Consider the following 72,089-nt stretch of genomic DNA (forward strand, 5'->3'; position numbering starts at 1 on the left):
AAGTGTAAGCTGATTGGGTGACAGTCCGATCGGGTGGCAATCCGATCGGACGGCAATCCGTCCCGTGACCTGATCGTCCTTGACACTTTATTTGTTTGGTTAGTTTGTAGTTTTGATCGAGACGGTTTGACGACGTGCCAAACAATAGAAATCCCATCAACACCCAGGTGATCCGATCGGACAGGAATCACCCTAGTCCGGTCGGTCAACTGTTCGAGACGTGTCACACCCCGATATTTCCACATATTACCGGTGGGCCTGGTGGGGGTATCGTGACGTAGTTGATATCATCTTAGTCAAATATACACAGAATAGCACAGCGGAAGTCTTGGAATATAAAATATTATTACAAACTCAAATGTCTGAAAATATCAAAGTATTTATTATAGACGAGCCTGTAATATCAAATCCACAGGTGGATCTCCACCGAATGAATAAAATGAAGTTTAGCAGACTTTAAGACATCTTTAAGGATTTTCAAGATCCTCTTTTTCGACACCGAGCAACTCCCAGCCTATTACGAGTAGTACCTGCCACTTAGTCTTTTGAAAATACGTCAGTTTTCCCTGGTAAATACAATTAACTGACTCATTTGAAAAGGGTTTATGAAAATTGATTTAAGTGCACAAGGCACAAATCATTTATACTTGGGACAATTATTTAAAGATAATCTTGTATACAGATTTATACGTTTGTCATACAATTGGGGCCGGTTGGAAGCCGGTCATGATTAACCGACTCACCACTTATAGAACCCACAAAGGAGTTATCCCCAACATGTGGGTTTATATATATTATTTAGCATTTGCATCTGTCAGGTGTATGCCTACACCCCGTGCATAGGTCGTGGCCATGTTCAAATGAAATGAGCCGAGGATATCCAGGACACGGTCAGATTAATCCCCAATGTTTATGTTATCAAACAAGACAGACTAAACGGGTTATGTAAATTTATTACAGTAGAAACTCGATAAATTAATACTCGATTATTTAATAAACTCTCTAAGATAATATTTTTTGCCGGTCCCGACTCGGGGATAGGGTGCTAAATTAATAATTCGCTAAAATTATAAGATAATACATTTTTGATAATTTCTTTAGACCCCATATAAAATATAAATTAATAATTCCTTATATATAGCATATTCACATGTTCTTGATATTGAAGAATCCATTCATAGAGAGATTTTTCTAGGTCAGGAAATTTTGCCGGTTTGTGTCGCTTAACATCGCCTCTTTCGGGAGCAAGTGAGAGATACTCTAAAGACTGCTTAACTGTATTCGATATTGTCGCTTGACTCACCTGCAAACCATAGTTACTATGAACCCATTCTTGCAATTGCTTTTGAGTGAGACTTGGATTATCCTTGTTGTGCTTGCATAATGCTCTTCAAATCTCGTCTGTCATTGTTGTTTTTTTCACACCTTTAAGATGGGAAGCCATGTTGTGTGTATGATTTGTTTTTGTTAACCTATTTTGATCTTGTATTTATATAGAAAATATTTTTAATGTCCATAAAGTGATACATTGAACACAAGAAGCATAATAAGGTGGGAGATTGAAGGTTTCTTTCAAATTGGGTCGTTCGCTTGATATACATGCATTGTATACAATAATTAAGTGGAAGCTTGAAAGGTGTTTGTAAACTAAGTATTCTACTATAAATTAATAAAATATTAATTAATATATAAATTAATAATTATTAATTTATCGATTAATTAATAACTCTTTTAATTAATAAATTTTGGTGGTCCCAAGTGTATTATTTTATAGAGTTTCTACTGTAATCCCAATCCGATTAAATGATTTCATACCCGACCAAGCGGTATTATTAAATACCGTATCCCAGGCCCGTATAAGGGAAAATAAGTTAAAAGTATTTACCTGAGCTAATACTTGATTCACAGCATAATAACTCAGTCGTATCCAATCTATCTAAATGCAGGTAGCTTTTACCGGGTGGCTCTAGTCTGGAGTGATGGTAATATATAACCAATTCAGAATGCTAACGGTCTTATTTAAGTCGCAGACTTGGACCGGCTAGCTTAAAGTATCTAAAACGGTACGACACGCTAGATTAAGCGATGACCGGAATAGAATGCGAATTAGACACGATAAGTTTGGATACTTGTATAATATGGGTAAACTAAATACATTTCGGATTTTGAGATAAAAACAATAAGGTTAAACCCGTTTCGGCAAACTTACGTAAACTAGTTACATAAACCGATCTGAACGCGTAAATGCGTAACGGGCAACCAAATGAACCATATACAAGTTCCATATGTTATTATGCTTAGAATATGTTAATACATCAGTAGGATGTTAACATATATGCCCAAAAAGTAATTAAAACCAAATTATGTCCCGTAGGGGCATTTTGGTCATTTTACCCTTTATAAAAGAGGTTTTAAAGCAAACCGGGGTTCTGGTCTTTGGTAATCAGTAAAAATATTTATTTTATCACATTACATCAGTAAGATATCATACATATGTGAGGTTTACCATTTATGGCCAAACTATGCCCCGAAAGGGTATTTTGGTCATTTCACATATGCTTTTACGGACATTTTTGGAAGTCTGAGTTCACGACTTATACCTACTGTAATAATATTAAAATTTGTTTAAAAATTCAGTAGGTAACAGGTCTTAGGTGTTAATTATGGTTTAAAACCATACTATGCACCTAAATAGCGTAAAAATCGCTAATTGACGATAATTAAGGAGTTTTATGGAAATCTGAGATTTTCATCAGTTTTGAATGCTCAAAATAATTTACTTAATATATAAAATCAGTAGGAAAAGGTTTGGCACTCAAATCATTTGTAAATCTCATTTTATGCATGAAAATGGTATTATCGTCATTTACCGAATAATACAAGAACTCTATGATATGATCAGTTTATAATCTGATCAATAATTCCAACAATCCCTAAAAATAATATCCTAACAGTAGGTAATGAGTTTTGGGTCAAAATCCAAGTTTAAACATGCCTTATGCAAGATATCGCAATTTAATTAATTAAAAACTTCTAATTACGATATCGAGCATAACTCCTATTTGGGACCAAGAACTGATGTCAAATTTTCGGAACAAGCTTATATATCAGTAACAAAGGTTTTTGTCCTCTCACATTTCTAAAAATCTCATTCATATGTCAAAAGGGCAAAATGGGCGTTTATAAGCATAATAATGGAAACTAGCGTATAATTCAAACTACTAAGGACCAGGTAATATAACCTTAGGGGGTTATACTACTGCAAAATATGGTCCTAATGGAAGCTTAAAACAAAAAAGATTTAAGCTAGATTAGGTCAGAATTGAAAGTCAAAGCAAAAGTCAATCTTTTGCGACTTTCGGTTGCGAACCGACCCTAAATTCATAATTGTCGGGTTGGACATGCTTAGACATGTTCTAATAGTAATTACCAAGTTATTAGAGTGTTAAAATATAATTTATAACCTCTGCATCTATGGTTTTAATTAATATTCACAAATCTGCCAAGTTTGACTTTTTACCTAAACGGTTTGACCCGCCAATTAACTGAGCAAACGAAGGAATTAGGAGGTGCCCTTTTAAGGGTTAATCACCTACCTAAATATGGTCACATGCCCACATTCATTTCGATCAGTGGCTGGACCATTAGAGTTTAAACTGAAAGTCAAAGTTAATTTATGATAACTTGACTTTTCGGTTATTAAATCACAAAACTGAATTATAGAGAGGTCTAAGACACTTACAAAGGGTCCTAGCTATCTTTTCTACAAGAATACAAGTTCCATTCAGCTTTAGAGGCTCCAGATTTAGAAGATGAGAAGCATGAATGAAAATGAGCAAAGAAATGGTTGGGTTCATATCCTATTTAAAGTTTTTGAGGATTGTTGAGATCAATCCATGTGTTTAGAGGGCTTCTAAGATGAGAACATGTGTTATGGCAGCTGTCCTAATTGGTTTGGAGCCCAAGAGATCGATCATAATTGGCTGAGAATGGATTTGAGTGGGCTACAAGCAAGAAATAAAAAAAATAAATGTTTGCTACAGATGCAGGCCACGCGGCCCACGTAGGGGACGGCCCAGACTTCACGCGGCCCGCCTGAAGGTCAGGCCCAGAAAACAAGTTTGGCAGATTAGGCAGTTTCAGTCCCTGCACACTATAACTTGTATTTTTGACGTATTTAACTTCCGTTAAGCCATTTTCAAGGCTCTAAAAGGACGTAAAAGTGTAGGGGACTTAAAACATGTTTGGAAGTATCACGGATGTCGGTTCGTTTGGTCGTATGGTCATGCTATTCGTCGAATTACGACGAAACTCGAATGGACGCGAAAAACGATCCAAACTAAGCGACGAATGAAATTTTATCAAGCCAAACACTGAAATAAAATATTTTAGTGCTTACATAAATTTTCGGATTCCCGGATGTATTCAGAACGTAAGATATGCGTGAAAATGCAAACTTATGCACTTTTTGATGCTTTTAGTCCCTGTTGATCAAATAAGTTTATTTTTGCGCACCAAACACCTCTAAGCCTATTTCTAAGCTATGTAAAGGATATTTAGGGCATGTTTAACTTATGATCATATTCCGGAAGGTTCGATACCATACGAATTGGTATATTTTTATAATTTGACGCAATTATTCCTTTAATAGCACAAAGTAGCGCGAAATGTCATTTAATTGTATCCAAGCCGTCCATGGCCCATAATGGGTATTCCCAAGCATGTGTTTATTTATTACTACGCTCCCGTTTGCTTAAATGGTCACCGAAAGGCGTAGATTCAAAAGTTGACGCTTTTGGTCCCTCTAATGCGCAAACTTGCGCATATCATCGTTTAATAGCATCGAAGCCTTATCTAGTCCGTGTTAGGCATTCTTGAGAGTATTATAATACATCACGATGCTTCAAGTTCGTTAAAAGGTCATTCAGAGGTATAATAAACATGTTGACGCTATTAACCCCTCTAACTTACAAACTTGCGCGTAACTTCACTTATTGGCATAAAAGCCTTGCATAGCCAATATTAGGCATTCCCAAGAACATGATGAAACCTAATGAAGCTCTCGGTTTGTTAAAAGGTCATTCAGAGGTAAGAGTTAACATGTTGACACTTTTACCCCTTTATCGCGCAAACTTTCAAATAATTATGCAAACGGCTCCTCTCATCCAATAAGTGGCTCGTTTAAGAATACGGACACCGTATAAGGTCACTCAGAGGCCTAGTTTAGGCATGTTGACACTTTTAGTCCTTCTATAATCAAGGTTTTCGATTTTGACGAAAATAGTCCCTCACAGTCAACGTTTGACTTTATTAGGGTTTATTACACGTGTCAACACCTCATTGGACACGATTTTACGAGGTGTTGCATCCTCACCCCCTTAAAGAAATCTCGACCCTGAGATTTGCTTAAAAAGATAGAAGTACTTTCTGTCACATAATGGACTTAACTTCCGCAATTATATTAGGGACTTTTACGGGTATCCCAATTGACCTATTCCATAGGTACATGCTTCTTTTCGGAGTTTCTTAACCTGTTGATCCTTGAACGATATAGGTCTTACAATAAACCTCAGGATTTTATCAATCTATATGTCTTTATAAGACATTGCTAGCAATTTATTAGCTAGGCATTTCTTTAAGTTAGAAATGTGGAACACATCGTGAATTCCACCGAGCTCCTTAGGCAAGTTTAGCTTATGAGCTATATTTCCGTCACATTCGATGATTTCGAATGATTTATATATCCAAGGCTTAACTTGCCCTTTATACTGAAACGTATCATACTCTTTCATATTGATATTTTCAATAGAGTCTTGTTCCCCATTTGGAACTTTAAGAGATTTGCGCCTCCTGTTCGTATTGCTCTTCTGCCGATTACTGACAGCTTTCAAACAATTACGGATTCATATTGTCTTATCCGTCGTTCTTAAGACAAATCTCCGATCCTGATAATTAGGCTTTCCCAATTTTCCTACCAAACAAATGGGCGTTGGCTATTTCTCCCAAACAAGGTCTCCAAAGGAGTAGCCTTGATGCTTATATAATGCTATCAGTTATAGGAGAACTTAATTAGGGTGCGATAGTTATTCCAACTATTACCCGAATCAATCTTAAGGAATCATCTACCCTCATAGTTAGTCGAACGAATTGACGATCCTGGGCGGCTAATAACGATTCTTAATCGTTTCTTAATTAGGTTGCAATAACCAATGCACAAGCGTATGCGTCGTGCTTTCTTTTATCAACCATAATCCGAGCTCTTTAAGATAATGAGCTAGACTATGCAAGCCTTTCTCCAAAAATTCATCTGGTTAGTTCTCAGTTCTTCCATTTCTATTGATGCTGATGACTGATAAAGAGCTTCTGTAATAGATACAGCTCTTGATAGGATGTAAATCCTAATTCCATCTTGCCTCTCTAGAGGTCAAACAGGGTAGTTCAACTGATAAGAAATCAAGCTATCCAAATATGATAAAGGTAGCTTCAATCTTCGACCTTGGTCCACTTACCGTCGCTTGTGCCTTGCAAATGACACATCTGCTTTACGAGTTCACAGACGCCTTAAGTAGAGACGCCTACTTAGGCATTTCTATTATGGATATCTCCTTTGAATACCACTAGCTGACTTTAGCACAATATGACCATTGGTATATCTTAGTGGTTCCATGAATTAAACCTCCATACTGATCAGGCATGGAAGCAATCTATGGGATACACTAGGTTACGCCAATCCTCATATGGCGCTTTTATCAAACATAGTTGGCACTCGCAGTTGATAAAATCAAGAGGAAAATAATTTAAATAACAATATATTGTCGTACTCGATTCGAAGAAGGAGTACTCTTAGATTTTACTGCCTCTTGGCATTCATCAGGTGAGTTCAGGCATTTCCTTTCTTAGCCTTTCCAGACTTAGTTGCACTTTCTTTGGCAGCTTTATGGCATCCAGTTCTGATGTGACCTTTCTCACCACAGCCGTAACAGACTGCATTCTTTATGTCCCTACATTCATGGGACTGATGATCAGTTTCTTTGCAGATGCACACTGCTTTGGTCTTTATCCTATTCGACACTGTCCCCAGTGTTTTTTATAGCAATTCTTACATACAGGCTTCTTAATGAACTTATGATGGTTCTTATTAAGCCCGTAATTTGCTCTTTTTCTTCGATTTTTGGGAGTTATCCTCCTCCCTTGGTTCATCCTTCACATTCGAAGTGTGAACAAAGTTCTTTTCATGAGCAATTGAATGTGGTTATAAATAAAATTTAGAGCGAGAAGCATTCGGCTCTTTGAACTGTTTCATGACCTTTTCCATGGCCTTTCAAACTGCTGCGTCAATTACAGCTTGGAGATTAACTCCATTAATATTGAGGTCTACGTTTGTAGCATTATTAGCTTTTGTCGCCTTAATAGTATTGCAACTGCTATCCACCTCATTCGAGTTTGCCATACTCGAAACTTGGTACTAACCACCACGTTAAGCAATTGTTAGTCATCATCCTGATGACCTGACATAGATCAGCCACGACATCCATAAACCATATAGGCTATTATTTTCCAAACATTCCTAATGAATGTTATTTGAATGTATATCCATTACATTTAGTGTAGGTCACAAAAGGACAATCAGTGGCATTTAAGGTTTGGAGCGAGTCCAATACCTGCCTGACAGGATATCATAATGTCACAACTGTCTTTGTCACAAGGACGATTATGAATAGCTCGAAGGCTAGCCTTACATGACTTTTATTATAATTATATACATATATGGCATAAATGCCCGTCGCGAAGGACGTAAAAATATATGGCATAAAGCCTAGTCATGAAGGACTAAATGATTATATGGCACAAAGGCCTTGTCGCAAAGGACATTTAGATATGGCTCAAAGTGGCCTCGTCACAATGACATTATAAGATATGGCACCAAGGCCTGTCACGGAGGACATTTATCAATGCTGGCACAAAAAGGTCTGTGACTAGGAATGTTAACATTAAACATGTTAACTTGTCACGAATGACAAACTATAGCACATTAGCATGTCATGAATGACTTTAAAACGTAACTCATTGTTTTGTCATCAAGGACATTAGTTTATAAGCCGCAATCTTATTGGATTAGAGGCTTCCAGGTTTGAACATAGTTCTTCACCTTTAGACAGGGAGTCATAAACTACAACTGTCATTGTCTCTAAAGACGACTTATTTGGCACAAAGGTAACCCAATTGACATCACTAATGGATGTTCATATATCATCATTGCATTTGATGATATTAGTCATGATCATACTGATCATATAGACTGTTGGGGTTGGGTATAACCCACCACTTTGTACAGGGGATCATAAAGACCACCACTAACTTTGTCTTATCGACAATAGAGTAAAGTGTAGCCCGTAGGCATTTCATCACAAGGGATGTTAATATTATGATCATCATATTGATGATACTAGTCAGGATCGCAATGATCATATAGACTATGGGATTTGAGCATGGCTTACCCCCTTGGGCAAGGAATCACAAAAGATTACAATTGCCTTGTCTCAATTGGACAATATAATATAGCCCTTAGGCAAAACATCAATAAGGATGTCAGATTTAATCATCGTACTGATGATTTTAGTCATGATCGCATTGATCATGTAGACTATTAGGCTTGAGCACAACTCATTACCTTGGACAGGGGATCATAAAGATCACAATGTCAATGTCATAGAGACGTCCTCATATAGCACAAGGCTTGTCTCGAAGGGCAGTTAGATGGCACAAAAGGCCTTGTCACAAGGACAATTAAAACATAATCAATGATCTCTTGGATCAGTGATCCTTAAGGGTCGAACATAGTTCATCGCCTTTTGACAAGAAGTCTATAAAATAAAACTATCATTGTCATGAATACACCTTCACCCATAGGCATACATCTTAATTGGATGTTTTGATGTATACTTCATACTATTGTTTGGTAGCCGTGATTTGTATTGATCATATAGGCTATGAAGGTGGCTTGGAAAAATCCAAGTACTTTTGGAAGCTAGTGTGGTCTCTCAAGTCACACAGTCAGGAATGTTAACATGTTCTCAGATGTTAACAAATATTAATTATCTTAAGAGGGTTTTACCATCATAGCCATGTTCATAGACATATAGGCTAGGTTATACCATTAAGAGGATCTTTTGAAATTTTCAGCTGATCAATAAAGTTCGAGAAAAATTTCAGAACTATTGTTGGATAAAGGACGAAACGAATACCTATATAAATTCTCAAAACCTTCCATAAATCATTAGGAATTTACGATAGTGCCTTAATTAGGACTTGTAGTAATATATTTGTCCACAGAGGACTAAGAGGAAAAATTATAAGTTCGTATAAGGACTATAAAATATTACAATTCTATATAAGGGTTATAATGAAATATCAATGTCCTCAAAGGGACTATTTCAAAATAGCATATCCCCAAAGGGATTCTAATGCAATAACATGTCCATAAAAGGACTATATTGGTACAGCGTGCACACAAAAGGACCTTGCTGTACAGATGTCCTCTCAGGGACTTTAAATAACTCTAGTCCATGCAGGGACTAAAAGGAAATATAAGTCCGTAAAGGGACTATAAGATATGTCCGCATTGGGACTTTTATGATATAACATGTCCATAAAAGGACGTTAATAACTATTTGTCCTCGTAAGGACCTTATGTCGAGACACACGTCCTCATTGGGACTTATTAATGAAAATATGTCCTTGAAAGGACTATAATAAAATATCATATCCACAAGGGATTTTTTTGGAATAATATGTCCAGAAAGGGATTTTGAAGAATCAATATGTCAATGAAGGGACTGTGATGAAATATAATGTCCATGAGAGGACTATATTGAAATATCAAGTCCACGAGAGGACTATTTAAAAAACAGTGTATCCACAAAAGGGATTTTTAACAAAATCACACGTCCATGAAAGGACTATATAGCAAATGCCCATATAGGGTCTTAAGTCGAAAGATATGTCCACACAGGGATTAAATAGAAGAGATAGGTCCTTATAAGGACTTAAAAGACAAAGAATATTATGAAAGAAGGATTCTCAAACATCTTCCTTGCTCCATTTAGATTGTTTCTCTTCTTTGTTTACCATATATGGTAGGGACACTGAAGACCTCAGTGAATAAGGTAAGTATTTCAATCAGGATCCATTATTGAAGTAGAATTCAAGGATTCAATGGTTAAGGAATGATATGGATCACTGATTAGGTTATGACTGATATAATCCAAGTCTGGGATTCCAAAACTTGGAGGTAAGAAGTAAGGATCATCAGCGTTCACTAGCATTATTTTCAAAACGGGAGTCTCGGGGACCACATGGTATGAACTCCACCGGCACAGACTTTAAAATTTGAGCTTTAGGGACCTCCGGTATGGACTCTGAAGTCTGATTGCAATTCAAATGTGGTTTGGTTTTGGGTATGAATCCATAAAGGTCTTCCTCCAAACCGGTCGCATGCTTACCCTAGCCGTTTTACGAAGCTTGACATTCCTTGGCTTCGGATGAGGAGAATTTCCATCAACAGCTTCCTTGCTTGGCGACTTATTCAAAATACATAAAATCGAAAACAATGTTTACTTAATAGGGATGAGAGCATTCCTATGTTAAGTCTAGACTCAAAAGGTCTAAGGAATATGCTACTGTGTCATTGAGATTAAACACAAAAGATTAGTGTTTAATTCGCTCAATGTTGGCTCTGATACCAACCTGTAACACCCCGATATTACCAAATAATACCGGTGGGCCCAGTGGGGGTATCGTGACGTATTTGATATCATCTTAGTCAAATATACACAGAATAGCACAGCGGAAGTCTTGGAATATAAAATATTATTACAAACTCAAATGTCTGAAAATATCAAAGTATTTATTATAGACGAGCCTGTAATATCAAATCCACAGTTGGATCTCCACAGAATGAATAAAATGAAGCTTAGCAGACTTTAAGGCATCTTTAAGGATTTGCAAGATCCTCTTTTCGACACCGAGCAACTCCCAGCCTATTACGAGTAGTGCCTGCCACTTAGTCTTTTGAAAATACGTCAGTTTTCACTGGTAAATACAATTAACTGACTCTTTTGAAAAGGGTTTATGAAAATTGATTTAAGTGCACAAGGCACAAATCATTTATACTTGGGACAATTATTTAAAGATAATCTTGTATACAGATTTATATGTTTGTCATACAATTGGGGCCGGTTGGAAGCCAGTCATGATTAACCGACTCACCACTTATAGAACCCACAAAGGAGTTATCCCCAACATGTGGGTTTATATATATTATTTAGCATTTGCATCTGTCAGGTGTATGCCTACACCCCGTGCATAGGTCGTGGCCATTTTCAAATGAAATGAGCCGAGGATATCTAGGACGCGGTCAGATTAAGCCTCAATGTTTATGTTATCAAACAAGACAGATTAAAACGGGTTATGTAAATTTATTAATCCCAATCCGATTAAATGATTTCATACCCGACCAAGCGGTATTGTTAAATACCGTATCCCAAGCCCGTATAAGGGAAAATAAGTTAAAAGTATTTACCTGAGCTAATACTTGATTCACAGCATAATAACTCAGTCGTATCCAATCTATCTAAATGCAGGTAGCTTTTACCGGGTTTCTCTAGTATGGAGTGATGGTAATATATACCAATTCAGAATGCTAACGGTCTTATTTAAGTCGCAGACTTAGACCGGCTAGCTTAAAGTATCTAAAACGGTAGGACACGCTAGATTAAGCGATGACCGGAATAGAATGTGAATTAGACCCGACAAGTTTGGATACTTGTATAATATGGGTAAACTAAATACATTCTGGATTTTGAGATAAAAACAATAAGGTTAAACCCGTTTCGGCAAACTTACGTAAACTAGTTACATAAACCGATCCGAATGCGTAAATGCGTAACGGGCAACCAAATGAACCATACACAAGTTCCATATGTTATTATGCTTAGAATATGTTAATACATCAGTAGGATGTTTACATATATGCTCAAAAAGTAATTAAAACCAAATTAAGTCCCGTAGGGGCATTTTGGTCATTTTACCCTTTATAAAAGAGGTTTTAAAGCAAACGGAGGTCCTGGTCTTTGGTAATTAGTAAAAATATTTATTTTATCACATTACATCAGTAAGATATCATACATATGTGAGGTTTACCATTTTTGGCAAAACTATGCCCCGAAAGGGTATTTTGGTCATTTCACATATGCTTTTACGGACATTTTTGGAAGTCTGAGTTCACGACTTATACCTACTGTAATAATATTAAAATTTGTTTAAAAATTCAGTAGGTAACAAGTCTTAGGTGTTAATTATGGTTTAAAACCATACTATGCACCTAAATAGCGTAAAAATCCCTAATTGATGATAATTAAGGAGTTTTATGGAAATCTGAGATTTTGATCAGTTTTGAATGCTCAAAATAATTTATTTAATATATGAAATCAGTAGGAAAAGGTTTGGCATTCAAATCATTTATAAATCTCATTTTATGCATGAAAAGGGTATTATCATCATTTACCGAATAATAAAAGAACTCTATGATATGATCAGTTTATAATCTGATCAATAATTCTAACAATCGCTAAAAATAATATCTTAATAGTAGGTAATGAGTTTTGGGTCAAAATCCAAGTTTAAACATGCCTTATGCAAGATATCGCAATTTATAATTAATTAAAAACTTCTAATTACGATATCGAGCATAACTCCTATTTGGGACCAAGAACTGATGTCAAATTTTTAGGACAAGCTTATGTATCAGTAACAAAGGTTTTTGTCTTCTCACATTTCTAAAAATCTCACTCGTATGTTAAAAGGGCAAAATAGGCCTTTATAAGCATAATAACGAAAACTAGCGTATAATTCAAACTACTAAGGACCAGGTAATATAAACTTAGGGGGTTATTCTACAACAAAATATGGTCCTAATGGAAGCTCAAAACATAAAAGATTTAAGCTAGATTGGTTCAGAACTGAAAGTCAAAGCAAAAGTCAATCTTTTGCGACTTTCGGTTGCGAACCGACCCTAAATTCATAATTGTCGGGTTGGACATGCTTAGACATGTTCTAATAGTAATTACCAAGTTATTAGAGTGTTAAAATATAATTTATAACCTCTGCATCTATGGTTTTAATTAATATTCAAAAATCTGCCAAATTTGACTTTTTACCTAAACGGTTTGACCCGACAATTAACTGAGCAAACGAAGGAATTAGGAGGTGCCCTTTTAAGGGTTAATCACCTACCTAAATATGGTCACATACCCAAATTCATTTCGATCAGTGGCTGGACCATTAGAGTTTAAACCGAAAGTCAAAGTTAATTTATGATAACTTGACTTTTCGGTTATTAAATCACAAAACTGAATTATAGAGAGGTCTAAGACACTTACAAAGGGTCCTAGCTATCTTTTCTACAAGAATACAAGTTCCATTCAGCTTTGGAGGCTCCAGATTTAGAAGATGAGAAGCATGAATGAAAATGAGCAAAGAAATGGTTGGGTTCTTATCCTATTTAAAGTTTTTGAGGATTGTTGAGATCAATCCATGTGTTTAGAGGGCTTCTAGGATGAGAACCTGTGTTATGGCAGCTGTCCTAATTGGTTTGGAGCCCAAGAGATCGATCATAATTGGCTGAGAATGGATTTGAGTGGGCTACAAGCAAGAAATAAAAAAAATAAATGTTTGCTGCAGATGCAGGCCACGCGGCCCGCCTAAAGGTCAGGCCCAGAAAACAAGTTTGGCAGATTAGGCAGTTTCAGTCCCTGCACACTATAACTTGTATTTTTGACGTATTTAACTTCCGTTAAGCCATTTTCTAGGCTCTACAAGGACGTAAAAGTGTTGGGGACTTAAAACATGTTTGGAAGTATCACGGATGTCGGTTCGTTTGGTCGTATGGTCACGTTATTCGTCGAATTACGACGAAACTCGAATGGACGCGAAAAACGATCCAAACTAAGCGACGAATGAAATTTTATCAAGCCAAACACTAAAATAAAATATTTTGGTTCTTACATAACCTTTCGGATGCCCGGATGTATTCAAAACGTAAGATATGCGTGAAAATGCAAACTTATGCACTTTTTGACGCTTTTAGTCCCTGTTGATCAAATAAGTTTATTTTTGCGCACCAAACACCTCTAAGCCTATTTCTAAGCTATGTAAAGGATATTTAGGGTATGTTTAACTTATGATCATATTCCGAAAGGTTCGATACCATACGAATTGGTATATTTTTGTAATTTAACGCAATTAGTCCTTTAATCGCACAAAGTAGCGCGAAATGTCATTTAATTATATCCAAGCCATTCATGGCCCATAATGAGTATTCCCAAGCATGTGTTTGTTTATTACTATGCTCCTGTTTGCTTAAATGGTCAGCGAAAGGCGTAGATTCAAAACTTGACGCTTTTGGTCCCTCTAATGCGCAAACTTGCGCATATCATCGTTTAATAGTATCGAAGTCTTATCTAGTCCGTGTTAGGCATTCTTGAGAGTATTATAATACATCACGATGCTTCGGGTTCGTTAAAATGTCATTCAGAGGTATAATTAAACATGTTGACACTTTTAACCCCTCTTACTTACAAACTTGCGCGTAACTTCACTTATTGGCATAAAAGCCTTGCATAGCCAATATTAGGAATTCCTGAGAACATGATGAAACCTAATGAAGCTCTCGGTTTGTTAAAAGGTCATTTAGAGGTAAGAATTAACATGTTGACACTTTTACCCCTTTATCGCGCAAACTTTCAAATAATTATGCAAACGACTCCTCTCGTCCAACAAGTGGCTCGTATGAGAATACGGACACCGTATAAGGTCACTCAGAGGCCTAGTTTAGGCATGTTGACACTTTTAGTCCTTCTATAATCAAGGTTTCGATTTTAACGAAAATAGTCCCTCACAGTCAACGTTTGACTTTATTAGGGTTTATTACACGTGTTAACACCTCATTGGACACGATTTTACGAGGTGTTACAAGACGGTGGTTCGTTTTTAACTCGAGGTTGGTTGTCTCCTTGATAGAATACAGATCTGGAACCGACACGTCACTAAGAAGGAGTAGATGATCAGAACAAGCTCCGATTCTATCGGTTTTGAGTGCATTGAGTGTAAAAGAGTTGAAAGAAAGTTAGAATACCATCTTTCAATCCTTTTAACCATGAATATGTTCAGATCTATGTAAGATCTTTGTTCATTCATGTGGAAATCGTTCAGATTTAAGTTGTTTTTGGTGGATTGAAGCCAAAACATGAAGTTCATAAAAACCCCATGATGACATCATCCTTGAACACCTTAAATCTAGTGATTTCACGGTTAAAAGTTAAGATTCAAAAGAGAAAAAGATGAAAGAATGCGTGTAGATCATAGAAGTACAAGATTTAGGTTGAAAACTTACAAGAATCGCGAGAAATCGAGAGAAAGAAGCTTGGGAGCGGCTGGGTCGAGTGAGAGTGTTGTCACATCATAAATGATGTTACAGGTAGGTATTTATAGGGTTTCCCAAAAAGGAAAGTGCATAGGATCAAGTGGGTCTTCGATCGGATGACTGTCTGATCGGGTGGCAATCCGATCGGTTGATCATCCGATCGAGCGGTCACTCGATCGAGTGGCTCCGACGATTGAGTTTCGGCGTTTCATTCGTGCGTTGAGCTTTGCGATGCGTTTAAGCGATGCGATAGAATTATCCATTAATCCCAACTACTATATCTAACATACAATCATCCTAAATAACTTGCGTTTAGCGTCTGCGATTCAATTGCGATAGAGTTGCGATTGCGTTTCGATTAATCACCACAACATAAACATAATAAACATGCACAAGTAACACATAAGTAGCACACACACGTAAAACAAAATCCAAAACGCATAATTCGAGCTGCGATTGTGATGCGATAAGCGATAAAACATGCGATAAATAGCGATTAAACCTCGATTATTATCAAGTACTCCACATAATACAACTAATGCGATAAAATAAATAGATTATCTACAAGTCAAAGAAGTCAAAACAGGAGTTGAGCAAGGAGTGACAGATCCTAATTAGCAATCTTTTCCTCCTTTGACTTCAATGTTGACTTTGACTTTGACTTTCGAAACACGTGGTGTTACATTATGCATACTAAATTCTATTAGTAAATTGTTGTTTGTGCTAAAATCATAATAAAGATAGTTTGTGATAGTTAAATAGTAAATGGTTTGATCCGTTATGGACAAATTTCAGGAACCGTAGATTTATAAATATAAATGCTTTAGGACCGGTTCTTTATGAGAAGACCGGATAATGAGAAGATAAGTATGAAAGGAAATGAAATTGTTCGTCCGAGACGAACTGAATGAAAGTTATGTTATGAATGATATTATCCGTTACTAACGGATAAGTTATGAATGAATGAAATCAACTTGATCCGTCACTCGCGGGTTTGAGTGTATGTATATGATTGGAAGGAATGTATTCGTTCGTTATAAACGAACCGAATGAATGTTATGTACGAATGAAAATGCCCGTCTCAACGGGATAAGAATGGCATGATATATCTCAATTTTGAGGTAGTATGTTTGACCCGTTTCACGGGGTAAGAAGATGCATGTATAAGATGAATGTATGAAAGAGATTAATTTTTGTATTACTAGTCTAATAGTGACATAACTAACAAGTTTAAAATTTGATGCTTGATGTAGGTAAATCCGCAACTTAGATGCGATGGCGAACTTGGAACGAACACACTCAACTCATGCCCACTTAGCGCTTCCGAAGATGTTTAGTTTTGTATGGTTCTAGTTTTTGCTAAAATGCATTTTCAACATGTGTGGTCTTAGTTGTCCTTACATTTTGGCAAAAACTTAGTTCGTATGTCGATTTGTATCTAGATCTTTTAAACTTGTCCGTTTTTGGTTTTGAAAATGGTTGTATATGTAATTAAACATGTTAGAAGGTTTGGAAAATTTGCATTAGCCACACTTGTTACTTAAAGTGTGTTGTCGAAAATTTTTGTGTTAAGGTCTTATTTGTTTTAAAACATGGAATCGATATATTTTAAACGGGTCATGCCGAAATTTTTGCAAGTTTTGGGTGTGAAATAAATGTTCTTTTCGAAAGCTTTTAGAAGGGTGTTTCAATAACTTAATAAAAATCCATTTAATACTTTATTTTTATAAAATCGCTAGTTTTGTAGAAATCCCCATTTTATTCTATAATTAAATATATTCTTTTTTATTACGAAATAATTTATCAAAATTCATGAAAATTCTTATAAAAACCTCATGACATAAATATTTTCTATAATAATCAGAGTTAATATTTATAAGATTTTATTTTAAAACTATTGTATTTTTATAGAATTTCCTATGTAATATAATCAATAATAAATTTATCATAAATCCAATTAATATAAAAAAAATCCTCAAAAATTCCACAAACTTGTTTAAGATGAATATAAATAGTAGCATGAATTTAATTTCATCAAAACACAATCTTAAGATCAAAAGCTCCAAAATTTCATAAATTAAGAACCCTAAAATAATAAGAGTCTAAATTCGTATTTAAATGCCCTCTATCATAGAAATTGATAAAGGGGTTTTATAGAGCACGAAAAATAAACCAAGTTAGGCTCAAGAACTACGTTTTTTTAAGAAACAAAGGAGAATTCGTGAGAGTAAGTTCCAAGCCCTAAATCTGTTCGTGCTTCAATTCGCGATGTAGAAGGGTTGTTTGCATGTTTTGAGAGTAGGTTATTGTATGCAAAGGGTGGAGATATCATTTGGTGTAAAGAGATTTCGTTCTGATAGCCGAATTTTGATAAAACATTTTAGGGTTTCTTAAAGGTTTTAATGGTGAAACCAAATTTGGTTTTAATTAGAGAGATGATAGGATATTAGAGGTAAATGATAATGAGAATAATACTCTCCGTAGAAACCGAAACTTTAGGATCAAGAATGATGTAATTTAGGCAAGTATTGAATGAGATATGAGCTGTTTGATTCAAGGATTTCGCTATTCGGGATGCTGGAATGCTGCAAACACATGTCGTTTAACATGTGCTTGGTGTCGTTTGGTTTGGCTGCCAAACTACATTAGATGTCGTTTGGTTATGCATGTTGTCGTTTGGGTTGGTCATTAAACAACACTGCAGGTCGTTTGAAGGGTGTCGCTTGGGAGATGTGAGGTGTCGTCTGAAGGATGACGATGTTGTTTAGGGATAATGTCGTTTAGGGTGATGTTGTCGTTTGAAAGTTGATGTCGTTTGGATCATTATGATGTCGTTTGGACTAGAGTTATTGGAAGGTGTCGTTTAGAGTGATGTTCTTTAAGTCTAGGGTTGTTTGATAAACATAACTAACCAACTAACTAGAATAGTAAATAAATAAAATAAAAAGAATGGTGATCATTTATTAAGATTTGAATTCGGTTTACAAGTGGGTCGAATTTAAGATCATTTTTGGCAGATGTTACAGACGGTGAGTTGTCAACTCCCTTAAGGTAGTTACTTTTACAAAAACAAGTCCTTTATGTTTTGGTACTAGCGCCACATAAAGGAAAGAGCTTACCAACCCGAAGTCCCATCCAAAACCTTTAACTCTAGTCAGAGGATCAACATGTTTTGACTCTACATAGACATAGAAAACATGAACGGCCCAAACTAATGGCGTCGCAAGGTTATTGGTAGATTTTACAGATTAAGGCAAAATACTAATGACCCAAGTCAATGATGATGCTAATATTTCACTCACTTTCAATAAACTATTAATTAACCAAAGTCATTAACACGCATACTGTCACACCCCCAAAATCCACCTACGGATAACACCCGCTTCGAGGGCGTGACTGACCAGGATCCAGCCACCAATTATACTGAATAATTAGAATTGATAACAAAAGTAATACTTACTAACCCTAAGGTTAGCAAATATCAAGTTCAGAGTTTAAGGTTTCAAGTTCAAACAGTTAATAAGTAGCGGAAGCATAAGTAAGGCAGTTTAAACAAAGTTCATAGTTCAAAATAAGGTAACACCCAACACAAGGGTGGACAGACACTACTCGTTCCCAAGCAGCAAGCTCCTTCGTCACTGGTTACCTGCAAAGCATGCAGTAAGGGGGTCAACAATAATGCTGAGTGAGTTCACTAGTTGTCCAGTTTTAATTACCAAAAACTTGTTTCACCAGTTAATTTATCCGTTTATACATGCCATGGGGAGCTACCCCAAAAGTTAGCGACTAAACTGTTTTTCCAATACCGAACACTAGGTAACCGTTGCGTTTCCGCAGGATGCCCTGATGTCAATGTTCTATCACCATTGACGGATGCCTGAGTATATTAGTTCACGACCGATCCCATACCATGGCACGGTGTGAGGCTGGTAAAACCTTAATAGCGCTATCAACTAATAACCCGTTCGCCTGGCCCCGGCGACTAATCGGTATTATGTAGTAGGGACTTGAGTGATAGAGTTGCGTTTAGTGCCGTTTGGTTGCATTCCGTATAAACAGTAATTTAACTAAAAGGTTTCCCAATACAAGGGAAGGAAAAGTAAGCTTGTTCCCAGTAACTAGGGAAGGAGTGTAATGGTATCCCCTTTTTCAAGGGGATAGGGTTGTTTTAGTCTCGTGTCCCAAACCACCGGGACGCATGCTTTTAAGTTGTGAACTCACCTTGGGTTGCTCGGTAGATTTATGTTACTTGTCAAACACGTTGGTCACCACGTCCTAACATGGTTACCGGTATAGGTCAGGTTCGGTGTACAAGCATTCACGTAAAAATCTATACACATAACTGGCACGTAACATGCATACAAGTAAACAGTCATGGGGTTATTGGGCCGGCCCTAACATTCACACATTCAAACAGAACACGTAGTCCAGTTAACAGGTAGCCCATATTACACATTATGGCCCAATAACCAAAGTGGACAGCCCAGTCGCAACCAGATGGTCTCGAGTCGCAACCAGGAGGTCTCGGCTTGTCACGCTGTGGTTGCGAGTCGCAACCGTGTGGTCTCGAGTTGTCACGTTGTGGTTGCGAGTCGCATCCGTCGTAGTCTCGAGTCGCAATCGTGTGGTTTCGAGTTGTCATGCCATGGTTGCGAGTCGCAACTGCGTGGTCTCGAGTTGTCATGCTACGGTTGCGAGTCGCAACGGCGCGGTTGCGAGTCGCAATGCTGTCCCTTTCATGTACACGTGATGATGCAGATACATCAGTCCCATTAGTACGATGTAATCAGGCCCAAATCAGGAAACAACCAATAAGGTTTCTACTAACACTTTGCCTAATCTGCCTATCAAAGAAAATAGATCAAACTTTGCCACTTTTGAAATCTTCAAACCACATTCAACAAGTTCATCCAATGTTCATCATTTTTAGGGTTTTCATGTCAAACATAACCACACATTTTCATGAACCACACCACATATTTTAACAAGAATCATCATGCAAGAACAAGAAAACATATATTTTGTGACAATAAACATAACTCGGTTGGCCCTAAACATCCTTAAACCACTATTCTTTAACCATTTAAGCATGTTAGCAAGTATTCATACATAAGGTTTAACACACATAATCCAACTTCACAAATCACCCAAAAATCATGTATAACACTACTAACCAAGCATTTCTAGTTCATACAACATACATAAATCTTGTACACATAAAGATAACACTAACCGGTTATGAAAAGGAGGAGCCGAAAACAAAGAGAAGAGAACCGAGAAGATGGAGTGTCCGAGTGATGATCTTGACCGAGATTCCTACCGATTTGCTCCAAGCTTGAACCGAGATTTTGGAGAAGGAAAGTGGTGTTTGTAGAGGGTTTTCTAGTGGGAGAGACTAGGAGAAGTGTGGATATGTTTGTGCAACCAAATGAAGCAAGTGGGGAAAAGGTTGGGATTTATACAAGGGGTCACGAGTTGGGCTTGGGGGTTTCGGCCCAAATGGTTTCGGCTCATGAGGCCCACTCGAGACCGAGTGGCCCACTCGCAACCGAGTGGTTGCGAGTCATGGTCTCGAGTCGTGGTCTCGACTTTCATACATATATATATAATACATACATACAACACATATAAAGCAAAAAGGATCACGTTTTCATTTAATAACATATATGTACACAAAAACATTACAAGGTGTTCGTTCGGAAAAACCTAGAGTGTCACATTATCCCCAAGTTTTAAGAACTTTCGTCCCGAAAGTTAAGGCAGCCACTGCCAAGCTAGCGTGTTTCAACGGGGTGTCACATCATTCCCCCGTTAGTTTGGAATTTCGTCCCGAAATTCAGTTGTAGCTTCAGTGCTGGGGTTTTCGTTTGGGAACAACTGGGGATACTTGGACTTCATCTGGTCTTCCCGCTCCCAGGTAAACTCTGGGCCGCGTCGTGAGTTCCAACGAACTCGCACGAGAGGTATCTGGCTACGTTTGAGGGTTTTGATCTCTCGATCCGTGATCTCAATCGGTTCCTCAGTAAAGTGTAGCTGTTCATCAATAGTGAGTTCCTTGAAAGGAATTATGAGTGTTTCATCGGACAGGCACTTCTTCAGATTAGACACGTGAAAAACGTTGTGCACTGCACTCAGCTCTGCAGGTAGGTTCAATCTATAAGCAACCTTACCGATTTTCTCGGTAATTTCGAATGGTCCAACATATCGCGGGTTCAGCTTGCCCCGTTTACCGAAACAAACCACACCCTTCCAGGGTGAGACTTTAAGTAGAACCCGGTCCCCGACCTGGAATTCTAACGGTTTCCTACGCTTATCAGCGTAGCTTTTCTGACGGTCACGAGCTGCCGCCATGCGCTGCCTGATCTGGGAAATCTTTTCCGTTGTGTCTACCACCAGTTCTGGGCCTGTGAGTTGACTATCACCGACTTCCGCCCAGCAGAGAGGGGATCGGCATTTACGACCGTACAATGCCTCAAAAGGTGCCGCCTGAATGCTAGTGTGGTAGCTGTTGTTGTAGGAGAATTCCACCAGTGGTAGATGCTTCTCCCAGTTTTTGCCAAAATCGATCACACATGCTCTAAGCATGTCTTCCAGGGTTTGGATGGTGCGTTCAGACTGCCCATCCGTTTGTGGGTGGTAAGCGGTGCTCATGTCCAAACGTGAGCCAAAGGATTTGTGCATAGCTTGCCACAACTCGGAAGTAAAACGAGCGTCTCGGTCGGAAATAATAGAAGTTGGCACCCCGTGTCTGGAGATTACTTCCTTTAAATAGATTTCTGCTAAGGTAGAAAACTTGTCTGTTTCCTTAATGGCCAGAAAGTGTGCAGACTTAGTCAATCGATCTACTATCACCCAAATAGTGTCATTTCCGCGTTGAGATCTAGGTAGCCCTGTAACAAAATCCATGGAAATCTGCTCCCATTTCCATTTTGGGATTTCGGGTTGCTGGAGTAGGCCTGCTGGTTTCTGGTACTCAGTCTTGACTCTTGCGCAGGTCAAACATTTGCCAACGTAAGCGGCTATGTGGGCTTTCATGCCAGGCCACCAGTAAGTGGTCCTTAGGTCGTGGTACATCTTATCCGAACCAGGATGCACTGAATAACGGGACTTATGGGCTTCGTCCATCACCAGTTCTCGTAGATCTCCGTAAAGTGGGACCCAAATGCGCCCTGCCACATAGTAGGGGCCGTCTTCTTTTTGCTCTAATCGTTGTCTCGACCCTCGCAGGGACTCAGCCCTGACGTTTTCCGGTTTCAGAGCTTCAATCTGAGCATTTCGGATCTGGGTAGGGAGGTTAGACTGGATGGTAAGTTGCAATGCTCGCACGCGCTTGGGCGTAGTGTCTTTTCGGCTGAGGGCGTCTGCCACGACATTGGCCTTGCCCGGATGGTACTTGATGGCGCATTCATAATCATTCAAAAGTTCGACCCATCGACGTTGTCGCATGTTTAATTCCTTTTGCTTGAAGATATGCTCGAGACTCCTGTGATCGGTGTAAATGGTGCACTTGGTACCGTACAGGTAATGTCTCCATATCTTAAGCGCAAAGATCACTGCTCCCAGTTCCAAGTCGTGCGTAGTGTAGTTCCTTTCGTGAGTCTTAAGTTGTCGAGAGGCGTAAGCAATAACTTTGTCGCGTTGCATTAACACACAACCGAGCCCATGGATGGATGCATCGCAGTAAACCACAAAGTCGTCTGTTCCTTCAGGTAACGAGAGAATAGGAGCACTACAGAGGTTATCCTTTAGTTTCTGAAACGCGGTTTCCTGAGCTTCACCCCACTTATAAACCATACCCTTCTGAGTAAGAGCCGTGAGAGGCTGAGCGATCTTTGAGAATCCCATGATAAATCTTCGATAGTATCCTACTAGTCCCAAGAATTGGCGGACTTCAGTGGGAGTCTTAGGTGTAGGCCAGTTCTTAATAGAATCGATCTTTGCAGGGTCGACGTGAATTCCATCCTTGTTAACCACGTGCCCAAGGAAATGGACTTCTCGAAGCCAGAAGTCACATTTCGAGAACTTAGCATACAGTTGCTCATTGCGAAGGAGTTCGAGGATAAGGCGCAGGTGCTGTTCATGCTCTTCTTGACTTTTCGAGTAGATCAGGATGTCCTCTATAAACACGATCACAAACTTGTCGAGGTAGGGTTTGCATACTCGGTTCATGAGATCCATGAATACCGCAGGCGCGTTGGTCATTCCAAAGGGCATAACGAGGAATTCATAATGACCATAGCGAGTTCTGAATGCAGTTTTGGAGATGTCTTCATCACGAACTCTCAGCTGATGATAGCCTGATCGCAGGTCAATCTTAGAATAGTAACTCGATCCTTGCAGTTGATCAAACAATTCGTCGATGCGCGGGAGAGGGTAACGATTCTTGATGGTAACCTTGTTCAGCTCACGATAGTCAATGCACATTCGGAACGTGCCATCCTTCTTCTTAACAAAGAGTACTGGTGCTCCCCAGGGTGATGAACTAGGGCGGATAAACCCTTTATCCAATAGTTCCTGTAGTTGAGTAGAGAGTTCCTTCAATTCTGCGGGGGCTAGTCGGTAAGGCGCACGAGCTATAGGCGCTGCTCCGGAAGCTAGCTCGATTTGGAATTCGACCTGACGGTGGGGAGGGAGTCCAGGTAATTCCTCAGGAAATACCTCGGGGTAGTCACGCACTACTGGAAAGTCTTCAATCCTCTTTTCCTTTTCCTGCGTGTTGGTGACAAGTGCTAAGATAGCGGTGTGCCCTTTTCGTAAACACTTCTGGGCCTTCAAGAAGGAAATAACGCCGGAGATTTCTCCGCCTTTGCCACCTTGTACAATGAGAGGCTTGCCAGAACGGCGGGGAATACGAACTGCTTTCTCTTGACAAAGGATCTCTGCGCGATGTTTAGATAACCAATCCATGCCGATGACGACGTCGAAGCTTCCAAGAGTAACAGGGAAAAGATCGATACTAAATGTCTGACCAGACAACTCTAGTTTGCAGCCTTTGATAACATGTGAGGCCTCGATGTTTCTACCATTAGCTAACTCGACGATATGAGGAGAACTTAGTAACGATAGCGGACGCTTAAGCTTCTTACTAATATGTAGGGACACATAACTAGCATCGGCTCCAGAATCAAATAACACAGAAACATAACGATCATCGAGTAGGAACTTACCCGCCACGACGTTGGGGTCGTTCCTTGCTTCTCCAGCTCCAATCACGAAAGCTCTTCCCCTTGCATTCCCAGCATTGTTGTTTTGCTCATTGTTCCCAGCTCCCTGATTGTTGTTGCGATTCTGATTCAGTTCAGGGCAATCCTTTCGCATGTGCCCTGTTGCCCCACATTTAAAACATGCTCGGTTGTTTCCCTGCTGCTGTTGCTGTTGGGGTTGTTGCTGATTCTGTCTTGCTGGGAACTGACTTCTACAATCCTTGGCTTCGTGCCCCATCTTGTGGCATCGCTGACACTGACCCTTGTTACATGCCCCATTGTGGTGTCTGTTACACTTGTTGCACTTAGGGTAGCTCCCCCGGTAGCCACCCTGTTGCTGAGTGCCCTTGTTGTTGTCAGTTTTCCTTTGCTATGCTGGGGCCTGAGTGGGGTTAGCATCCTTGCTTTGACTTCCTTCCCACTTACGCTTGTTGTCACTAGAAGTTCCGACAGTAGCACTGATCCTTTTGGGCAACCTGCCCTCTTCTACAGCCTGATCAGTGAGTTTGTGAGCAAGTCGAACGATCGGCTGAATGGTAGTGTGGTTGGCTGAAGTTACATGGCTTCGAATTTCTGGAGCCAAACCCTTGATGTACAGTTCGATTCTTCGATACATAGGTCGAGACATGTTTGGGCAAAGAGCAGCATAATCATTGGACAGCTTGGTGTAAGTTTCAATTTCTGACCCAACCATCTTAAGCGCATAGTACTCATTCTCAAGCTTGTGGATGTCATCCCGGTGACAGTATTCCTCCTTAATCATGTCCTTGAAATCCTCCCACGCAGTAGCATTAGCAGTTTCTAATCCAAACATCTGAATTTGCGCCTTCCACCAAGAAAGCGCGTTTCCTTCAAGCGTAGCAGTAGCAAACTTCACCCAGTTCGCAGGGGGACACTCACAGACAGCAAAAACAGCTTCAATTTTCTCAATCCAATGCAGAAGACCTATGGCACCCTCAGTGCCGTTGAAAGGGAGAGGCTTGCAATCCATGAAAGTTTTGAAGGTACACACGGGTGGTTGCGCAGGTGCATGCTGACCTGTTCGTGAGAAGCGAAGCGTATAAACTTAGAGGCGAAAAGACGATGTGACGGTAGGATCTAAACATCCTAAAACAACGAGCTTACCGATAGGGTGAGCTGCGAAAGCTGCAGCCACTGTGTTGAGCAGGTTAGTGAACTGAGCCTGAGTCATGTTGATGTTTCCTCTTCCACGTCCACTCATTGTCTTCATAGCCAGAAAACACAGTGTGAGTGTGATGTTGTAGCGAGAATGAGATAGAAGAGAGAGGTGTATCTATCTAATTTAGGCACACTAGTACGTATCGCATAACAGGAAGCATAAGGTAAGCAAGCAAGTAAACACTGGTCCGAGCTATGAGGTCAAAAGTGTTGAGCCTTGCACTTGGAGTGTAGTGTCGTCGCGAGTCACGGGTTATAGTCTGGTTTTTCTCAAAAAGATTTTCCCCTTTTTAAAACCAAGTTCACTATAACCAATGGCTCTGATACCAATCTGTCACACCCCCAAAATCCACCTACGGATAACACCCGCTTCGAGGGCGTGACTGACCAGGATCCAGCCACCAATTATACTGAATAATTAAAATTGATAACAAAAGTAATACTTACTAACCCTAAGGTTAGCAAATATCAAGTTCAGAGTTTAAGGTTTCAAGTTCAAACAGTTAATAAGTAGCGGAAGCATAAGTAAGGCAGTTTAAACAAAGTTCATAGTTCAAAATAAGGTAACACCCAACACAAGGGTGGACAGACACTACTCGTTCCCAAGCAGCAAGCTCCTTCGTCACTGGTTACCTGCAAAGCATGCAGTAAGGGGGTCAACAATAATGCTGAGTGAGTTCACTAGTTGTCCAGTTTTAATTACCAAAAACTTGTTTCACCAGTTAATTTATCCGTTTATACATGCCATGGGGAGCTACCCCAAAAGTTAGCGACTAAACTGTTTTTCCAATACCGAACACTAGGTAACCGTTGCGTTTCCGCAGGATGCCCCGATGTCAATGTTCTATCACCATTAACGGATGCCTGAGTATATTAGTTCACGACCGATCCCATACCATGGCACGGTGTGAGGCTGGTAAAACCTTAATAGCGCTATCAACTAATAACCCGTTCGCCTGGCCCCGGCGACTAATCGGTATTATGTAGTAGGGACTTGAGTGATAGAGTTGCGTTTAGTGCCGTTTGGTTGCATTCCGTATAAACAGTAATTTAACTAAAAGGTTTCCCAATACAAGGGAAGGAAAAGTAAGCTTGTTCCCAGTAACTAGGGAAGGAGTGTAATGGTATCCCCTTTTTCAAGGGGATAGGGTTGTTTTAGTCTCGTGTCCCAAACCACCGGGACGCATGCTTTTAAGTTGTGAACTCACCTTGGGTTGCTCGGTAGATTTATGTTACTTGTCAAACACGTTGGTCACCACGTCCTAACATGGTTACCGGTATAGGTCAGGTTCGGTGTACAAGCATTCACGTAAAAATCTATACACATAACTGGCACGTAACATGCATACAAGTAAACAGTCATGGGGTTATTGGGCCGGCCCTAACATTCACACATTCAAACAGAACACGTAGTCCAGTTAACAGGTAGCCCATATTACACATTATGGCCCAATAACCAAAGTGGACAGCCCAGTCGCAACCAGATGGTCTCGAGTCGCAACCAGGAGGTCTCGGCTTGTCACGCTGTGGTTGCGAGTCGCAACCGTGTGGTCTCGAGTTGTCACGTTGTGGTTGCGAGTCGCATCCGTCGTAGTCTCGAGTCGCAATCGTGTGGTTTCGAGTTGTCATGCCATGGTTGCGAGTCGCAACTGCGTGGTCTCGAGTTGTCATGCTACGGTTGCGAGTCGCAACGGCGCGGTTGCGAGTCGCAATGCTGTCCCTTTCATGTACACGTGATGATGCAGATACATCAGTCCCATTAGTACGATGTAATCAGGCCCAAATCAGGAAACAACCAATAAGGTTTCTACTAACACTTTGCCTAATCTGCCTATCAAAGAAAATAGATCAAACTTTGCCACTTTTGAAATCTTCAAACCACATTCAACAAGTTCATCCAATGTTCATCATTTTTAGGGTTTTCATGTCAAACATAACCACACATTTTCATGAACCACACCACATATTTTAACAAGAATCATCATGCAAGAACAAGAAAACATACATTTTGTGACAATAAACATAACTCGGTTGGCCCTAAACATCCTTAAACCACTATTCTTTAACCATTTAAGCATGTTAGCAAGTATTCATACATAAGGTTTAACACACATAATCCAACTTCACAAATCACCCAAAAATCATGTATAACACTACTAACCAAGCATTTCTAGTTCATACAACATACATAAATCTTGTACACATAAAGATAACACTAACCGGTTATGAAAAGGAGGAGCCGAAAACAAAGAGAAGAGAACCGAGAAGATGGAGTGTCCGAGTGATGATCTTGACCGAGATTCCTACCGATTTGCTCCAAGCTTGAACCGAGATTTTGGAGAAGGAAAGTGGTGTTTGTAGAGGGTTTTCTAGTGGGAGAGACTAGGAGAAGTGTGGATATGTTTGTGCAACCAAATGAAGCAAGTGGGGAAAAGGTTGGGATTTATACAAGGGGTCACGAGTTGGGCTTGGGGGTTTCGGCCCAAATGGTTTCGGCTCATGAGGCCCACTCGAGACCGAGTGGCCCACTCGCAACCGAGTGGTTGCGAGTCATGGTCTCTAGTCGTGGTCTCGACTTTCATACATATATATATAATACATACATACAACACATATAAAGCAAAAAGGATCACGTTTTCATTTAATAACATATATGTACACAAAAACATTACAAGGTGTTCGTTCGGAAAAACCTAGAGTGTCACACATACACCTTATTCATCCATGGTTTTCCTTAGTTAACTCCCCATCAAGGGGGTAAGTTTCCCCCAAACACCCTTAAGAAATCTAGCCAAGAATAACCACGGAACTAGTTTTCATCAAACTTGAAAAGATTATATTAATCATAAAAAACTTGATTACACTAATGATTCTTGTGTTTTTCTTAATGATTGTGATAATTAGAGATAGTGGGTTGAAGATAAAGGTGTTGTAGAGAGGAGAGAATGAGCAAGTTAAAATGATGGATTTGGCCCCTTATTTAGAGCATGTTGGAGGCCTAGACATGGAGCATTCCTGGAAGGGACGAGCCGTGTCTGGCCAAATGACTTGCAGCCGGTTAGTGAGGCACGGGTCGTGTCTGCCAGACACTGGCCATGGTCAACTTTGTGGGTCCCCTAGATCTCCCACATCTTCCAGAAGTCAACTTTTGTCTTTTTGTGCCAAGACATTAGGCGTGTCTGAATTTTACTTGTCTGGGCTTTGCTTTGTGGTCTTCTGGAGGTGCTGGCAGTTTTCCAGTTTTGAGGCATGGGGTGTGTCTGGACAACTTTTCTTCATTTTCTTCAGTTTTTAGCCGGATTTGCTTCCTTTGTTCAACTTGGGCTCATTTTGTCCTAAAAATAAACAAAAATAAGCCTATTTTAAGTATTTCTTTAACAAAACTTAATAAAAAGTGGGTGTAAATTTATATAAAAATATGTACACTTTTGCTTATATCATATACAACACACACATACTTATATACATAAATATTAATTAAATTTTTAGTTTTATATATACCACTCTATCAGATTTTGGTACACTATATACAAATCTACAGCTATATCTATACGTACTAGAACAATCATGCCTGTTAAAAAATCAACACAAAATCTAAAAGTTAAACCCTAAATTGCTAAACGGCAGTTTGTTCATCGCCTCAATGTCTCATGTTGTTACCCTAAGTCGATCGTCTCCTGCTCTCAACGTTATTGTTCATACAACATGATCATCGCCTCATCGGCTAAAACATTGTTATTTATAGAAAAATATTATGTCATGAAATGTGTCTGTTTTAAAAGACATAAAAACTTGAGACCCAACATTGTCACTATCTCTTTCGCAAATTTGAATCAGGTGACACAGTTGTCAAAATCGCTCAAAGTTCGCTCGACGCTTGCTCGAACTATTCACTGCTCAGAAAATGCTCGTTTGATTGGAGACTTTGTTTCAAATGGGTAAACGAGCAAAGGTCCGCTCAATTTGACTCGTGAACAGAACTAGCAATACATAGCATATGTAATGCCTATTTTTTTAAGGTAGTAACCATCTATTTTTTCTAATAAATCTTTTTCCATTCTAGAAAAAAGAAAGAAAAAAAAACCGGTGAAGAATAGAAAGTCATGTCAAAGAAAATGAATTTAAAAGATGCTCACTCAACCTTACTTTTAAAAGTTTTTCAACTTGAGTCCTTATAAATACAAACCGATTTAAGAATTAAGCTTTAGGATTAACCTCCACTAGAGCTCGTTTCCCAAATCGGTATATTACCTTTGTATCTATTCAAGTACAGTAGAAACTCTATAAAATAATACATTTGGGACCACCAAAATTTATTAATTAAAAGAGTTATTAATAAATAGATAAATTAATAATTATTAATTTATATATTAATTAATATTTTATTAATTTATAGTAGAATACTTAGTTTACAAACACCTTTCAAGCTTCCACTTAATTATTGTATACAATGCATGTATATCAAATAAACGGCCCAATTTGAAAGAAACCTTCAATCTCCCACCTTATTATTCTTCTTGTGTTCAATGTATCACTTTATGGACATTAAAAATATTTTCTATATAAATACAAGATCAAAATAGGTTAACACAAACAAATCATACACACAACATGGCTTCCCATCTTAAAGGTGTGAAAAAAACAACAATGACAGACGAGATTCGAAGAGCATTATGCAAGCACAACAAGGATAATCCAAGTCTCACTCAAAAGCAATTGCAAGAATGGGTTCATAGTAACTATGGTTTGCAGGTGAGTCAAGCGACAATATCGAATACAGTTAAGCGATCTTTAGAGTATCTCTCACTTGCACCCGAAAGAGGCGATGTTAAGCGACACAAACCGGCTATTAAAGCGGCAATCACATTGAACAATTTCTTGTTGAGCTATGAGAAAACAACACCAGAAGTTCTTACCATGCTAAGGAAAATTAGAGACGAGATTCAAGGGGAAATTGATTTCAACAAAAAACAAAAGACAATTGAGTCATTTTTCAAGAAACCTTCATAAATCATTCATGTAATATGTTATATATAAGGAATTATTAATTTATATTTTATATGGGGTCTAAAGAAATTATCAAAAATGTATTATCTTATAATTTTAGCGAATTATTAATTTAGCACCCTATCCCCGAGTCGGGACCGGCAAAAAATATTATCTTAGAGAGTTTATTAAATAATCGAGTATTAATTTATCGAGTTTCTACTGTATGTTTTAACAATCAATATTAAGTTGATACTTTGAATAGTTTCATTAAAAAAAAGAGCTTTTTTATAATTATAACTAGGTTATAACCCCGTGTATTACACGGGTTAAATAAATGAATTTTATATACCAAATAATAAAACATTATCTTTTTAAAAGCCTCCTTTATTGCACGGGTTGAAGAAATATAATTTTATATATTAAATAATAAAATAAGTTATATCTATAAGAACTATATGTATTGTACGGGTTGAATAAATGTAATATTATATATCAAATAATAAAAAAATATATCTTTAAAACTATTGTATTACACGGGCTGAATAAATGTAACATTGTTTACCAAATAATAAAAAAGTTATATTTTTAAAACCCCCCCGTGTATTACATGGGTTGAATAAATATGATTTTATATACCAAATAATAAAAAAATATATTTAAAAAAAACTAACGGTTTTTTTTTTATATTTAAAGTAGGATAAGATTGAATATTAATCTGAACTAACGGATTTTTTTTATATTTAAAGTAGGATAAGATTGAACATTAATCTTTATTTATTTAGTTAATATAAGATTGAAAATTCATATGATTGAATAGGTGGGAGGTTGTATTATGATAAATCGGTTAACCCGTATTGAATGATAAAGATAATAGTGATTGTTGAACAAATTAATTAATCGAATTTAACAGAAACATTTTGTGATGTTAGGCGGATTTTTTTTTAATTATTTGAAAGTTAATATCAACTTTGGAATTCGTATGAATTCTTATTAGATTTGATTAAATATTATTGATAATAAAAATTTGTATTAGATTAGATTTTAGATTTGATTAAATATTATTAATAATAAGAATTTGTATTAATTTAGATTAAATATTATTATTTTTAGTATTATTAATAATTTAATCAATTAAATGAGAGAATGACAAGTGTCCCAAAACAGGTTTCTTTTATTATATAGTACTAGCGGTAAGATCCGTGTGCAAACACAGGTCGTTTCTTAGAAAACCATGCATAACACATATTGACAGAACATATAGATATGTGTATAGATATTGTAGCAAAACGTGTTAACTATTATAGCTAAAAGACAACTATAAGTAAATATAAAAGATATTTAACAAACTTAATAAAAGATGTCTAACAAACTTAATAAAATTCATCAGTTACATATGATTATTTCAATTCTCTTATTCAAAAAAGAGAGTACATATGAAAGATGTCTAACAAACTTAATAAAATTCAAATACAACTTAACTTTAACAAACAATAACTAAGAACATACGATCACCTGCCTAAACAACACACATCAAACCTCATTCAAGAATTTGTTACGCAGCAACATGTCCTTCGCTACATGTTGTGATCTGGTTAAATATACTACTGCAAACAATGTAACAGATGCTGATTCAACAATCTCCCTATACAACAGATGATATGAAAACCCTTCTTTATTACTGATTTTTATTTCTCATCAACATCTCCCTAGTTTGTCCTTTGAATTGTAGTTCAAAGTCCAGGGAGAACATGTCTTCTTCATCATCCCTCTCAAGTTGAAGGTCCAACAAATCTTGGAGATCGTATGCATTCAGATTATATGCACTATCCATTTTAATCTCTTCAACACTACCATCTGATCTGATCAAAGTCAATACTTGGGTTTTTGAACATGACTTCCACTTTAATATTTTTGGATCAGTTGGTTTTCTTGGGCAAAGAATTATTGAAGATGAGTTTGGTGATTGTGGTCTGCTAACTAAATTTACAATTGATTCAGACAAATCAGATGATGAGAGAAGGTTTTTTGGAGTACCGATTTTTGGAGACAGAGCAGCAGTTGTAGGATAGACTGACTTTTGAAGAACATTTGAATGTTCAGCTCTATCTTCTTCCAGCTTTTTGTAGGTCTCAACAATTTTCAGTTTAGACCATCTGACAATGGATCTAACTGGACCATAATCAGCAGCCACAAGCTCTGCTCTCATTCTTTTAAACTTCAATACCTCATCTGAATCCACTGTTTTGACTTTCTTCCAATTAGATTGAGTTGGCTTTACCAGAGGATCATTGTTCATTTTTGTGATCTATCGATATGAGTTTTTCTCTTTCGTGTGGAGATGATTTCTGGTGAAGGATAATGTTTTGGTAGTGAAGATGAATGTATGGGAAATCTTTGTGACGTTAGAGATGCTTGGATTGTGGTTGGTGTAGTAAAAATGATCATGATAGATGTTTGAGAAACTTCTGCTGAAACAACTGGTGTCTCAGCAGCTGTTTGGTAAACATCTGCTGCTACTTTTGTGTTCCCAATATCTATTGACAAAATGGGTGATGATGGTGTGGAAGGTATTTTCTCCTTCTTTTGTAGTGGTTTTTTTGGAGAAGGTTGGGATTTAGGTTGAGCAGGCAATACAATTTCTGTAGGATTAGCTTTTGAATCTGGTGGCAACTTTCTCAATGAATCTTTCTCCCCCTTTTTGCCATCATTATCATCATCATCATCTTTCTCAAAGATTGATGTAGAAGTGGAGCCAGTAAGTTCCAACAGATGTTCCTTAATGTTCATAATGTCTGCTTGTGTGTCTTTATACCTGGCATCAACCAAATTTCTAATAAATTCCAAACTAAAATTGCGGTTACTTTTAGCCAAATTCCTCTGAACTTGAAAGATGGGTTGCATAGAATTCCAAAGCTCATTGGAAATTTCCTGTCTACTAGGTTGACTTTTAAAAAGCTCTATCATCTGCTTAATCAATTCTTTCATTTCAGCGACATCTGTTTCAATGTTAGACACTCTAACCGTCAAATCCTTATAAGTAAATTCATCACCTACTTTAATAGGATCATCTGAATTGCCACCTGTAGTGATTGTTTTTATTTTGATAATAGGAGAAGTCTCCATATCATCAGAAACAGATGCGCCTTTTTCTTCGTTCTGGGACTACCCAGTGAAGCAGATATTACAGTTGTAACCTCATCAGTAGTTGCCTTCAAAGGAGTCTTAATGATGTAACCACTGTCCAACTGATCACCAATGGGTTCAACAGTTGTAGTCGCTGCTCCACTTAAACTACCACCAAGAGTTTCGTAATACTCAACGGAGATAACCTCCTCAACTGTTTGTAGAACAGAAGATTTAATTGGTTCAGACGCAGTCATTTGTTGCGATCTACTATCAGTAATGTGTGCATTAGAGGAACTGTTTTCTTTCTGAAATTCAATTGCTTCTAACAGATGTAATATTGGTAATGGAACTTGAGCCGAGGGTTGTGGTGTAGAAAGAGTGATTGCCCTGGGAGAAGGACTTTTAAACATACTTTCATATGAAAGCTCTACTTCATGTTGTGGTGTCCCTGTACTTACAACATGATCCTTTTGTGATGATACATGAGGAGTTTGGATGGGTTGAGATCTTTCCAATAACTGTGAAGAAGTAGCAGCAGTGGTTTCAAGTGACATTTGTGTTGTCACTGCATTAACCTCTAGGATCTCATCTTCCAGAGGAACCTTTTTATTTTGTTTAGTTTTGATGGACTTTTTGGATGTGACAGCTTTCTTTTTGCGTTTTCCTGGTGTGTGTTTCACAACACCGATTGTGGTGTCATGATCAGCATGAGCAGTTCGCTCAACAACAGAAGTTTGAGCAACTGATGCAGACGCATCTAAAAGAGGCTCATCTCCCTTTGTTTCAGTTGTTGAAACTTTTGACTCTTTATCCATAAATTTAGTAAAAGTTTTACTTGTAAGACTATTTATTTGAAAAGCTACACCTTGTTCAAAATATGTTTGTGGCACTTGTTTTCGTAGGTAGAAGCTTAGAAGTCTTGGATACAACAAAAAAGCATTACTACGAACACCTTTTTTCAATTTTTTCACATTATTCAACAAATCAGAAAATAGTGCTTTTAATAAATTGTAATCAGATTTTGTTAAAATAGCATAACCCAAATACTGAATGTTCAAAGGTATCTCATTAAATGCGGTGGTCTTGGCTGAGAGACAAACTAAAAGAGTATGAAACAAAAATTTCATTGGCGGAGGGAAGTTTCGTTTGTAGATAGTAACTTCCTTTAATTGTGCATCATACCCTCTTTCAATGAACTTTGTATGAAGTTCAAATTTTTCAAACTTGTTCTTACCTGCCAAGTCGTCCAATTCAAATGTAGTGGAAATTGTAAAGGGAGAAATTCGTACCACACTTTCCCTGACCTTAGATGTGATGGCAACTGGATTATTATCTTCAGCCTCTATTTCAGCATTAAACCAAAATTGTCGGAGTGTTTCTTTATGAACCGGAGCATCAGCAGTAAGAATTGATTTGTATTTCAATGACGTTAAAAGGTCAATTATTGAGTGATAGCTGGTATTTTTGCTAGTTTTCTCGAAGATGGGGAGGTAGTTGTGAGGGTTTTTGATGTTCAGAGACATGATCGGAAAAGAAGGTGATTTGAGGATGAAACAGGATTTAAATTGGAGGGTTTTTAATATGTTGGAAACTGTTTTTGAGAATTTTGAATTCGAGACTGCAGTGGTAGAACCTCGATTTATGGATGAAACAGCTTTTATATAAAGAGAAGAAGTGAATGCTTACGTGGCAGTGATTACAAATATTTGATGGCTAAGATCTGTCCATGTGAGAAGCTCTCTTTCGCCAACCGATGACAGTTTTTTGGAAACCTCTGTTAGTCGTTGGGAACAGTGTGAGTCAAACAGTCGTTAGATAAACAGAAGTTATGAGAATAGATGATAACTTTCAGCAGTTGTTTTATTTTTAGCTAATATCTGCCCACGTCAGAACCTCTGTTGTCATAATGGATGACAGTCAGCAGTTTAGTAATCAATAGTCATTAGGATAAACAGAAATTATGACAACAGACGGTAACCTTTAATAGTGGATGTATTTTTAGGCAAGCAGAAGTTTCAAAAACAGTTTTTTTTTCAATCTGTGTAACTCAACAGTCGTAATTCTAACATCTGTTATTAGCCCAACCACTGTTAGTATCAAATCCTCTGTTAAGCATTTTAAGATTGAATATCATTTGTTGTTCGTTAACATCTGTTGACCCATAGCAGACATTTGCATCTTCAGACATTTATTCATCAGTAGATGCTCTCTTTTGTCAGACTTTAGCTACAACACACCTTTTATAACACAAAAATATACGGTAAATTCTTCCAAAAAATTGTTGTTGATAAAAAAAATTATATAATAATACTTATAGCAGACGTTATATAATAATACTTATTCATCATTAGCCCAACCACTGTTGACCCATAGCAGACCTTTGCATCTTCAGACATTTATTCATCAGCAGATGCTCTCTTTTGTCAGACTTTAGCTACAACACACCTTTTATAACACAAAAATATACGGTAAGTCCTTCCAAAAAATTGTTGTTGATAAAAAAAAATTATATAATAATAATTATAGCAGACGTTATATAATAATATTTATTCATCATTAGCCCAACCACTGTTGACTCATAGCAGATATTTGCATCTTAAGACATTTATTCATCAGCAGATGCTCTCTTTTGTCAAACTTTAGCTACAACACACCTTTTATAACACAAAAATATACGGTAAATCCTTCCAAAAAATTGTTGTTGATAAAAAAAATTATATAATAATACTTATAGCAGACGTTATATAATAATACTTATTCATTATTAGCCCAACCACTGTTGACCCATAGCAGACCTTTGCATCTTTAGACATTTATTCATCAGCAGATGCTCTCTTTTGTCAGACTTTAGCTACAACACACCTTTTATAACACAAAAATATACGGTAAGTCCTTCCAAAAAATTGTTGTTGATAAAAAAAATTATATAATAATAGTTATAGCAGACGTTATATAATTATACTTATTCATCATTAGCCCAACCACTATTGACCCATAGCAGACATTTGCATCTTAAGACATTTATTTATCAGCAGATGCTCTCTTTTGTCAAACTTTAGCTACAACACACCTTTTATAACACAAAAATATACGGTAAATCCTTCCAAAAAATTGTTGTTGATAAAAAAATTATATAATAATACTTATAGCAGACGTTATATAATAATACTTATTCATCATTAGCCCAACCACTGTCAGTATCAAATCCTCTATTAAGCATTTTCAGATTTAATATCATCTGTTGTTTGTTAACATCTGTTGACCCATAGCAGACCTTTGCATCTTCAGACATTTATTCATCAGCAATGTTCTCTTTTGTCAGACTTTAGCTGTAACACAAATTTTATAACACCAAAATATACCGTAAATTCTTCCAAAAAACTGTTATTGATAAACAAAATTATATAATAATACTTACAGCAAACGTTATATAATAATACTTATTCATCATTAGCCCAACCACTGTTAGTATCAACAGTCGTTAGAATACACAGTTGTTTCACCATCAGCAAATGTTCTCTTTTGCCAAACTTTAACTACAACAGACCTTTTACAACTCGAAGTATTGACTCTCTGTAATTTGCAGGAGCACAAATTCTTCAAAAAACTGTTATTTCTGATCAAATTCTAAACATTTGTTTTATCTTTTTGTCATCTGTTCACCATCAAACCAACCCTTCATACTATTAAACCTTTGTTGACTTACCAAACAGATGTTCAAACACAATTCAACATGAACATAATCTAAATCTTACTCAAACACTAAATAACTAAAAACAAAACACAACATGTTCAAACACAATTCAACATGAACATAATCTAAAATTTATTCATTTATTCATAACATTAAAACTAAAACTCCAATACTGAACAACATTAATTTTCAAATCTAACAATAACAGCAAGAATTAAGAAACTTTAGCTTCAACTCCATCGATTGCTGAACCTCTCGATGTATGTCCTTCAACATCGCCATGAACTCCACGTCTCTATCACCGCACTCTATATTACTGACAACACAAAGCTCACGAACAGAGGTTGAAGGCATCCGCATAAGATCTCTGGAAACCTGCTCTCTAGTGAACAGACCAACTTGCAATCCATCAAAACGTCTCTTCAACTCTTGAAGAGTAGCCCTATCTTCATACACCTGTTCCTCGATTTGCCTGACAAAACGCTACTTGAAATCATCTGATTTTGCATTTGTGAATGATGCCATTTGAATAAACTATATTACTCGACTCTCCTGAAATTATGATATCTTCGTAGGAAACGTGATGAAAAACAGGTGAAGTGACTATGAGTTTATATACTGAAATTTGGTATTATGAAAACGTGTACATTTAATATAAACATATTAATTAATGTATATTTCAAAACAACAATCTTTTAATGCAAACACATTTCCAAACCCCAACTTTTATGGGAAAACTGTAAAATTAAATACCAAGAAAATCAAGGGACAAAATTTCGAAGTTCAAAGAACTAAAGCAGATTATCACAATTACAATTAACCTCTTGATTTACCATGTAGATGCGTTTTTAAAATCTATAAAAGACCGATGATTACTTTTGATTCAAAACAATAAGAAATTGTCCTACAAATCACTTTCTGTCAAAAATTGTTCCAAATCAGAAAACCAACAAAAAATCTACATGACAAACTTCAGCTTCTACCACTGGTCAGACACCAGCAATGTTAAAACACACTTCTCCGTGTGGTCACTCAAAGAACAAAGAACAGACGAAGAACTAAACAGGAAAGTCGACATAATAAATGACACTAATTACAACAAAACCTGGAACAGCATAGCATTGCTCGATGAAGTCCTCCACTCTCATCCATCAGATTTCCAGAAGAATGCAGAGGAGTTTCTGACAACTTCTAAAACAGGATCAGAAAATCTGCTACATGCTAACTGACCTGAAAATCAAAAGAGAACATGAAATCACATGGAGAAAGGCCATAGTCTATGAAATCCTAGCAAGTGTTAACTGTAGCGTGTAATCCTTTATAAATATTTCTTTAAATTTGTATTTTTCTATGTAATAGCTCATTTTAATAATATAAACATGCATCTTAAAATATTCTAAAATTTCAGTGTCTATAAAACTCTCAACATCATCAACGGTTAATCAAAATAAGAAACAAACCTAACATGCAAAGGGCGAAACAGAACTACATCTGACTTTTCACGATATTGCATGAATCTATATATACTTTCTATAAAACCATGGAAGTCTCCCATCGAAGAAGATATCACATGCAACTATTCACGATGTTGCAACAATGATACTGCAACATCGATACTGAAAGGTTGATGATGGGAAGCTTCATTGAAACGACGATGTTGGAACAATGGTACTGGAACGATAACATGTAAACATAATCACCAAACATTCGAACAAAGAAGTGTAATCGGAGATTAGCGGCTGAATCACGAGAAAGATGCATTTGAGAGGGAGAGACACGCTCATAGATGTGAGCGGGAGAGATTTGAATGTGGAGCCAGATTATTAACCCTTATTTATAGGGTTAGAATATATGATTTGACTTTTGAATGTGGAGCCAGAATTTTGAATCTCAACAGATGTTTATTGGCGAGTGACATGCATTAATTGAAAATTACATATCCCCATGCATTTTAAAATTCAAATTACCCGCAATTTAGCCACATCTGCTGCTAGGTATACGTTTACCAAAGGAACCATCTGCTACTTTCTTGTAGATGGGCAGTGGTTTGCCCTTTGGAATGTGGGTCAGACCTTTAACACTTGAATACACAAGGCAGTGGTTCGATAGAACATTAAATGTATTTTAAAGTGATTTATATATTAGGCTTTATGATGTAATAATGAGATAAAAAAAGTCTTGTTGGACATGCTCTCTAGCTGACACATCAGCTTTTCTTATGTCATTGAGATTTCTCCTTTTATAGAAAGTATAGATAGATATGATAAGAGCTTATATTGTCATATTTTACAGTTTTTTCAACAACTAATTTTCTACCGGGTTCGTTATAAAACAAACTCAATTAAAATGACGCCTAATTCGATTTAGTAGGACAGGTAGATGTTTTTAGTGAAAACATTTAATTACTGCATATCCTTATATACAACACATACATTATCCCAATATTAAATAACTTGTCACATGGGTAGGTGTTTTGTTAATCCGTGATTATTGGGTAGGCTAGCTACCAACTCCAACTTAAACAATAAACATGAAACATGGCTAGCATCTTCTGCTCTCCACGTTGATATAATATTCAATGGAACTAATCATTATCATACTCAGTAAACTCCATCAATAACAAAGTTAAGGTAGGGTCTGAGGAGTGTAAAATGTAGACAGTCTTACATCTACCCCATATGAATAGAGAGACCGATTCTAGTGAGACCCCCGGCTCAATAGTAGTTTTGCATCAAGCCTTGGACATAAGGCACATAACACTCAACAATTAAGACAAATGCCGATTAGTGCATGTATTCCCTTGTCTTTCATCTATCAATGCCACCACATAATGCATGATTAACCATCCCCCTCTTTTAATGTTATTTTCATGAAATTAGTAGAATAACGTTAAAATTGGGGCATTTTCACTTTTTTCCCCGAGGGCGCACACATATATACATTATATGTGCATACCGCAAGCGAGGCGTGAGATAATCTAAATTAATAAACTTGAAATTTTCAACTATGAGATAATCTAAAATCCCGATGGTAAGGTGTCTTTCATGTATCTATTAAGTGAAAGGTTCAAATCCTGCAAGGTATGTTTGTAGATGCTTAAATGGTAACAAAATTAGATTATAATTAGAAGCCGTTAAAAAAACCCATGTTTGAAAGATAAACTTAGTTCCCTCTACTTTTACACATTATAGTCAACGCACGCTTTGATCACTATATAGAGATAACCAATAACCTTGGACGGTTATTGGGTTATCCACATATAAGTTGGTTTTGAATCTCTTTCTTTCTAATGAAATAATTAAAACGCCTAATGTATCACGAGGTCATAAAAATAGCGAGACACGATAGCCTAGCGAACATTTTTGAATAAGGCAAAATATGATTTAGTTAACAGGGTGGAGATACAATAGGAAATTTATTTGGTTAGGAAGGATAGGAAGTGATCTTGACCATCCATTAAGTTAATCAAGGGCTAAGATTAAATCAGGGAAATTGAAAGGAAGAAAAGAGGCGCGTGAGTTTGTTCAAGGACATTCTAGTCAATCCAAGCCAATAGTTTTTCTCTCCTCCAATTCCCCCCCATTTTTTAAACGTTAATAACTCTTTCATACGACATTATTTTTTTATAAAAATTGCACCAAAAAAACGAGCGTTTTTTTATCTTTAAAACGAGTATACTATTGCTATATTTTAAAAAAAAAATTTAAACCCAGTTGCGTAAAACGCAATAGAAAGTCCACCAGTTACGTAAAACGCAATGAAAAAAAAACCTAAAAAATGACATTTTTCTAAAACGCAATGCACCAAAAACACACAGAAATGTCTTATTTGTAAAACGCAATGGCCAGAAAACACACAGAAATGTCTTATTTGTAAAACGCAATGGCCAGAAAACACATAAAAAATGTTTAACCTAAAACACAATGCACAAAAAACACAAAGAAATGTATTATATGTAAAACGCAATGGCCAGAAAACACACAAAAATGTCTTATTTGTAAAACGCAATGGCCAGAAAACACATAAAAAAATGTTTAACCTAAAACGCAATGCACAAAAAACACAAAGAAATGTCTTATATGTAAAACGCAATGGCCAGAAAACACTTAAAAATGACTCATTCTAAAACGTAATGGACTGAAAACACCTAAAAATGTGTTTTACCTAAAACGCAATGACTAAAAACACTTAAAAATGTGTTTTTTTCTAAAACGCAATAGCCAGAAACCACATAAAACTCTCTTATTTCTAAAACGCAATGGATACATAAAATTGTCTGTCACTGTGAACTGTCTGAATTGTCTACGAATTACTGTCGTCGAAATGAGCCAATTTCTGGAAAAATTATTTTTTCTGATGCGTTTTTAGTACAGCAATTTAATCAAAAAAATCAACCCCAGCCAGGGGCTCTGCCTCTTGGACCCCGCCAGGGGCTGCCGCCCCTGGGACCCCGCCACCGGGGGCTACCGCCCCCGGACCCCCGCAAAGATCGTAAAACGCAATGACTAAATCAAAAACCCAGATCGTGAAAATGAAATTAAAGAATTTCTTACATGGATCGAAGCCGATTTCTTCATCAATTGACGAAATTTGAATGATAGAAACACTTATCAACGCTCGAATCGAATGAATCGAGTGATTATCTCCAAAATCACCTGAAAAAACGAGATTTTTTTTATGAAATTAAACTGAGTTTTCCTCAAAAAAAGCTGAAGAACACGTTGATCGGGTTCTGAATCATTGATTGGTGATGAAAATCGCACTATAATGTAGTGATTATTGAGATAGAAAGTGAAGAAATAGTTGAAGATGGTGGGTTTTGAAAATGGTGGGTTTTTGAATTTACTGGGTTTTGAAAAAGGAAGAAGAAGGAGTTGGATTGACTAAAATACCCTTTCTCTTTATTTTAAAAATTGCCACATGTCATAATCCCATGGCTTCCTATCCTTCTTAGCGAAAATTAACTTCCTATTTGATCTTTTCCCTTAGTTAACATAGTCCTCTAATTAATCACACATTAGTTAGAAAGCATAAACCTAGAAATTACACTTGAGAAAGCAAGATGATTGTCTTGGAAGATAACCTCCCTGGGTTCCCGAGAACACAGTTTAATAGCTTAATAACTTGCACTGATGGCAAGAAGGTACAATTCTAGTGATTTATGCTTTCATTATATTTAATCATCTACTTCACGTTTATAGACCTTAAATTTGTCCGAATCAAGATATACGAACCAATATAATTAGAAGCTTTAAAATATTATTTTTCATCAAGAGGGAGTAACATGTAACAAGTCGCATACAGTCGGTCATACATGCAGTGACGGACCCAGGAATTCTTTTCTGGGGGTGTGAACGAGGGGTTTAACCAAACTTTTAAGAGGTGTGATTGGGAGATCTTGGCCTATAAAATACACTACTTTTTTTTCAAAGGATGCGCCCGCCCACTCAACCAATTACCTAGGTCCGCTATTAGAAGATCTAAAGTCAAAACTAGTTGTCTAGTAACCTTAATATGCATGCATGTTTTGACATTTAATATTTTTGTTATCCGACTTTGAACTTAGAATTGTATGTCATACTGCTCATACATTGAAGTGATTTAACGTATAACCAACCTAATCTAACATGTCACGGTAACGAATAATCAAAAGTAATCTGAACTCGTAGTTACACTTTGTAAGAGCTTGTATTTGACTTTGATTTTGCAAGTCTTGAAACACTGCTAAAATCTTAGTAAGGATGCATGGGTGTAATACAAGAGATGTAATTTGATGTGTTTTGAAGGAAACAAGTGGAAAACTTAGGTGTAACAACGTTAATATCATACCCAGGTTTTGCATATGAAAAGTAGACGCCCTTTATTATAAAGACGAAGGTACATGTAATCCATGTACCCTAACACAAGGATATAAGAAGACGAAGGGTGGCATACATGTAGATTCCTTCCACAAAAAAGAAAAACGAAAACCACCCACACAAACGACACCATTCCTAAGCGAGTGATCAAGGACTAATTAGTAATTGAAACAACACGAGGTGTGTTTGACATCTCTAAATCGTCAGCACTCAGCACCTATATGCTATTAATGTAAGAACATCCAACAATAGGGATGTTTTTACTTTTTAGTGTGTATTTGGGAGATGTGGCAATTTTTTATTGCTTTTGTTATTGGGTGAAGTTGTTTTTAACGAGAGAAAATGAGGTTTTAAACGTGAGACCATTCACAATACACATCAACTTTTTGATGTTTTCGGATTGCCATGTTGGCATTGCCCAAACCAATCACAGGTTTTCTCTCTCTTGCCCCTCTTACCATCCAAAAAAACACATTTCTTCTCTCTCATCTCTCTTCCTTTCCCTACTCACATACTCATTTTTTTTCTCATTTTTCACCAAAAACTAATACACCTTCTCTCCTCCAACTCACCACTCTCTCTCCTACATGGCTTCTAAAATTGAGAAAAAAATCTCGCATTGTGGATGCTATGAGGAATAACGAGAAAAAATTGAGTGTTTTGAGAAGAGAGGAAAGCGGGTGCTGTTTTTTTAGAGAGAATGGATTGTGAGTACGCAGTGGAGGGAAAGATGATGGGCAGGTGCCACATCATCCATCCCCCCCCCCCCTTTTTCGGGCTGCAACCCTCCAAAACTTTGATGTATAAAACTTGCATATAGCTAATCTGAAACTTAAAATTCCAAACTAATCACAACAAAAAGGAAATAAAATATCTGTCTTTGTGCTATTCTATAAAATAAGCTCAAGACATAACAAATAGCCACCAAGGTCCTGATCATCCAAGACAACAACAAGAAAACTGATGAATTTAATGACAAATATTAAGGTAATTGTATGACCTAAAACTCTAATTAAACAAACTTTCCTTCCATAAGTTCTACATTGTGCGCAGAACAAACACATACACAAACAATTATGTCCACGGATACAACCATAAACCCAACCCTCTGCTCTCTGTCTCACATGACAAAAATAAATTCAGCAAACACTTGTCAGGTATATGACATTCGAATAAACCAAAACCTTAAATACTCTGTTTCAGTGTAACCTCAATTATCCCAATTCGAGATTTAGGTCTGTAATGTTCATCTGTGTCCACCTCCTCAATTTCCTAGATAATTCAAATTCCAAAATAAGACCGATCAATGTCTACTAGTACTAAACAAGAAAAGGTTCAACGATTGTATATTTCTATTTTAACCAAAAAAAATGAATAAGCACGATAAATTGTAGCATTAAACTTACCTGAACAATATCTTCGCCCTTGATAACGCGTCCAAAGACATTAAGTTTTGCATTTAGATCTGGAATTGGAGCAGTTGTAATGAAAATATCAAACGCTTCTTTTTCATGTTTAGTAGTTGATGTACCAAGCATGAAAGCTTCATGCTTTAATCTGGATGGAAAAAATAAACAAATAAATAAAAGATGCTGATGAGTAAATTATATATTTAAAAAATGAACGTTTGTGTGGATTTAGAGAAACCTTTTCTCAAGCTGATTGTAGTGCTTCTCTCTAGAAGTCCAGTCCTCTATGACTGCTTGATTTTCAGAGTTACCACCTTGGATTACAAAATGTTTCACTACACGTTGAAATTGCATCCCTTTAAAGTGTCCCTTCTGGCTGCAATCATATTTCAAAAATCAGATATTGTAAACATTTGACTTTTTTTTGCCTACCACAAGTTTGATCAAATGTCGGTTTCATTGACCCGTTCGTTATATGTTATCCTCTTATATCAGGTGTTTTAAGTTGATGTTCAATTATCAACAGATGTTTTATAATCATGTTATACGTTGTTAGTGATGTTTAAATTATATCATCAAATGTATGATATGTCTTCACGTCATTAACAACTAAAAATAGAATATTAATCATCTGCTGATAATTGAACCTTAACAGCCTGGATACAATTCTCAAATTTCAATTCAGAACCTTTAGAAGGAAAATATATTTGCATAGCCTTGAGAATTGAATGTGTGTATGTAAACTACAAGGTGACTTTATTAGCAGTTGAGTTATTTGTTGCCTTTGATATGCAAAGGTCAATTAGACTTAACCGTATTCCTTCTTCTAAGCATTCTGTATACAACCTGAGAATTGTAAGATTGTATCCTTTCTGTTAATGTTCAATTATCAATTAATTCTAAAAATAAAATTTGAGGTTGTTAGTTATTTTAAATTATCATTGGATATATGTTATAATCATAGTTGTTAAAAGCCATCGCCTCTTGCGCCTAGGCCCATTTTTCAGGCGAGGCGAGGCAGTTGCGCTTTAAGTAGAAGAAATTGCACTTTAATTCTCCAGGTGATGGTTCAGGCCCACATTCCGGCGCGATTCCTAGATTCCGGAGAGTTTCCGGCCAAATTCTCTAAATTCCGACAAGATTTTAGCCAGATTTCTACTTTCATCCAAGGAAATCTATTTTTCTACACTAATATTTTAGAACTTTTGGTATTAAATAGATGATATAAGGTGTTATATAAAAGATTTTGTTTATTTTGTTTGAAGAATAGTTTTACTTTTTCTAATACATAATATATTTTAATTTTATTTCATTATGCGCTTTATTTTTCTCAGGCGCTCGCTTTTTTTGCGCTTTGCGCCTAGGCACCAGGCGAGGCCTATGCGCCTAGCGCCTTTAATAACTATGGTTATAATTAAGAGCAAGTGTTGAAGTTATTAGTGATGGTTAAATTATATCAGTGAATATATATTATTAGGTTATATCAGATACTTGTTACCTAAAAAGCTCATAAATTGAGAATTTGTCATCAAAAATCTTCGTTCATAACATTTATCAAAGAGTCATTTTTAAAGCACAAAAACAAACATTTCAATGCAAAGGATTAAAATATAAAGTAGTCATTCTATCATTCCAAGTGTCCATCTGTCACCAGTTAACAGGATGAAAGAAGAAAACAGGCTTAAGATGCAGAACCAACGTATAGGAAACTTAATACTAATAGGCAAGTTATTCAAATGAGATACAGAGATAAACATAGCACTAACCTAACATGATTTTAAGACACGGCAATATAAGGTAATAACGATACTCACCAGGCATCAATAAATTCATCCACAACTTCAGGTGAACCTTCCTTGTAAAGTTCCACAGTTATCAAACCTTTCGATGTATTAAAAATCTGGATACAAAATTATGTCAAAACAGACAAAGACAACAAGGTACTTAAGTATCAAAACCAAAAATATGGAGCTGAAACAAAAGCCAAATGGATATCATCGTAAACTTTAAATGAAAAAAAAAAATCTGAAACTTACAGCGTATCTTGGAACATCAGATTTCTTTGAATCTGAAAAGTCATCATCAACCTGAGGCAGAATAAAGAAATGAACTTTTGCTATATAACTTGTAGAACAATATATCACCAGGATTGTATGATGTAAAGTAAATTAAACATACCAAAAAAAGTATACGTATCTTGCTTTACTCATAAAGTTGTTATATTGTGGCCTAACAACCAACACAGAATAAATGCCACTAAACAAACAACACTTTACCTGAAAGTTTGATGTTCCTTCCTCGGTCTGAACTATTGACCTAAAAGTAACATACACGTCACTCGTTAGGTGTGTTAGCACGTATTGTATACATATGACCAAGACCTACTTTTTTTGCAATATTTAAATGCAAGCCATATTAACAACTTTTCATAAATGTAACTTATACAAGCATGGCATGATTTCACATTAAGTTCAACTATACTCATCATTGTTGATGGCATGCCTTATGAGGCTATATGTAACTGGATCACGGTGGCCGTGATCTCCCGTTACCCCCCCCCCCCCCAACAGGCGTTAAAAGGAACAAAGGGTGGGCCCAAGCCCCAAGGTGTTCAACCAATCATATTCTTTCCCTTTTTTCCAATTTTTTTTAATTTATTTAAATATAATATTATTATAATGGGTGGTGGGTATTGGAAACTTGTGAAACCATTACACACCAAAGGTGAAAAAAAGTGAGTGAGAGCTCATGACTACGTGGCAATGAAAACACATGAAACGATTGCACATGGTCTGACCAGTAAAAACGTAATGATTTTTGCGCTACAGATGAACGGATCAAACAAGATATTTGCTATCTATCAACTAACCTTTGAGACCAGTGTCTGTATGTAGCAAAGAGGAAAAACACCATAACAACCGTAACCACACTATACAAAGCAATTGTGGGAACACTGATATTTCTCGGCGCTTTCTTCTTTTTGCTTTGCTGTAGCAAAGCTTGAGGTTTAATCCTCGCCATGATACCTTTACAAATTCAACCTCACACAGACTATCACAGTATCTCAATCAATCCACACGCTGCACGAAACGAAACACAATTACAAACAATAAAGTATAAACTATAAAGTCAGTCAAGATCTCAATTCTCAATCTACTACTACTAAAAGCACAACTTAAGAAATAACAATATCCCTAAGACATATATGCATAAGATTGATGAGAGTAAATGATACAAGATCTCCATATTTTCCCCAAATTGAAGCAGATCTTTAGCAATGAAAACACTGGACGTATGTTAGGTTAAATTAATTCGAATAACTAACTATATAGAAGTTTACGATGAATATAGATACGATCTGGAAGTTAGAAGAAGCTACTAGAAGCTAGGTGGTTTGATGATGAGGAGAAATTGATAATATTAATATATTTTAACAGTTGCAGCAGGCCTGATTTGAAAATCGAAAGGAGATGAAACCCTAGAAATGAAATGAAATGAAATGAAATGAAATGAAAAGAAATGAAAAAGGGGGTTGGTTAATGGTTACCTGAAGAGAAGAGAAGAGTCAAATAATCGTGTTGCAGCAAGGAGATTGGAGGGTTTGATTATATGTGATGTAATTGTAGTTTTTTGTTTCTAACAGAAAACAGACATTCCGATTGCTTTCCAATTTCATATCGCCATCGTCCTTCGCCAGCCTACACACGGGTTTGGGCCCAACTTTCCGGTATGCCCCACTTCACTTGGGCTAATTCTCTATTATCCAAGATTTTTCTTAGAGTTAAATGTCATGTGTTTTGATTATTGGCAAATTGGAAATAAATAATCCTAACTCACTGTTATTGGCCAATAATAATCTCAACTCATTTAATCACCAATAATAATCCGAACTATTCACTTTTGTTTGTAAAATACTCCCACTTTAAAAAAACACTAACTATGTTAAAATATTGTTGATGTGGCTTAACATGTTTGGACTGACATGGCTGGTTAACATCTTACCTGTGTATAAAATGATTATCAGCCTCATTTGCACACACAATCGCACTCTCCTTCAAAACCCTAATTCTACAAATTGGGTAAATTCAGTCGATTGTGTGTGCAAATGAGGCTGATAATCATTTTATACACAGGTAAGATGTTAACCAGCCACGTCAGTCCACATATGTTAAGCCACATCAGCAATATTTTAACCTAGTTAGTGTTTTTTTTAACGTGGGAGTATTTTACAAACAAAAGTGAATAGTTCGGATTATTATTGGTGATTAAATGAGTTGGGATTATTATTGGCCAATAACAGTGAGTTGAGATTATTTATTTCCAATTTGCCTTGATTATTTTGTCAATTTAGTTCAAAAGTTTTAGTTTTCCTCTGTAGGTTCAAAAAGATTTCATCGTTTTCATTTTAGTCTATTGGGTTAACTTAATTCATTTTTTCTGTTAGCGAGATGGGCAATTCGATCATTTTATATGGTTGAATTGTCCTTCTAGTTAACAGAATTAGATATAAAATGACCGAATTACCCTTCTCGTTAACAGAAAAAATAGATGAAGTTATCCAGTGGACTAAAATGGCAACGGTCAAACCTTTTTGGATCTATAGACGAAAAATGAAATCTTTGGACTAAACTATCAAAATGGCACAAACCACAAGGACTAAAATGGCATTTAACTCTTTTTTTATATTTATACTAGGTTTGAACCCCTCTTACATGGGCGGCATAAATGTAATTTTATATAATAAATAATAATAGAAGATATATCTTTAAAAAACTCGTGTATTGTACGTGTTGAATTAAATATAATGTCATGTGTTAACACATACAGTAATCAAAATTTATTTTTTAAAAATGAAATTTGATGTACTATTTACTTATTATAACATTTTAGTTTGTTGAATCCCGTTTTTATGATACATTCAAATATACAATGATTTTAATTAGTTTTATGCACCTTAATAATGTTTATTTGCTTATTTCATTCATAAAACACTCGCCTCAAATTTGTATTCAAGGGAGTTTACGGTACAAAATGGTGAAGATCGATCCCCACGTTTTATATATTCATCATTTTTATGAATTATACTGTAAAATCGAGAATTAAATTCTCTTTGAATGGAGTATAGAATTGTTATATTTACAATGGTGTTCTTTCTAATGTTGATGCATAGTGCGATAAATGATGTGTTTAAACCAAGTGTATATTTATATATATCTACTCATAATATTGGGGATATAACTTTATGATTATATAAATAAATAAACGTTTATCTTTATCTAAACTTTTGTTTAAATTATTTATAGAAAAACAAAAATTTATTCTTATCCTATCTTTTTTAAAATTATTATTATTATTTAATATGATAAATAAATAGGAAAATAAGGTGAGAAAGCACCAGAAAGTGACACGTGTCCAATAAACAAACGTTTATCCTTATCTAAATTTTTGTTTGAAATTATTTATAGAAAAACAAATATTTATTTTTATCTATTTTTTGTCTAAAATTATTATTATTATGATTTAATATCAGAGATAAATAGGAAAATAAGGTGAGAAAGCACAAAAAAGTGACACGTGTACAAAAAAAAAAAGATTTTCATTTAATAGTATAGGAAGATTTTTTTTCAAGAGTGATGTGCAAGTTTTGTCCTTTACCTTTATATCTAATTACAGGCGGTGTCCTTTGTCTTTCAAATTGATGAGTTTTGTACTTAACGTTTTAAAATCATGCACACTATGTCCTTTAAGCCTAACTCACTTAATTTTTTTTTTTTAAATCAGAGCACATAAGGGCAATTTAATCTTTTTACCTATTTATTTAAAAATAATTTAACAAATAAATCAAGAATAAAACAATGTATATTGTATGCATATATATAACAAATCCTTTTGTCTCTCTACCACTCTCTCTACTTCTTTCCATACCCACCATGAACCACCAACTGCCACCAACACCACCCACACAACCTGCTATCATCCTGAAAATTACAAAATCCAATATTGTTGTTAGCATTTCCTGCCTAGAACAATGGGTTTGTAAAGGTCTCTCCAACAGGAAAAAGAACAAACTAGTTCAAAAACAAGGAAAGCAATAAACTAGTTCAAAAACATCTTGAAAGTTGTGGAGCAAATTCAAACTAATTAATTAGGCTAATTCCAACATAATACGAACCTTCAACACCCTAGTTTTGTCCATGCTATGACTTTTTGATAATTTCAAAATAAAGATAATTTCGATTACACAATAATGAACTTCTTATACACATAACTAAATTAGGCTAAATCCAATAGAAATCAAAACAGTTATCAACGAGTCTCCGACCGTCACGTATCTAGGTCGTTCCGAGAAGAGAGAGAATTGGAGATTGGTTCAAGTCCGGTTGCTGTAATGGTTCTTTGGTCGTTCCGAGATAGAGAGATCTATGATTTCTGATCATTCTGAACATCTCCGGCTTGCGATTTGAAATCTGAAAGAGAGATGGGACCGGATGAAAGTGGTGGTTACCGTTTTCAGATCTGCGAATTAATGGAGTGGTTCTTTTTGACTGGACTTGATTGTCATGGTGGTGGAAGGAGGTTGCGGTGGTGGTGGAATTGATAGAGAGAGAGAGAGCTGAGAGGGAAAGAGGATTTGTTAGAGAGAGAGAAAAGACAAATATGCCCTCATGTGGAAATCAAATGATCAGATTTAATAGAAAAATCTAACTAGGTTAGGGTTAAAGGACATAACGTGTAGGATTTTAAAACATTAACTACAAAACTCGTTAATTTTAAAGACAAAGGACCCCTCCTGAAATTGATAAAGGATAAAAGTTGTAATTCACTATTTTTTCCAATTAGATGCCCTCTCTTTTTTTAGCATATGTCAAATTTAAAGTGGGTGTTGTGGGGCATGGAGTGCCCCTTATGTGGGTGCGGGGGCGGAACACTGCCATAGGGGGTGCGGAAAGGGGGCGCTCGGGCAGGGAATGACAGGCTTCACATGCGCGAGGGGGAAGGGTTGACACTTTGGGGTGCCTTGATGGTAGTGTTGAACATTAAAAACGACAATGGCGCTAGAGGGCTGATCCACACCTTGGTGTGAAATGTGAAAGCTTCGATGTAGTGCAATTTTTGTTCACGTATCTCGTGTTCTAAAACACAATCTTAATTAAAATATTATTTTCTAACACACCATTGTAAGTGCAAAAAAGGTGATTTTGAAATGGTTTTGAACTGGTAGAATGAATTGTATGGGCACTGATGTGCTTAGATATTAACAAATAAATTAACACAGAACACAATCGAGTTTTGAGGATAAAAACACTAAATACTAACTATGCACGTTCTAGGCAAGCTTACCTATCAGTATATAGTATAGCCTAAGTAAGTACCCCAAGTATCAATCCGTTGACCCTAAGATCTTTAAACCCATTTCTTTCGTAATGTTTAACTTGAGTAAATTTAGTACTCAGAAAAACAATAAACAACCTAATTGATTAAGTTTTAGAAAACAATGTTAAAAAGATAACCAGTTCGGTTCAGAACCATCTTATTACTTTTGCAAACAGTTGATTATGGTTCTTATGAAAAACTTTCCCTAGATGACACTGCAACGAGGTGTAGTATTAAAAAGCTAGAGCCCCCTCGGGTTAGCCCCATGTCCCCAAAAATCAGGCTATAGACACACCCAACTATTTGGTTCTAAGTAACTAAGACATTTACTCATCCCTTATGATATAAGAGTCTCTTATATTGTTTTAGCAACCTAGATTAACGAACCGAGCGAATAACTATCTAGACTACTCATTTAAAACAAACCCTTATCTAGTTTCCAAACCCTTATAATCGGATTCTTCCCGTAAGTGACCCCTATGCATTACCAACATCCAACCAAGTTTGCCATTTGCCTACTAAGCATCCAGCCCTAGACTAACTACCGATATATAGCCTAAAGACAAATGAAACAAATCTAACATGCATAACCTCATAGAAAGACCTAAATCATCCCCACAAACTCAATTGAACATCAATACTTAACATATAAATTACACTATCGTAAGTTCATAAGCAAACCTTATGAAAAACACACTTTCATAACAAAAAATCAACCAAGTCAATACAAAGTAACAAGAATCATTCTACCCTAACCGGCTATGGCGTGGTTAGTGTCACACCCCAACCGATGGCGGAATCATTGGGGCGCGGCACTGAGCAAAACAGATTGTCCAGAAGTTTCCATAACAACTAACATTACCAATTATTTAAAGCATCATGTCTCATACCATGACATAAAAAGTAATATAATTATTACAGACAAAATCTAGTCAAATTGTTCTGTTCCGACAACTCAGATTTCAAGTACAGACAATTCATTTATTCGTTTCTAGACCTTTCCTAGCCTCGATTTCACAGCAAGCAAAGCATTCAAACATCTTAAGCACCTGCCACATACGTTAAAGTAAATGTCAATACACATAGTGTAAAGGTGAGCATACAAGTTTGATATAGCATAATAGAGTTCGAAATTGTTTACGCATAACCAGCACGTACACAGTGTGAAATGAAGCACGTAAGTTATCGACATGATCCTATCAATACCAATGACTGCGGGTTGACTGCCCGAGGCAGTTCCTAATGCATGATTACCACTGTGAACCACGTAATTAATTGTCCTTAACAACCCCTGAGTGAACAGGTGCTGAGTCCAAACTATAGTACTATCGTTGCTAAAGCAGGTAGACAGCAATCCATGTGTAAACATAACAAACAAGCATTCATTGAGTCACGTATAACATGCAGTAACGGTTAGCGTTAAATAGTGTTTGCGTTGTGTGATTGATGTGATTTGAATATAGGTAACGTATGTAACACCCAAAAGTGCGAAAGCAAAAAGGGTTCGAGTATACTTACAGCGATGATGGATTGAAGGGAGCGCTAGAGTGAGATTAGCCTGATCAGAACGATAGCATAACGATAAGCGATACGTAAAATGGTGAGAGGCGTCTGTGGATTGGACGGTAATCCGATCGGATGGCAATCCGATCGGGTAGCCGGTCGATCGGGTGTCAATCCGCTCGGACGGTCATCCGATCGGGTGACCTTTCGAGTGGATTGTTACTTTGTTTGGGAAGGATGTGTTTGTGTATGATGGCTTGACTTTTGAAGTTTTTGTTGTAGCATTTTGAAAACATAAAGTATCTCTACCTTTCAGGTCGATCGGTCGAACGATCGTTCGATCGGGCAACAATCCGATTGGTTGGACACTTCAGTGAGAACAAGTTCACAACAGTTTATCACTCGATCAGATTATAGTCCGATCGGGTGGCAACCTGTTTGTATTGAACATGTTGAGTGTTGTTTTGATTTCAAAGCATCACATAGTCGAGTGGCAATCCGATCGGGTGGCAATCCGATCGGACATCAATTCGTTCAACGTTCAAACCTTTAGTATTGAAAATAAAAGTTGAGTGTGGGACCCAAGGTGCAAGCCGATCGGGTGGCAACCCGATCGGGTGACAATCCGATCGGACAGTAGTCTGATCGGGCGGCACTCCGTCCTGGTCGACCTGATCGTCTTCTTCCTTGGTTGTTTGGATAGTTTTATCGAGACAGTGTGACAACGTGCAAATCAACAGAACCCCATCTTGACCCCAGTGACCCGATCGAACAGGAATCAGCCAAGTTCAACCAGTTAACCGGTTCAAGACGGTTGTTCTTGGTTAACCCGAAATCGATGTTGGTAGGACTCAGATCTTGAATCAATCACATCACTAAGAAGGAGTAGAAGGTTAGAACAAGGTCTAATTCTATCGGTTTTGAGCGCATTGAGTGTAAAAGAGTTGAAAGAAAGTCAGAAACCATCTTTCAATCCTTCTACACCATGAATATGTTCAGATATGTGCAAGATCCTTGTTTATTTGTGTGGAAATCATTCAGATCTAAGTTGCTCTTGGTGGATTGAGGCCAAAACATGAAGTTCCGAAGAACACCATGATGATATCATCCTAGAACACCTTAAATCTAGTGATTTCACGGTCAAAAGTTAAGATTCAAAAGATAGAAAGGTATAGGAGTGCGTGTAGATCAATAAAGTACAAGATTTAGGTTGAATACTTACAAGAATCGCGAGAAATCTGAAGAAAAGTGGGCAAGAAGCGCTGGTCGGATGAGAGGTGCAGAAAAGGTAAGTTTATGATGTTGACAGGGGTATTTATAGGGTTTCCCAAAAAGGAAAGGGGAGGAGAGGGTTGGTCGATCGAGTGGCAGCCCGATCGGGTGGCACCTCGATCGGGTGGCAGTCCGATCGGGTGGCAGCTCGATCAGCTGACCACTCGGTTGGAATGTTTGGCGCGACGAGTTTTGCGGTTTTGAGCGTTGCGATGCGATAGAATTTCTCATTCAAATTACTTTTAATCCCAACCACTGTATCTAACATACAATCATCCTATTTAACTCGTGTTTAGCGTTTGCGATTCGATTGCGATAGCGTTTCGATTGCGTTTCAATTAATCACCACATTTCAACATAAATAAACACGCACAAGTTAACACATATGGGACACACACACGTAAAACAATATGCAGAATACATAATTCAAGTTGCGAGTGCAATTGCGATAAGCGAATAAACGATAAAGCATGCGATAAATAGCGATAAAGCCTCGATTATTAACAAGTACTCCACATAATACAACAAATGCGACAAAGCAAAATAGAGTATCTATAAGTCAAAGAAGTCAAAACAGGATTAGAGCAAGGAGTGACAGATCGCAATTAGCAATCTTTTCTTCCTTTGACTTTAATCTTGACTTTAACTTTGACTTTCGAAACACGGGGTGTTACAGCCTCCCCTTGTTTAGGGAATTTCATCCCGAAATTATGTTTCAGCCGTAACAAACAACTGCGGGTACTTCGCCTTCATGTCGCTTTTGAGTTCCCAAGTGAACTCTGCGCCTCGTTTGCCTTCCCATCGAACCTTCACAATGGGAATGCGCGAGCGTCTAAGCTGCTTGGTTTGAAGATCCATGATCTCGAAAGGCTTCTCCACTAAGTGTAGTGTTTCGTTTACTTGGAGATCTTCAAGAGGCACGAACAGATCATGCTCAGCCAGGCACTTTCTGAGGTTAGACACATGGAAAGTCGGGTGAACATTGCTAAGTTCCTCCGGTAGTTCGAGTCTGTAGACCACTTTTCCGATCCTTTCAAGAATCTTAAAGGGTCCAGTCCAACGTATCGAGGCGCGAGTTTCCCTTTCTTTCCGAATCTGACCACACCCTTCCAAGGTGATACCTTTAGGAGTACATGGTTGCCAACATCAAATTCAAGGGGCTTGCGTCGTCTATCGACGTAACTTTTCTGACGACTCCAAGCCTTCAGCAGGTTGTCTTTTATTTGGAGGATTTTGTCTGTCGTTTCTTGCAGTAGCTTGGGACCGGTTAATTGCGAATGACCAATCTCGTGCCACACAATTGGCGATTGACATCTTCTTCCGTATAAGGCCTCAAACGGTGCCATTTGAATGCTGGAATGATAACTGTTATTAGACGAGAATTCGACGAGGGGTAGGTATGCATCCCAATTACCACCGAAGTCTATGACACATAAGCGAAGCATGTCTTCCAAAGTACGGATCGTTCTTTCAGTCTGACCGTCGGTTTGTGGATGAGATGCGGTACTCAGATTAAGCTCGGTACCGAGTGCAGCTTGAAACGTTTCCCACAGACGCGAGGTAAACCGACCATCGCGGCCAGAGATGATGTCTCGAGGCGTACTATGTCGACAGATAACTTCGTTTGTGTAGATTCGGGCTAATCTTTCTACCTTGTAGTCTTCTCGTATTGGCAGGAAATGAGCAGATTTGGTCAAACGATCGACGATAACCCAGATCCTATCGTGACCTGCGGTTGTATGTGGGAGTTTCGCTATGAAGTCCATGGCTATGCTTTCCCATTTCTACATCGGGATCACGGGTTGCTCCAGCAAGCTAGAGGGTCTTTGATGCTCGGCCTTGACTTTCGAGTAAGTCAAGCACCTTCCAACATAGAGGGCGATATCTCTCTTCATGCCCGGCCACCAGTACTTGTAGCGAAGGCCCTGTTACATTTTATCGGCACCAGGATGAATAGAATATCGGGACTTATGGGCTTTGTCCATCAAAATCTGTCGCAAATCGTTCCGCTTAGGTATCCAAATTCGGTCCAGATAATGCAATATCCCATTCGATTTACTCACTGATTGGGCTCCATCGTGATGAATTCTTTCCTTCTTCAAAGTACGTTCGGTAAAACATGCATGCTGGGCTTCGTGAATGAGAGACTCGAGATGGTGCTGGGCTGGAATATTATGAGCGTTATGCAAATAGCTTCGTCTGCTGAGAGCGTCGGCAACGACATTTGCTTTGCCATGATGATAACGAATCTCATAGTCGTAATCGTTGAGAAGTTCCACCCATCGGCATTGACGCATATAAGTTCCTTCTGGTTGAATATGTGTTGAAGGCTACTATGGTCGGTGAAGACCGTACACTTAGTACTGTAAAGGTAGTGTCGCCAGATTTTCAACGCAAAAACAACTGCGCCTAGCTCGAGGTCATGGTTTGTATAGTTCTTCTCATGGATCTTGAGCTGACGAGACGCGTAAGCGATAACCTTGTCCTGTTGCATAAGAACACAACCGAGACCAAGGCTCGAGGCATCGCAATAGACAATTAAGTCATCGTTTCCGTCGGGTAGAGCAAGAACAGGAGCATTGCAAAGTATGTGCTTGAGGGTTCGAAAGGCAGTCTCTTGTTCAGTTCCCCAAACAAAAGGCTAGTCTTTATGCGTGAGAGAGGTAAGCGGCACGACGATCATAGAGAATCCTTCGATAAATCGACGATAATAGCCCGCTAATCCGAGAAAAGAACGGACATCAAACGGGTTCTTAGGCGTAACCCAACTCTTAACTGCTTCAATCTTCGCGGGATCGACATAAATACCTTGACTATTGACAATGTGACCGAGGAATTGAACCTCCTCCAGCTAGAATTCACACTTGGAGAACTTGGCATAGAGTCGATTCCCTTGGAGTAGCTCAAGAACCAAACGTAGATGTTGCCCGTGTTCGGCTTTCGACTTGGAATAGATCAGGATATCATCGATAAACACAATGACGAAACGGCCGAGAAATGGTTTACACACGCAATTCATCAGATCCATGAAAACCGCGGGTGCGTTGGTTAAACCAAAAGGCATAACAACGAACTCATAGTGGCCGTAACGGGTGCGAAAAGCGGTTTTAGGTATATCTTCCTCTTGGATGCGAAGTTGATGATAGCCTGAGCGTAGATCGTTCTTCGAAAAACATGAGGCACCTTGCAATTGATCAAATAAATCATCGATTCGAGGCAGGGGATAGCGATTCTTGATGGTAAGCTTATTGAGTTCCCTGTAGTCGATGCACATCCTGAACGACCCATCCTTCTTTTTAACGAAAAGGACTGGCGCGCCCCAAGGAGAGGTGCTCGGGCGAATGAAGCCTTTATCAAGTAATTCCTGGAGTTGGCTTGAGAGTTCACGCATTTCAGAGGGAGCGAGATGATAAGGCGCTTTAGCAACAGGATTTGCTCCAGGAATGAGGTCGATGCGAAAGTCGATATCATGACTCGGAAGAAGACCAGGAAGATCATCAGGGAACACATTCGGAAATTCACACACAACGGGAACATCCTTAACTCCCGGATTACCTTTGTTTTCCTTCTCCACTACTACAATGTTGGCCAAGAAAGCTCTGTATTCCTTGCGGAGATACATGCTAGCTTGGGTACATGACATGAGCTTGAGACCTTTTGATGCAGTTTCACCATAAACACATAATAAATCACCATTAGCGAGCGAGAAGCGAATCATCTTATCGAAACACACAACTTCAGCATGATTCTCGCGAAGAAAATCCATGCCTACTATGATATCAAAACTTCCGAGCTGCATCGGAATAAGATCGATTGGGAAGATGTGATTGTTGAGCTCGAGAGTACAATCACGAAGAACAGAATTAACAGCGACGGTTCTTCCGGTGGCGACTTCGACATCGAATGACGATGGTAGATGAGAGCGCTTACGATTAAGGAGCTTTTCGAATTCCAATGATACAAAACAGTTATCGGCTCCAGTATCAAATAAACACGAAGCATAAATACCATTCACAAGGAACGCACCATTAACCACGTTGTTGTCGGCTTGAGCTTGGCGGACGTTGACGTTGAAGGTGCGTCCGAGTGGTGCTTGTTGTTGTTGTTGTTGCTGCTGCTGTTGCTGTTGAGGCTGCTGCTGCTGAGGCTCCTGCTTGACCACCCTGTTTGGGCACATGTTGGCGAAATGGTTAGGATCGCCACATGCGAAACAAGCCCTGGTGTGGATCGCGGGTGCTGGAGCTGCTTGTTGACCCTGAGGGGCAGTAAGGAGAGCTTGTTGAGCATGGGCAGGAGTTGCTGCGTTGCGGGGGCCGGTTCGAAAATTTGTGGTGAAGTGGCCATACATATTGCAATGCACGCAATATCTGCAGGCAATACCCACCGGGTGATGATAAGTACATGTTGGGCAGACAGGGTGAGGACCGGTATACGCGCGCTTTGCAGCGGCGCATAGGTGACTGGGGCAGCTTGGCGGTGTTGTTGGTGTTGCGGTTGTTGAGTTGGAACTGCTTGAAGGGGAGCGGCGGTGGTAACAACACAATTCTTGTTGGCATTCTTCCTCTTGCGACGAGAGGACTTGGATGATGATGATGATTAAGGAGCAGCGATGGCGGTTTTGGCAGTGGCGGCAGTGGTAGCTTGATGCAAAGATTTCGGGGCTTTGTCCCAGACACCAGCCTTAACACGCTTGTCGTTGATTTCAGTGGCAAGCAGGTAGGTTTCCTCGTTGCTGGTTTTGCCGCTTGGACAAAGTCTGTAACACAATCCGGCAGAGCTCGGATGTACTTCTTGATTGTCATGTCGGGGGTCTTGACTTGATCAGGACAGATGATACTGAGCTGCTTAAAGCGAGCAGTCAGAGTTGCGTTCTCTCCGTCCTTCTGCTTGATATGCCAGAACTCGTCCTCCAGCTTTTGGCGTTCATGAGGAGGGCAGAATTCGTCCATCATAATCACTTTCAACTCTTCCCATGTCAGCTCATAGGCTGTGTCGTTTCCTCGTTTGTTCCTCTCGATGCTCCACCAGTCTAGTGCGCATGACTGGAAGACGCTAGTAGCGTTTAGAGTGCGGAGATTCTCAGGACATCCACTCTGGTGCAGAGTGACTTCGATGGAATTAAACTATTGAAACATAGCCGTCGGGCCATCTTCGCCAGTAAACTCCTTCGGGCCACAAGCTTTGAACTGCTTGAAGCTAAAAGCAGTCTTTGGTGTATCTGTTCGAGACTCTACAGACGATTTGTTGCCGTTTTCTTTCAGCTCGCTGACAATCTGGGGTATCACTTTAATGACTTGGGAAGCGACGAGAGAGGCGAGTCGCTTGTCAGCTAGCTTGCGTTTCATGGCACGAGAGCGATGGGATCCAGTAGACGACATTGTCTGCAGCAGACATCGTCACAGGACTCAGACACAGTACAATCGAATCTCACCTCACACGCCTAGTAGTACTAACGCTCAGGAACACAATCACATAATCACATAAACACAGAAGCACATAAGCACATAACACGAAAGGCACATAGGGCACGTAGAACACATATAAGCACATAGAGGCTGTCAGAATACAGAAACCTATCATTCAAACTCGCGGGCGTTCGAGATTAGCGATTGCGAGTACATAGCGTGTCGTATAGCATAAGCGAGGAGCGTATCGAGATAGATGTGTAGTGTAGTTCGTGTGTGCGACCAAAGCGAGAAGCGAAAAGCGAATAAGTCACCAAAATCGAAGCACATAAATAGTAAAACCACATAATCACATATAAAATCAGCAAATATCAGAGTCAACATTTGCGGGCTCAGAATCGAAACACATAAAAATCAAGGATAGATCGTCTGCGGCTGTTTAGACATCGACTACCCAAAGTGATTCGACTATTCACAAGGATTATTGGCACACACCTTGGCTTTCCGAACTATGCTCTCGTCTCGAATTCGGGCGAATGGCATGCATTCTTCGAGTTTCAGTGTGGCTTGAAATCGTTGGAGTCCGTCGAGACTTTGGTGAGAGTTTTTGTAAAACTAGGCGGAACAAATCGTCAAGGTTCGGGTTTCACCCCTGACTTAACAGCTTCGTTCCCGTTTAATAAAAATAGAAATGAAAATTTGCGTTAAAGTGCGGATTTCACTCCTGATTCAACGCAAATTCTCGTGTTATAAAGATAAATACAGATCGAACAGGCGATTCAATCGAGAGTTTGCGGTTTTCACACCTATTCTCAATTCAATCACTCGTTCAATATAGTGCAGTGCGACTACCTTAGGAAAGGCAGTTGTGATAGTATAGCGTGATTGCGAGCGAGAAATAGCAAGTAAGCTCGCGCAGAATCCCTACAGGATTCGCGCAAGTCGGTTCATTGGTACTTAAACTATAGACTAGGTCGTTTCTTAGACATTGACTCGGACTAGGTCGAGTCTCGCCTAATTCCCTATAGTTATGGCTCTGATACCAATCCGTCACACCCCAACCGATGGCGGGATCATCGGGGCGCGGCACTGAGCGAAACAGATTGTCCAGAAGTTTCCATAACAACTAACATTACCAATTATTTAAAGCATCATGTCTCATACCATGACATAAAAAGTAATATAATTATTACAGACAAAATCTAGTCAAATTGTTCTGTTCCGACAACTCAGATTTCAAGTACAGACAGTTCATTTATTTGTTTCTAGACCTTTCCTAGCCTCGATTTCACAGCAAGCAAAGCATTCAAACATCTTAAGCACCTGCCACATACGTTAAAGTAAATGTCAATACACATAGTGTAAAGATGAGTATACAAGTTTGATATAGCATAATAGAGTTCGAAATTGTTTACGCATAACCAGCACGTACACAGTGTGAAATGAAGCACGTAAGTTATCGACATGATCCTATCAATACCAATGATTGTGGGTTGACTGCCCGAGGCAGTTCGTAATGCATGATTACCACTGTGAACCACGTAATTAATTGTCCTTAACAACCCCTGAGTGAACAGGTGCTGAGTCCAAACTATAGTACTATCGTTGCTAAGGCAGGTAGACCGCAATCCATGTGTAAACATATCAAACAAGCATTCATTGAGTCACGTATAACATGCAGTAACGGTTAGCGTTAAATAGTGTTTGCATTGTGTGATTGATGTGATTTGAATATAGGTAACGTATGTAACACCCAAAAGTGCGAAAGCAAAAAGGATTCGAGTATACTCACAGCGATGATGGATTGAAGGGAGCGCTAGAGTGAGATTAGCCTGATCAGAACGATAGCATAACAATAAGCGATACGTAAAATGGTGAGAGGTGTCAGTGGATCGGGCGGTAATCCGATCGGATGGCAATCCGATCGGGTAGCCGGTGATCGGGTAGCCGGTCGATCGGGTGTCAATCCGCTCGGACGGTCATCCGATCGGGTGATCTTTCGAGTGGATTATTACTTCGTTTGGGAAGGATGTGTTTGTGTATAATGGCTTGACTTTTGAAGTTTTTGTTGTAGCATTTTGAAAACATAGAAGTATCTCTACCTTTTAGGTCGATCGATCGAACGGTCGTTCGATCGGGCAACAATCCGATTGGTTGGGCACTTCAGTGAGAACAAGTTCACAGCAGTTTGTCACTCGATCGGATTATAGTCCGATCGGGTGGCAATCTGTTTGTATTGAACATGTTGAAAGTTGTTTTGAGTTCAAAGCATCACATAGTCGAGTGGCAATCCGATCGGGTGGCAATCCGATCGGACAGCAATTCGTTCAACGTTCAAACCTTTAATATTAAAAATACAAGTGGAGTGTGGGACCCAAGGTGCAAGCCGATCAGGTGGCGACCCGATCGGGTGACAATCCGATCAGACAGCAGTCCGATCGGGCGGCACTCCATCTTGGTCGACCTGATCGTCTTCTTCCTTGGTTGTTTGGATAGTTTTATAGTTTTATGGAGACACTGTGACAACGTGCAAATCAACAGAACCCCATCTTGACCCCAGTGACCCGATCGAACAGGAATCACCCAAGTTCAACCAGTTAACCGGTTCAAGAAGGTTGTTCTTGGTTAACCCGAAATCGATTGTCTCGTTGGTAGGAATCAGATCTTGAACCAATCACATCACTTAGAAGGAGTAGAAGGTTAGAAGAAGGTCTGATTCTATCAATTGTGAGTGCATTGAGTGTAAAAGAGTTGAAAGAAAGTTAGAAACCATCTTTCAATCCTTCTACACCATGAATATGTTCAGATATGTGCAAGATCCTTATTTATTTGTGTGGAAATCATTCAGATCTAAGTTGTTCTTGGTGTATTGAGGCCAAAACATGAAGTTCCTAAGAACACCATGATGACATCATCCTAGAACACCTTAAATCTAGTGATTTCACGGTTAAAAGTTAAGATTCAAAAGATAGAAAGATGTAGGAGTGCGTGTAGATCAATAAAGTACAAGATTTAGGTTGAATACTTACAAGAATCGTGATAAATCTGAAGAAAAGTGGGCAAGAAGCGCTGGTCGGACGAGAGGTGCAGAAAAGGTAAGTTTGTGATGTTGACAGGGGTATTTAATTATTTATAGGGTTTCCCAAAAAGGAAAGGGGAGGAGAGGGCTGGTCGATCGGGTGGCACCTCGATCGGGCGGCAGTCCGATCGGGTGGCAGCTCGATCGGCTGACCACTCGGTTGGAATGTTTGGCGCGACGAGTTTTGCGGTTTCGAGCATTGCGATGCGATAGAGTTTCTCATTCAAATTACTTTTAATCCCAACCACTATATCTAACATACAATCATCCTATTGATAGGTCGAAACGATCCGATTTCAGTTTCGGTTCGGTGAAAAATATGGAGACGGGTGATTCGAGCCAAGAACAAACGCTAAAAAGATAGATGAACAAAAGATTTAACAATAGAAACCTTCATTAATGGTGAAAAACAAATACAACGATAATCATCCACCCCGGGTGACCTCCCCCGGAGTGGTGGCTCACAAATGCACACCTCACAAGTGAGGTTTACTACTCTATATATAGCCCCTTGAGCCTTGTCCTCCAAGCAAGCCGCCTCTTGCTTGGAAAACCTACTAAACATTCTAAAAAATACAAAACAATAATGTCGTTAACTAAAGATGTCGTAATTGATAACATCATTCTCCATTTTGACCCAACAATATTCCCCCGAGGATGATGCTATCAATTCTTCAAATAATCTTCAAAAATAAATCTGACGTCGTCTTCGAATCTTTAGAAATCGGCTAAATATCCAAAATCTTCATTGTCGTTTTCCCCCGCAAATGTAGACCCTCCTATATCTTGTTAATCAAAGCTCCGTATCTTTTTAAAGATAAAATTGTAATAGGCATGTGATAGGGTTCAAACTCCAATGATAAAAATTAAATACTTAGCTTCATCATGAGAATCTTTAACTCTGTCAGATTGCATTTAGCTCCCGATCCAACGCTAGAGTCGCCGATAATTTCTTTGGTCACAAAAACGCAAAACTCACTAATGTCGTTAGCCCATAAAATAATCTTGTACTCCCGGCCCACTAGTTGTCTAGTAATTCATGACCCCTCCCACTCAACTTTAAAAGTGCTTAGCCCAAATAAAATTCTTTTAACACCCGGCCCAAACTAACAATTCAAACTTGCAACATTTTGGCCAAAAAAAAATCAAAACAAACAAAACCTGATACAGTATACATGCCAGGAGATGATTGTATCTTGACTTTGAGATCCATTTAATTTATGGCCAACCATAGGGCCCACAAAACAAAGTATGGAAATTTACGATTTTTTTTAATCGCATAATAAAAGAACAGGCAAAAAAAAATTCCATACCAAATTGTGCATCCATCTCCCACACGTCATTTACTGATGTATTGCAAATAATTGGGCAAAAAAAACTCATCATGTCATGATGACAACAATCATTAGGCCCATCATATCAAACAAAGCCCATGCAAACGAACATGCTCTAACCCTAGCCGCAAACATTTTCAGCCGACAACCGGACCACCCAAAATCCGACATCTAATCCCAGCCGCCAACTAACGACTCCGACGTTCTCCACCATGCACCAATGTTCAAAATCCGACACAATCGAGCACTGAGCACCTCGCCGTCGCCCACCTTATTCCGTCTAACTGCCTGAAACCCCCATGGCAGCCACTAATCAATACCGCCAAGAACCAGTAACCACTAACCACCGCTATGAGTCACCGCAATCCACCTCTGAACCAAAAAAAAAAGGGAACCTGAAGCAACCAATTTCATCCGGATTTAAGATGGAATCGGAGTCTAACCACAAATGAATCTCCAGCTCCATACTCCATTTAACCATACAAAAATACAAAGGAGAACATATGATTCTTCTCATACCATTATCGTCGGACAAAATAAAACCCGTTTTAAAGAACATAAACCAAAAATCTCGTACCATCGTCATCCAGCATTGTAATTTTTTTTTTGGGCTTTGAGTTGCAACTCAGAGACAAACTGAAGAGCCACCAGGTTACTCTGAAACAATCAGCACAAAATCTAGCACCACCGTCGCCGCCGGTGAAGACTGTGGCTTCGGTTGCTTTGCACTTGAGACACGTCGTCCGGTGGCGGCGGTAATTGTCATCGTCGTTAGCATTTGCGGCTCCGCCAATCAATTACACAAGATCGATTTGTGAGATCTTCAAGTTTCGCTATTTGCAGAAAAGTGTTGGAAACCCTAGAATGTAGGATCGTGATTTTGTCAACACTTTTTAATCCCCATTTTCACACTCACCGGTTGCTCTCACTTTAACCAGCTCTCTTTCTACTTTGTTGCCTCCCCTTCTCACTCTAAACCTGATGAACAAATACGCTGGAAGAAGAAATAAAGTGGCCAGATCTGAAAATTTCTTCAACACACAAAACTACACTCCGTTTTACGTCTCCGGCAGTTTCCCGGTGAAGAACCGACCAAACCGAAACTGAAACGAGCCACCGAGGCTCTGATACCAAATGATAGTCCTGTAACGATCCGATTTCAGTTTCGGTTCGGTGAAAAATATGGAGACGGGTGATTCGAGCCAAGAACAAACGCTAAAAAGATAGATGAACAAAAGATTTAACAATAGAAACCTTCATTAATGGTGAAAAACAAATACAACGATAATCATCCACCCCGGGTGACCTCCCCCGGGGTGGTGGCTCACAAATGCACACCTCACAAGTGAGGTTTACTACTCTATATATAGCCCCTTGAGCCTTGTCCTCCAAGCAAGCCGCCTCTTGCTTGGAAAACCTACTAAACATTCTAAAAAAATACAAAACAATAATGTCGTTAACTAAAGATGTCGTAATTGATAACATCATTCTCCATTTTGACCCAACACCTATTTAACTCGCGTTTAGCGTTTGCGATTCGATTGCGGTAGCGTTTCGATTGCGTTTCGATTAATCACCATATTTCAACATAAATAAACACGCACAAGTTAACACATAAGGGGCACACACACGTAAAACACTATGCAGAACACATAATTCGAGTTGCGAGTGCGATTGTGATAAGCGAATAAACGATAAAGCATGCGATAAATTGCGATTAAATAGCGATAAAGCCTCGATTATTAACAAGTACTCCACATAATACAACTAATGCGACAAAGCAAAATAGACTATCTATAAGTCAAAGAAGTCAAAACAGGATTAGAGCAAGGAGTGACAGATCGTAATTAGCAATCTTTTCTTCCTTTGACTTCAATCTTGACTTTGACTTTCGAAACACGAGGTGTTATAGTTAGCTACTCATAGTAACAAATAAAGCTATGAAATTCTTTTAATACATTATAGAAATCAACAGGAAATGATAATACGATGGGTGTTGACTCAGTAAAGAACAGTCTCTCGTCATCTTGTGCGTTCTTCTTCCTTGAATGCTCTCCTGAATCTCCAATCTTGAATCCTTGAACTTCAACAGCCTTTTTCGCTTCTTCCTTCTGGTTTCGTCTCCTCTTTATGGTTTCTTCGACATCTCAATCATTATATATGGCTCATGTACGATTTGGGTAGTTTACGACCCGTCAACCCAAACCCGGGTCACGGCCCGTAAACAAGTGAATTTTGTTGTTTATCTATTTAGGGTTTCCAAACAATAGGTCAATGTACTAACGTAAGGCTCATGACTCGTGTAACAGCCCGATATTTCCAATCAATCCTAACGTCGCATGTGTCCTAAAAACCATCCACATAATTCAGATATGTTGAAAGGAGAGATGTTATTATTGTAAAAAAGGGCATATAAAAAAGTTGGGGGCTGAAAATGTGAAAAAGAACATTTTTGGTCGTTGGGAGGTCCCTTGCGGACTGTATTAACATATCCTTGTGGTCCACGAGGATGTTTAAAATTTATTGCGCGCCTAAGGTCCCTTATGGACCGTAACCACAAGGGGTGCGCTGACAGCGGAAACATGGCTGGCAGCAGCCTTCTTCCTCCCTATGCCATCTTTCTTCAATTTCTGCCACCCTTAACCACATTTTGCCACTAGCATGCCACTAATCCTTCTCTTGGAGCTCCAAGGACACTTATCAATGTTTAAACACCCTTTGATCACTATAAATATGCCTTTAAACCTCATTTTTCATCACACCATTCAAAACTCAAAACACGAGTCTAGTGTTAGAGCTTCTTCTGCCTTCTAAGCTTCTTTTCGGAAGTTCTAAGGAGCCTTCAAGTTTAAGTAAGTGTTCATCCTTAGTCTATTTCAGTTTAGTAGCACAATCCGACTCGAAAGTCCGGAAATAGTCACAGTTTGACTTTCTGTTTGACCAAAAATTCAATTAAACTCACCCACATGATCATCATAATATAGAGTATAATCCCTTGAAATTATATCATATGATCATCACGTTTGAATTGGTCAAGTGACGAGTCAAGCTTATATTTATAAAAAGTCAAAAATACCCTTTTAGCAAATAATCAAAGAATGAGGTTCTAAGCATATGTAACATGCATGTATTTTGACTTCAAAATAGTTTGGATAACCCTATAAAATATATTTTAGCATGTGGAACTCATCACAAACCCATTTGACCATTCGAGCCCGTATTTACGTGCACGACTAGTTAAAATAGCGTAAACTATATAAACTAGTGGTAACGGGTCAAATAAATTCAAACCTTTTTCAAATCAGTATGTTTGGTTAAATAACCCATACCACACAAGAAACCTCACTCGTACGGGTATAAACCAAATTCTATCTGGTCCACACTTAATCTAGCGGTACCGAGCGTTTCCGATCAAAGTCAAAAGACTTATAAATGACCCGTAAACATTCTAGCGGATAATGTTTCTATTCATTCCGGGCTGTGGAATGCTCCAGAGAATCGCACCTAAGTTAATAAACTTTGAATAGGGACTGTACTACGAGAACTAAACACACTGTGCATACAGCTAGTATAGGTAAATACCTTTTAGCCTATTTTTATTTATATAACTTGGGATGTGGCATTAGCCACTTGGTTCGGGTATTGCAAAATGGGCAAATGCTTTCAAAGAATGTAATAACCCGAGTATAATCCATTATGTTTGATTAACATTAAAACAGTTGGGGTTTAATAGTAACGTGTCTGGGCGTCACAACTCATTAATTGTAATGGTCATAAAAAGCACGTACCAGTTTCAAAGAATGTAGGCACACACCTGACAAATGCAAATATTAAATGGTGTGTATATTGAGCATGTACCAGTTATAAGCATTGGTCCCCAAATGTATGACAAGCATGTAAATCTGGTAACAAGAATCTATCCAAATGACTATCAAATGATAACCAAATGGTTATCGTAACTATTAAATGATTTTCAAAATGAGTCGGTTAATAGTATTTACCAGTGAAAGCTGACGTATTTTTAAAGATTAACTTACATGTGGCGAACCTCAATAGTAAGATGGATAAGGTTCGGCCAAAGAGCTTTAGAATTTGCGACTCTATGGCTAAAGACCTATGATGTCTGAAGTCCTTTTTATTAGATCCTACCTTGTGGGTTATTTGTACCAAACACAACAATATACATTTTAATATAATTTCAAGCTTTTAAATATTTGTATTTTTACTCCTTACTTCCGCTGCAAATTGTGAAACTGTTATCAATCGTCACGCATAAACCCCATAGTTCGGGCCCATCGAAAAAACCGGGGTGTAACAACTCGTACACTCCTTCTAGGCTCACGGGTCGTAAACAACAGAACTGGGCCTGCCTTTATGTGACAACTCGAACTTTAGACTTACTTGTGTAACGCTACGTGCTTATGTGATGCTTCGATTTAATGAATGCTATGTTATTATGTGTTACGTGTATGTTAAGCACACAACCCGAACCGCACAACACACCACACCGCTTGATCTCACAAGCCTCTTTGGGCCGTGTGGCTTGTACGCGGACCCATAGGCTGCCGAGTTGGGTTCGGCCCACTCCACTATTCGTGTATACACACAACCTTAGGAGGTTGTTTCTCACTTGTTGCAAAATATCACAACACACACAAAACCCTAGAGGCTCTCTCTCTCTCTCTCTCCCTCGTTTCTCTTAGAACCCGACGACAACAACTCTTGGTGATCGAAGGTTTTGCTTTTCATTCGGATCAAACCTTGTTCATCCTCTAATCTGGTTAGTGCCCTAGTATCGGTTTGTATTATATGTGATATTATGTTATGCATGCTCTACATGGTGAATATAGGTGTTTGTGTATAAACTGTTAGTGTGATGATCTTGAAATCGGCTTATGTATGATGGGTAGGGTTTATATAAATCAAATGGGTTAAGAACATGTAACAGATTTATGGGGATGATTCGAATAGGCAAATATGCTAACTTGAACGATTTGATGTGCACACAAACTAGGATGCATGCTAGTTTAAAATCGATTGATTCAAGGATTAGATTGTATGTTCTTATGATACTGATTCATTGTTTTGGAATTGATATGAATATGTTAAAAGGTTGGAATAAGTTGTTGTTTGATCTGGTTTATGAAACTTCCATATGTGTTAGCTGAAATCACGGAATAATCGTTGGATAAATTATGGAAATTAGTTACACATCCGGTTGCGACATAGATTGCGAGTCGAAACCTCACAATCTCGACTCGAGACCACAAGCAGCACAACTCGATACCATGGTTGCGAGTCCCGTTGCGACTCGAAACCGGACCATGACAAGCCGAGACCGAGGTTGCGAGTCCTCTTGCGACTCGAGACACTCCTGTTGCGACTCGAGATCGCTGGTTGCGACTCGAGACCAGTTATTTCGCACACACTGTTTTGGACTTGCACTGTCACGGGCCCAATCGATTGGGCCAAGTAATTGGACTTACGTACTTGACTGTTAATTTGACTGTTTATGTTAGCTGGGCCGGGTATAGTTTGGGTTTAGACATCCGAATCGCACATGTGGTGAATTGCTATACTTTGATTGTTTGCCTGCTATACGTGTTTGCTATGATTCATGAGTGCATTACTTGAACCAAACCTGACTTGTATGGTAACCCTGTTAGGACGTGGTTGACCACCCTTAGTTCAAGAACCTTTTGTGTATCTGCCGAGCAAGCCAAGGTGAGTTCACACAGCCAAGGCATGGGGTTCCCAGGGTGGGAATGGGATTGGATGATTATTTCGTGCGTACTTAGTTAATGGAACCTAATGATAAGGTCCTCAGGGTGAGGATGGCAAATGATAAGATACGGCTAGACTAGTATACCTACTTGAACTGATCTTCGCACACACGCCAAGGGTTGGCTGCGATAATTATGACTGATCTTCGCATACATGCCTCGGGAAGGCTGCGAACTATACATACTAGAACTTCGCACACATGCCAGGGTGGCCAGCGATACAAATATACATAGTCTAGGATATTTGGGAGTATTAACCCAAATCTTCGCATACATGCCGAAAGGGCCCGCGATGGAAACCAATACTATACATGAACTACGAACGAACTAATACGATACATGATTAGATGAACGAACGCAATGCTTGCTATACCATTTCTATTACTGAACTTACTTTCTGTGAACTCGCTCAACTAGTTGTTGATTCTCTGCTGCATGCCTTGCAGGACCTTAGGTACATTATGGAGCTTGCACAGGGAGGAGCAGGTCGTTATGGGCAAAGGATCGTGAATGCTATTTGAACACTTATGATATTTCACACATTAATACTTACGATTGGGTTTTTACATTAATGCTTCCGCTATACTTAACTATGTTGGTTTTGATAAACACCTTTCGTATTGGTGGATTTTATTACTACTTATATGTTCAATATGATTGGTGGTTTGATCCTGGTCATGTCACGCTCCCAAGCGGTGATACTCCGCGGGTGGATTTTGGGGGTGTGACAGATTGGTATCAGAGCCATTGGTTATAGAGAACTTGGTTTTAATATGGGAAAACGTTTTTACTAAAACCAGACTATAACCAGAACAATGCTCTCAACGATCCACAACGACGCTTCGCTCCACGTGCAAGACTCGACATCCTAGGTAATAAGGTTTATGTTTATTGCCTGTTTGCTAGAACTGCTTAGAACTTTGCTCGCATTACGCTTAGATACACATGACTTTATTACATGAGAATACCTACGTGCTTACGCTTTTCTGTCATCGCCCTACTCGCGAACCACTCTCACTTACGTTACTTTTACTATGAAGATCATGCCTGGACGAATTAACATGACTCAAGCCCAGCTAGAGGCTCTCGTTCAAGCTCAAGTTGCTGCGGCACTTGCAGCTGCTCAAGCAGGTAGTATATCCTGTAGTCATGACTTACACTAGGATCTTTAGATCCTACACTCCTAAACTAGCCCTTGTATTTAAACTTTGCCCCATTCGTACACAATAGGTCAACCAGCGCAGCAGCAAGTTTGCACCTTTAAGAACTTCATGGACTGTCGTCCAAGTACTTTCAGCGGCACAGAGGGGGCAGTGGGACTCCTCCACTGGTTTGAGAAGCTCGAGTCTGTGTTCGAGATGTGTGAATGCCCTGAGGCTCGCAGGGTGAAATACGCCACT

The 72,089-nt window shown here is 38.2% G+C and overlaps 1 protein-coding gene across 2 annotated transcripts; it reads right to left on the minus strand.

Moving 5' to 3' along the window:
• Window positions 1-44,392: 44,392 nt before the first annotated feature.
• On the minus strand, window positions 44,393-48,653 carry LOC110936368 (peptidyl-prolyl cis-trans isomerase CYP21-4). 2 transcript variants are annotated; one of them, XM_022178736.2, is made up of 8 exons: window positions 48,487-48,653; window positions 47,809-48,019; window positions 47,216-47,255; window positions 46,976-47,026; window positions 46,754-46,839; window positions 45,178-45,315; window positions 44,937-45,087; window positions 44,393-44,802 (listed from the first exon to the last, which is right to left on the minus strand). In XM_022178736.2, the coding sequence occupies exons 2-8, from the start codon at window positions 47,958-47,960 to the stop codon at window positions 44,716-44,718; spliced, it is 705 nt and encodes a 234-aa protein (XP_022034428.1). In that variant the 5' UTR covers window positions 47,961-48,019; window positions 48,487-48,653; the 3' UTR covers window positions 44,393-44,715. The 2 variants fall into 2 exon arrangements, with proteins under 2 accessions (XP_022034428.1, XP_035844505.1); XM_035988612.1 differs by lacking the exon at window positions 48,487-48,653 and adding an exon at window positions 48,280-48,412.
• Window positions 48,654-72,089: the final 23,436 nt, after the last annotated feature.

Source organism: Helianthus annuus, chromosome 4 (genome assembly GCF_002127325.2).
Source record: "Helianthus annuus cultivar XRQ/B chromosome 4, HanXRQr2.0-SUNRISE, whole genome shotgun sequence".
NCBI lineage: Eukaryota > Viridiplantae > Streptophyta > Magnoliopsida > Asterales > Asteraceae > Helianthus > Helianthus annuus.

Excerpts from the sequence above, each read along its gene's own strand:
- LOC110936368 (XM_022178736.2), bottom strand. The coding sequence starts at position 47,960 with ATGGCGAGGATTAAACCTCAAGCTTTGCTACAGCAAAGCAAAAAGAAG. Across the intron at positions 45,316-46,753 it reads GATGAATTTATTGATGCCTG|CCAGAAGGGACACTTTAAAG; the intron begins GTGAGTATCGTT and ends ATATGATTGCAG. Across the intron at positions 45,088-45,177 it reads TACAATCAGCTTGAGAAAAG|ATTAAAGCATGAAGCTTTCA; the intron begins GTTTCTCTAAAT and ends TTTTCCATCCAG.